This window comes from Dermacentor variabilis, chromosome 8, assembly GCF_050947875.1.
Source record: "Dermacentor variabilis isolate Ectoservices chromosome 8, ASM5094787v1, whole genome shotgun sequence".
NCBI classification, from domain to species: domain Eukaryota; kingdom Metazoa; phylum Arthropoda; class Arachnida; order Ixodida; family Ixodidae; genus Dermacentor; species Dermacentor variabilis.
The window spans coordinates 63,990,358-64,062,446 of NC_134575.1; positions in this window are offsets into that span (position 1 = coordinate 63,990,358).

Sequence of the window (72,089 nt, forward strand, 5' to 3'; positions counted from 1 at the left end):
TATTTTAAACTTTTCTTGTATCTATCACAGTTGTTTGAGCTCAGTGTAGAGCAAGTGAACCAAATGATAGCTTCACAAGCGTGAATGTTTCTCGCATAAGAGTTATGTGAGAGTGTATTTGTTTATGCAAGTTGATGTACGGCTTACTAAATATTTTGTAGACATATCTCAATGTGAACTCATGCAGTGAAGCATATTCAATTCAAGTGCGAAATACATCGACATTTGAAAGCGTAAAAAATTATTTTAAAGCATATTAACAAGTTGCTTTGTAAACGTCTACAATTGGCAGAAAAACTAGGAGGGTATGAAGCATGCTGTAAAATATCATCGGGAGAGTTACGGCACCTGTTCACTCCTCAGGGAAACGAGGCTAGAAATATTAAAATTAAAGACAGGAACAACAAAAAGAAACACGATAGTAAAGATAACAGATCATAATGACAAAATAAACCAATGACAGTATAGATAGATCAGCTTTAGAAAAAGAGAATTATTTATTCGAAGTTTTACAACTTAAAAATGCTAAAGATATGAAAAGTAATGTGCGAATTCTCGTCAGCCACGGAGAAAGATGGAGAAAAAGAAAGCACTAATCATGATAGTTACGCAAGATATCTCTTGCCTGTGAACTGGTTATGAGATATTTATTTTTTTAAGTAGAACGACTTAGTCAACAACATTATTTCTGCAAAGACGGTACAGAATATAAAGAGTTTAGGAATATATTGAAATGTAATGAAAGCTTATTTCCATCTTGTAAGGTATAGATGGGGGGTGGCGGAATAAAAGCTATCCATTGGACAGCTTGGCAAGTCCACCATCCCTCATTTGGGCAGAGGCAGCTTTACATTCTTTCATTCATTCAAAATATACGCATTTATTCCGTACGTGCATAATATTGCACATCATATACATTACTCAAAAGTCACGAAGAGCATCAATAGAAAAATACACATAGAATGGTCATACAAGTGCTACAAAGCGATCACATACATCAGCTGGAGGTCATTGGGAGACGAAGAGAAAAGATTGAAACGAACCGAATTGTAATAATTTAGGAGTGTGGGTAATGTATACCTCAGGCACTGTTTCCCATAGTTTGACCGTGGTGTCGGTACTGTCGAGTCTTCGAAGTATCTTGGGATATAATCTGGTACTCTAGTTTGCAATTGTGCGAGCTTATGCAGGTTAAAATATTCTTATCGACTTCCGCCTTATAGACGTGGCTCAGTCGATATTTGTAGGGATTACACGCTGGAATTACAGCAGTGTTCATGAAGAAATTTATTGTCGATGCAGTGCAGGGAGCTTTATATGTATTTCGGACATACTTTTTTCTGTAGTAAGTGAATATGGTCTAGATTGTTGGATGTTGTGTTTCCCCACACTAACTGACAATAGTTCAAGTGTGAAGAAAACAAGGAATTATACAGCAACAGTTTCATTCGCGTAGAAAGAATGTACCGCAAGCGGCCTATTACACCTGTTCTTTAAAGAAAGAAATTGATCGGAATTGAACAAAGAAAAAAAAGGCGAAAAATGACTACTACAGCCGTATATTTGACAATGATTGTATGTGCAGAAGTGACAAAGTATGGAAAAAAATAAACTAAACAATAAATCGGACGTCAGTCAATACACGAACAGACACGTTGAACATTGATCGCACTTTTGTAGGTGGTACAGAACTTACGAATAATTTTAACAATTTCTTTGTTGAAATAGGATGCGTAGATCTCGACATTCGAGATACAATGCATGGAGCTTCATTAAGAGAATATTTCTTCCTAAAGCCTACTAGCGTAGCAGAGGTGATTACAACATTGTAATCCTTGAAAAATAGGCACAGTCAAGACGAAGAGGATTTACAAATTGGGCTAATTAAGTACGTCATAGACTTGCGCTTGTAGTTATGCACAGTCTTTTATATTTTGCTGTCAACCGGAGTTTTCCGGAGTAATAGGCAGGTAGCGAGAGTAACAGTTATTCACAAAGGAGCTGACGGAAATAATATTGGCAATTATCGACCAGTTTCTATACTTCCTGTGCTATCAAAGGGACTCGAAAAAATTGTTAACTTTTGTATTGATAATTTTTCGCAAAGACATAGCTTGCTAAACGACTGTCAACACGGCTTTAAGAAAAAGCGGTCTACGGAAACTGCTTTAAGTATACAGAAGGACCTTATTCTAGAGAACGTTGAATAAAAATTTTTTTTAGGTTTCACTGAGACTTAAGCAAAGCATTTGATAGAGTCAACCATAAATTGCTGCTGATAAAGATAGAAAAATACGGCTTCCGAGGAATAACACCTCAACTTATCCTATCTTATTTAGAAAGCAGACGTAAGTTTGTTGGAATTATTGAGAACAGATCACCGATAAGACCTTGAGAGGGGGTTTGCCCCAAGGTAGCATCGTTGGCCTGATACTTTTCCTGTATCACATTATGACATTGCACAAGTAAGTGATATGTGTAAATGTCTTGCGTATGCAGATGACTGCTCAGTTTGCTTTACAGGTAAAGATTTAAATGAAATAACGCTTATAGCAAGCTCTGTTTGCTATATACTTCGATCATGGTCCAAGGCAAACGGCCTAATCCTCAATTAAAGAAAAACAAAATGCGGATATTTTTCATGCTCCGAGAAGTTCTACTACATTGCCAGATAATATTGTTTTGGGTCTTATTAAAATTACCATGACATCATCCATAAAACCCTAGGCGTAATATTCACAGCACAGATATCCTGGAATCAACACGTTAGTCATGCTTGCTCAAAGGTTCGAAAAGTTGTTGGTGTGCTAAATCGGAATCGAAGTGCATTACCTTTTAAAGTTAAGCGTCTCATTTATCATGCTCTTTTCTATTCGCACCTCAGTTACTGTTCACTTATATGTGAGAACACTACAAGCGCAAAATATTCAAATGCTACAAAATACTTCAAAAAAAGTCCTTCGGGCAATAGCAAACGTTTCCTTCTTCGAAAATGCGCCACCGTTTTTCCAGAAAAACAGAATCAGAGCTCGTGACATATATAAATTCTAAACATTACTAAACAATAGAAATGCTATACTGGGAAAACTCGATGCATTCCTCACCCTGGCAACCTTACCAGAATATAGAAGTACATATTCATATCGTCAACAGGCACCATGGCAGATCCCTTTCTCACGTGCTAATTATGGCGGTCAACGCCTTAAACATCCACTACCTTCGCTGCTGAACTATTTGAACCAGCAAAATACTGATGTGTTATCTCTAAACAAAACTAAAATATTGGATTTCTTTTTATGGATGTGTATTGTTAATTGTTCTAACAGTTCCGGAGAACTTATGATGAACTCGCGTTGTGTTTATACGTTCACTTTTCTAACTATGATTCTTAGAATACAGGTTTCCGCCGCAGTGATTGTGGTCGGACCGTGGCAGGGTTTGCATTGTGAATTCGATGCTGCAAAAGGCGTCTTCGCATTTCTAAACTTTGAGGTTGTGATGACGCCCTGGGCTACGTTGTCGAAGTGTCTGCGCGAAAGCAGCAGCATATATTCAGCTTTTCTTTTTCTATCTTTCGTAAACCTAGATACACATATATATTAGCAAGTATGTAAAATAATTTCGAAAACAAGAACGTTTCCTGATGGTAACTTGTGTTTATTGTACATTTCGGTGAAATTTGTTATATATATATATATATATATATATATATTGTGTGCATTATTCATACGCTTCATATTCTCACCTGTACATACTCATTATCACCGTTTTGGGGCCTTGTGGTGGGGCTCTCACTCGATAGAATAAAGAGGCTGGCTGCCTAAACCTCGTCTCACAATATATATATATATATATATCGCTTTTGTATTCTTATCATATATGCGATTGAGTCTGTGTCAATACTAAGCAAGATAACAGATTGTATTTGTGTACTGGGAGTTATTTTGTACAAGTGTAGTATAACTAGTTTCTATGTAATAACGTGAAAGTATTTGCATGCACTTGTGTTTAAAATAGTCTTATATCCATGCTTTATGCGTGATTGTATTGATACACCAGCCGCTACCGTGCCTGTCTGGGAGACCCGAGATTCGTCAAGCCGAAGAAATTTCAGCTTTTTTTCTGGCTCTCCCTTTTCCCCTGGCATCCAGTGGTGAAAATTAAAATTATGATGATGATGACAATGATGATGATGATGAAAAAGAGTAGCGATGTAGCCACATAGTAAGAAATATTCAACAACAACAGGGATTTTTGTTTTTTGCTAGCAAAAATGTTTCTGCTTTCAAGTCCGTCAAAAGTTTCTCATCGCGCCAGGTAAATATAGTCATGTACCATGGTCGCACGTAGTACGCCAAGCTTACAGCACTCATGCGTAGTACGCTTCAAGTACGCCACATTGTTTTTGCGCGTATCGACACCTGAGCTTTTGCGCGCTGGTCAGCAACATAGTGACAATTTGCACAAATAGTACTTCATGAATTCATTGCTCATAATCTAACTTAGACTTCACACTTTTATTAATGCGTGTGCTCCACGCTTCCTATATTAGTGCTCTTATGCATATTAGTTAGAAATTCAATTATGCACAAGCTCACGATGCTTTCACGCCATTGCTCTTAGCGACGCTGAGCTGCCTAAGCTGCTGGGATGCATGCGCTGCTAATACTGCCGATCCCGCTCGAGTTGTGCGCGCCGTGCATTGCATGTCCCGTGGTCGGTGCTAGATGTCATGGCTAATGACTTGATGGCTGATGGCTTTATGCGGACCATGTTGCCGCACACCTTTGTTGGACGTCAGTTGACCTGCGGTGTTTTTCAGGCGATCATAGTTTAAAAGTTGAAGGAGACGACAGCACAGATCTTTACGTAAGGCAAGAGCCCGTGCATTGGCGTCATCAGCGCTGCTGATCACGCCGCCGTTGTGGCAATCTGTACTATGACAATTTGTAACAGCCTGTGACAACGGATCATGGAGTGAGGAGCGTTGAGCTACAGAAAAGGGAAGATTCGAAAAGTGAAAATGGTAATTGCAATAGAGTGGACATTCTTCATAAGGTTAGCTCACCAAGAACTTCTCATTCGCAAAGTAATAATTGTAATTACTGTAAGTGCCGATAAGCGTAAAGCTTTGATATTAGTGTCAGCGCCTTGCCGTTTTAGGGGATCTGTGATTTTTATCAATTTTTTTATGAATGCTTATGTGTAAAGGTTGGCAGCATGCGTGACACCCACTAGTCATTTTCTCTTAGAAAAACAGTACACAACAAAGATAGGCCGGCTGAGCAAAGAGTCACACAAGTGGGATGGAGGAATAAAAGAAAATGCTACTCAAGGTTGCAACGCGCTAACGCATAGTTCACGTGGAGTGCGCGTTAAGTAATGTCGACTAAGATTATAGAGGTGTCAGTTGCACTTCACTTGAACATCAAGAAAACAAAATCTGAAGCTCGACTGTTAGAGCCTCCGGTTTCTCTGCGCGCTTTTTGAAATAAAAACGGGAAGTAATTACTATTAACTGAAAATGAAATTATTTAGTTTTACTTGCCAGAATCACGATATGAGTATGAGGCATGCCAAAGTGGGGCACTCCGGTATAAATTTGACTACCTGGGGTCCCTTGCCGTTCAGCCAACGCACTGTACACGGGCGTCATTGCATTTCGCCCCCATCAAAAGGCGGCAACCTTGGGTAAAATAGGATCTCGCGTCCTACGGCTTCGCAGCACAATGCACTGCCACTGCGCCATCATGGTGCGTAATGTAGTAACTATCAGCGATGCACACAAGAGACTTACGTTCGAATAGTGAGGATCCCATTCAGATCACACTCTACCCGTTGGCAAGGTTCCTCATAGGAACGGTTCTCACCTCTTCTAAACCATGTTTGGTTGAAGAAGCATCCATCTCCTGTGTCAGAGAAAGTGACGGCATCAATAAAATCTCTAGTACCAACATTGCCTGCAGGAAAGCTGCTGTTCCCATGATTATGAGAAACTGTACGAGACATCCCTATCACTACTCCTGTGACAGAAATTTGGTATATTCCATAATTCATTACGAAGGCACTAGCACCCAATATGTTATATCATCATCCGATTGCATTGGATATAAAATACCTGTATGACGCGTCATTTCCTTCATAAGGATATAATATGCAAGTGGTGTTAAGACCCTTTTACTTTGCCAGAGCCATTATAATGCGCCGTGTCTTCGAGGACACAGAGCGGACTTTAAACATAAAATAGAGACCTGTTTGTTATTTTCTATCCATTCAACACAATTCTGGAAGTTCGATGTGCCGCTACGTTTAGTGAACTAGGGTGGTTCCTTGGGCTTATTGGTGAATCATGATGTCCTCTCTCGGAGTCCTTGTCCTTCGCGCTGCACGTAATTTTTGATTACTTTTAGTGGCCACTCATAGAAATGACACTTCAGAAACCTAGGTTTATTAATAGCCACTTATTATCTAAGTTCACGAATAAACAGGAAGTGACACGCTGGTGTATAGAAAAACCAGCACGTCCCTATAATATCTCATACTTCTCTTTCTTGTTTGTTTAGATTGTCTGGGCTAAGATCAAGGTAAGATGGCTCCCGCTAGCACCTCTGTCTGCAGTGTTAGAAATGCAACATGATGGAGCGCACGGTAATAGCAATCACTTGCCGATAGAAAGCGTCACAGGTGATAGCGCGCTGAGAGAAGTTATCTGAAATGCCAGGCTTGATAAAGCGATGCAGTGATATTCATTTTAATATTTCTCACTACAGTACCGCTACTTCCGGAACGCGTACCACTATTTGCTGCAGAAATTGTATTTTCTACAGTTATCATCTCGCGTGAGTAAACAGTGCTCAATTAATAAAAACAATTACAAGTGTTAATACGAGTGGCAACAAAAATATGAGCATCGCACTCCGTCGAAAAGGAAACGAAAATACAGAAACGACTTTGCGATACATGCCTATTTGTTCAGAATCGGAAGAGAACTGAGACATCTGCAAATGGGCCGCGCCGGCTCCATGTTATCGCTAACGGGAATATTATTGCAGGCATTCTAATTCTAATTATTGTAGATAATACATTTTGCTACTTGGAAAATTTAAAAAGAGCTTGATGTATTCAAGAAAGGACACCACATTTACGCGAATCAGAGAAAATCATGTATGACAGACACCGAAGCAGTATAAGTGAATTCCTTGTGACCGGTTCTGGCCGTGTTAAAAATATTCGCAATACATTGCAAGACTCCATTGAATCTGGGGCATTTTCTTGGCTACACCATAGCTGTTTCAAATACTGTGTCCTCCAATTCTTCGGTAGAGTTGTTTTGCAGCCTAAATGCACTGATCACTGCTGCTACTGATACTGCATCACTTATACACCCTGCCTGGCAAGTCGAGCAACATCTATGGATTTGGAACCTACATCTGACTTTGACACCTAGCACTTATCGGCCGAGAAGTTCGGCCGGGGTTTCAAGGTAGTTCACGTTTGTATTCTCGTCAGCGTTGCTTTTGCCTTCGGTTTCCTACCTGCCCTTGCACCTTGTATTTCTTTCGCGTCTACGGCTTCCCCTTGAGGGAGCTTAATGGTTTGGGAATTGGTTGCATCTTCCATGACCTACAGTGTTTCTTTCCGCTGTTCCTCGGTCTTTGGTGGCAAATCTGCCAAATTCCTTATATCGTCCTACGGTTTAGAGGTGCACACCTCCTCAAAACCGTGTCGAGTTGTGCTTGGTGCAGTCAGTTCTGCCTTCATTTTCGGTATGAGAACCTGACGGCGGCACATCTAGAGGAGTTTTGCCTTCTTTCTGTGCTAAGGGCTCCATAGCGTTGTTCTCGTTCAGAGCGCTCCGCGCAGCCTGCAGGATCAGATGAATTTGAGTATATACGTAGCAGTGCCGTTCATTTTTGAATCAGTGCCTAGTTCTGATTCCTGGAACACGGCACTCGCGCATAATATAGCCCTTGGGGTGGCACCTCAAGCAAAGTGTTGCTCTACCCGGGTCGACCACCAGGGCTAACTTACGAGCTATTTGCACCTCATGTGGTAAGCCATCCAGCGTCAAAGCCGGATTCACCTTCAACGGCATTTGCCAAGAAGCGGATCCACGCGCCTTCCAGACGGTGGTTGCACTTTTTTGCGAATCGCCGAGACCTTGCCGTAAGGAACAAAGGCCAGTCACTCATGTCGTTTATAGTGCATCTCTGGTGTTTCACTTTCATCTCAACTAAATTTCCACTCAAACATCAAGGCCCATATATGCCTCAGGTGGTACGCCGCCAACGCAAAGGCCTCGGCGAGCACTGACACGCCACTAAGGGTGTCTGACATTCTCTCTAGCGATTTTCAGTGTGTTCTCCGTGCTAACTTCACCGACTTGTATGAATCCTGCACACGTTGGTGCGGGAAAGTATCAGGATCAGGTAGACACCACCCTCTAGGCTGGATCTTCGGAGATTCTCAAAGGAGAGTTTTAGTTTCCCGGACCAGGCCGCTTGCCGCCCTAAGCGTAGCGGACTTAGCGTGAGCACGGCCACCGGATGGCTTCCCACAACAGCAACTGCTCCCTCAACGCGCACCAGTCACGTACCGACATATAGTACGTGGTCGAAGAACAACTCACCTCCAAGGAAGAATGGTCGGACGACTCCTGGATGTCCCCTGACTACATCGTTGAAGAACGACGCCCCCGCGAGCTGATGACTGAAAGGAAGGAAGTTTCCAACAGGAATGCGACAGGAGGGAGCTCCTTCGTCAATGGTCTGAGCACATCGAACCACAAGCCGCGGCCGCCACCAGTACGCAGGCGCCCACTGCTACCTGGAATACCGGTGGAATGAGGCCTCCGTAGGACGCCCGCTGTCACCCATCGACCTCACAAATGTGCTACCGTGGCAGCTACACGAAGTCTTGCTAAAGGAAGCCTCGTTGCCCGATCAACCACCAGCGAACTGGGAATAACCTACGGACTCATCCTACCAACAACCTTTCACGCTGAGCGTCGTCGACTCTCAGCGAGCCAAAGCTTACCTCCGCATCTAATCCACCAACCTGGGCACCCGCACTGTCGACCTCCGCGTGTACGCTCCCCCTCCGAACGGCGCCACGCGAAGCATCATGCTTCGTGCATTCGACAATTTCTCGGACGAAGAGGTACTGGCAGAGTTGCAAGCCAGCAACCCCGACATGCCTACTGTGAGCGGGACACGCATGGGCGAAACGAGGCGCCTGGAGGTCAGCCTCTCGAGTAAGGACCGCCCGAAACAAATATTATATCACGACACCGATCTACAACCTGGTGGAGTCACGCTACAATTGCCGCAAGATTGGCCATCGCACGGGCATATGTGCCTTGCCACGCAAGCAGCGATGCCGCCGTTGCGGTGGGGAGCACCCTCAACCCAAAGAGGGCGAAGCTCCAACATACGTGCCCCGCTGCATCGTCTGCGGTGGGGCCCACAATGCCACCAGTTCAAAATGCAAATACCGCTTCGTCAAGAAGACGTCATGCACCCGACAAATGAAGCAAGAGCAAGAACCTGACCGGTCCACCCGGTGCAGCGTATCCCGCCGCGGTACCTCCAGCAGCCGCTCACTTTGCCTCCGAGCCTGGCAGACGTCATTCGCGCCGCTCGACTCAAACATCCAACCTTAACGCCGAGCTAATAGATTCCGGTGCCACCGCCCCAGATCTTGTTCAATCCAACTATCTCCCTCGGCAAGCCGGCGCCGGTTTTCCAGCCGAGACCACGGGGATCCACTCAAGACAGTGGGGTGGCCACAAGGACTCCCAGCGTCGCTGGCATCCAGCTCACAGGTGAGGGAGATTGTAACGGAGAATTGCGCATCTAGAGCCCTTATTTCGGCCCAGCAAGTCCAATTATCTGTTGAGCAGTCCAAGATAGCTAAATTACATAGCTATATTCAATCACTTTTAGCGAAATTACCTTACTATATCCAATACCTCGAAGCTAAGGTCGACAGGGCCCTCGCGTGGCACACAACAATTCCGACATGCACTCCCGCTTACTAACCTAGAGGCGCGCGTTAACGCAATGATTCAACTCATAAAAGGAAAGCTTCAGGAATTTCACGCGTGCCACATAGATACAATAAATATATACATTACGCTCAAGGGCCGTGTGGAGGCAACACAGGCTAAATACAGCACACAGCTGGCGGCATTACAACAAACAACGGGCACCAGCCAAAACTACATCCTAGAGCAAATACGTAAGAACCCCGCCACACACCAACGCCAGCCCGCCTGGCAGGTCCCCACACCGACACCAGTGCAACATGGCTCCACGAAAAACCCCAAAGGTATGGCAGTGGAACTGCAGTACTTACCGCACTAAGCGGGGGCACTTGCAGCTTCACATCCAACACAGAACACAAGGCACACCAGACATCATAGCTTTCGAACAGACGAAGAATCCAATAAAACTACCAGGCTTCACTCCATACAATCAGCCACGACCGGCCGACAGGCCTCATTCCAACACGACCACCAATGTACCGCAACCTTACAGCCACACAACATAATTTTTAGGACACAAACATCCAACACCCACTCCTTGAAATACAGTAGAGCACAAGCGACGGCAACCCGTTCTTCGTCCTCAAAATTTTCAAAAACCCACGAGACAAGGTCACTGACATTCCATTAGTCATCCGTGAAGCGTCCTTGCTGGCCTAAGGAGCGCAGCAATTGATTTTGGCGGGACTTCAACGTCAAACACCCAGAGTGGGGTTGTCCAAACCCCGACCGCAAGGGCGCACGGCAATGGGAGACCTCGCTAGATCTAGGTCTTACTATCCTGAACGACCCACAGCAACCCACACGTGTAGGTAACAGTGTGTGCCAAGACACCACGCCACACGTCTCACTTTGCAACAATATACCGGGCGTCCGCTGGTAGAACACAGGCCGCACAATTGACAGCGACCATTTCATTTATTCGCTGACTCTTGAAATGGCCGCCAGCATGCAGAAGCCGGCCACTGCCCGCATTACGATGGGGATCAATTCCGTCAGCTATGCGAAGAAGCAGCACCCGACACCATATCGGATCTCAATGAATGGATGAGGTCGCTGAACGGCGACGTGACTTCCCGGACATACGAGATGGCGGCGACTCAAAAGCAGCCATCGACGGATTCCCATTTCCTGCACATGTGGGAAGCGTGGGAAAGCCTCACGTGCAGGTTGCAGCGCCAAGATCACAACAAAAAGCTGCAACGGCGCATAGCAAAGCTCGAATGGCCGCTAGAGGCTAACACCTCTACATTGCAACGTCAGCAGTGGGGCCAGATCTGTAGCAGCCGCAACGGCCAGCTGGTCTGCAAAATAACATGGTACCTGCTGCGATACCTACTGGGTCCTGGCAACACCAAATCGGCGGTACCCAAGAAGCAGACGCAACTATTACACGAATACCCTGGCACCGACAAGGAGCTGCTGGTGGAGCTCGCCAGCCGGTACATTAACTCGACAGAGTGACACTTACATGTCACACGACGACTGAGCTCCCAATGAACAGCTGGATACCCATATCTCGGAGGCAGAAGTCTGCGCTGCACAAGCTGCGCACGACGTCAGCTCCGGGTCCCGACAAGGTTACGAACAATGTGCTGCGTGACCTCGACCCGAACTTGGTGGGAGCAATAACGGAACACATGAACAAGTGCTGGCGCTCCAGCTGTTTACCTCCTGAGTGGAAACACGCACAGGGGGTGTTAATGTCAAAACCTGGCAGGAGTCTGAACCTGGATAATATTCGCCCCGTTTCATTCACCTCCTGTCTAGGCAAGCTGATGGAACATGTTATCCTCTCCCACTTGTAGATCTTTGCAGAGGAACACGATGCTTGGTTTTCGAGCACACTTGTCTAGCCAGGACCTATTTCTTCTATTACACCACGATCTCTTGCAACCAGACAGTGGTTCGAGCACGAAAGTGCTAGTAGGTCTGAACTTCCATAAGGCTTTTGACAACATCCTCCTGGGGGCGTGCTTAAGAGCTTAGCCGACTTACAACCCGGCGAACGTATCTACAACTATACCAGGTAGTTGCTCAAAAACAAGGCGATGGAGCACACGGTTGGAGACCTGCGTTCACCTGTAATCCGGTTCGGGTACAGAGGCATGCCGCAAGGCGCAGTCTTTCCACCATCGCTATTCAGCGTAGCAATGCCCATCCTGCTTCCTAAATTGAATGAAGTCCCGGGACTCAGACACACGCTATACGTAGACGACATCACAGTCCGGGCGCGTAAAGGGCCGGACGACACAGTTGAAGAAATGTACCAACATGCCACCGACATCATCGTGCAATGCGGGAACGCCGCGGGACTAGAGTGCTCCCAGCACAAGTCGGAACTCCTCCTGATCCAGCCACCCAACCGAAGCAAGTACATGTCTCCCCCACCTCCCATCACGGTATGCGTAAACAGGCAGCCAGTCACCCACGTCGAGCACATGCGAGTACTGGGCAAGATACTTAAGCAGAGCCAGTGTAGCGGCATCACCATTGACAGTCTCCAGATGATGATGAACCGGACCACGAGATTGCTACACAGAGTGAGCGCGCGTAAGCAAGGCATGAAGTCCAGGTCTTTGTCGTCAGCTGTATCACCTATGCACTACCATGCCTACAGTTACAGACAGCTCGAGCTCGTCTCGACTACACTATAGGACACGCATACAAGATAGCCCTCAGTTTAAGAAGACACATATCCACCGAGAACCTTCTTCAATTCGGAGTTCACAGCACCATCGATCAACTGATTGAAGCACACCGCACATCACAGGTTCACAGTCTCCAACATAGCAATACCGGCCGCTAGATAATCGCTCGAATGGGCCTCAGAGCGTGCCCAACGGGCAATGACACCGCGACCATCCCACCACGCATGTTCTTTATCAAACCGCTGCCCAATAACAGACTCACTTCACACCACGACGGCAGAAGAAGTGCGCGGCCCCAAGCCCCACACAAGAGGTGCGGGATCCAACTCCGCCGTGGCGTACGTCGATGCAGCCCAGTACTCTGATCGACCCCCCAGCTACGCTATCTGCGCCGTTCCAGGCTCAGGGCTCAATCGACAGATAGCTTCGAGTGGTCTACGCGGTGCCACCCTCGCCGAAGCAGAAGCAGCCATTACGTTGGCCGTGGCCTCAACAGACGCCTGTACAATTATGAGCGACTCCAAAACTGCCATTACAAACTTTGCGAGACGTCTAATGGCACTGACCACACTAAAGCTCCTACAGTCACTATATAACAGAGAAAAGCCATACTCAATAGAGTTGATCTGATGCGGTATGATGTGATATGATATGTGGTATGATGTCATATGCGGATGAGGTGATATGACCAACATGCTCGAGGATTCGTCAGCCGAGCAGAGTGCCTGCCAGAAAGGGAGACTTCGAAGTCCTGCATTCATATCACGGCATAGCCCAATAATGCCGTCTTACACGACACATTAGGCGCACACGACACACTAAACTATACAAGCGTCAGAAAATCACTTGGCGCAGGTTACAGACACACTTATACCCGAACCCCTACGCATACTCGCACATTTACCTGGAGACACTAAGTCCGTACTGTAGCTGTGCGGCGAGCTAGCTTCGATTAGTCACACCCTCTGGGTCTGTGAGGAGCACCCCCTACCTCGTTCTCCTGGCCTCTCCCTCACATTTATCGTGGGAGGAAGTGCTGCTTAGTTCCACCCCGGACGTGCAACTCCGAGCCTTGTTGCGAGCCGAAGAGCTCGCCGTAACGCATCGCGTGGCGGCCATGTGGCCTTCCTGACGAACCCATGAATTAGCTCCCGACTCTGACGAATAAAGTTCCCTCTCTCTGTCTCCGACATTTTCGACCAGGTATGGCCTCGCATGAACGTGCGCACATGTACGGAAACAGTATTATGCACACACTCCTGGTTAGATTTGTAGGCACGGTAACATGTCACTCCCCCCCCCCCATCAGTTGCAAAATCCTTGTTCCCACGGGTAGGCATAGCCGCTAAATGTACTCCACCGATGCCCGTTGCCACATCTCCACTCTTAGATGTCCAGAGTGGATAATTACGTCACAATGGCCCGCCTGCGGAAGCCGAGTAGCGCTTTGAGACGTTTTTGGGATGCGTCGGGCCCCAGATAATTGTGTTTTCCCATGGCACGTTGCGCTTTCAGACGGCGTTACTATACCCCCATCCACCATCTTGTGGATCGACCCAGATTACCCAATACTCTCCTTATATCAGTTAACTAATCACGCACGCCAATAGAGCACGCCGAGAAGGAAACTGCTCGGCGTGCTCTATTGTAAACTGTACCATCTTTATTATAATTTGTTTGCCGGAGTACAAATGCTGTTATAATTTTAACATACACCACATCACCAAACGAACTTGCGTACATATGTACAAATATTCAACATTCATTTGGAGCTCACATGACAACTGATGCATCTCTCGCTTACGCCCTTTCAGTACCTACGTAGAACTCAACTATCAGCATGGTCTAGAAATGCGTATCAAATGGTCGCCATAGCAACAACACCGCGGTCGTCACCCCATCATCATGACCATCGTCATCGTCATGCTGACATCGTCACGTAGACGTAGGCGCTCTTCAGACGCACATTTAAGCAACTTAAAAGGTACTTTGGTCCAAGTGTAATTGAACCACGGATATCCAAACAGTGCTGGATAACCACATACCTGAAGAATACTTCATACAACATCGATTCCCACTCTGGGTTGGATCTCCGCAATAATTTGTGAGTCTTTTTTTTTACATCATCTTAAGAGCAGGAACAATTTAGACTTCATAGTAATAAACTGCTCTCATCGAAGGTGCTATGTTGTCCTTCGAGCACACAGAAATCCTTACGTATGCGTTTTCGGTGTCATCTAATATGGTAATGTTATTATGTTTCGGCTCGTACAGTTGACGATTAGCTAAACGCCATAAGATTAAATGGCACTTTCAGCAAAAGGCACGTGCGTGGGGTTAAACTGGCACGTCTGAATTTTCTGCACCAGCTGCTGCATCAGCACAGCCGGATCGATGCATCAGAATGCTCCTGTGCTGTAGAATCTCGAACACTAAGAAACAAACATGCATAGACTCTAAGATAATACGCTTATAACAGCGATTGCTTCAAACATTCTTGTTTGCTGCTGACAATCACTGAATGGAATTATTTAAACCCATTTATCACTAACACAGGATCCTTCGTGGATTTCACCTCCAAAATTGAAGATATGTTTAATAACTAGTCTTCGTTTTTTTTCTTTTTTTAACTGTTCCCTTTCGTAGCAAAGAGCCAGTTATCTGCCTTGTGTATCTATTGTGGTGCATAAGTTGGTCCGGCATCCCATTGGCATGTAACTAGCGTTGTTATTTTGAGTTTCAAAATGTGTACTGTTTTGTATGCCACCAGTAAAAATATGCTTAAGTAGTGTCCTATTGCATTGCAGTGCCAATTCCCTCCCGCATTTTTTGCTAAAGAGACTGGTAGTATCGTGAATAAATAAATAAAATAAACTTCCGTTCCTTTCCTCTCCTTTAGCTCTCGCCTAAGTGAAGCATCACGTGGCCGTCGCCGTTGCGGACAACCATTGAGACATTCAGTAGAAGCAACTACTTTATTCTAAACACTATTTCCCATGGCCTTTGGCTGGATTGTGTTCTAGTTAGAGGGTCTCTTCTTGATCAAGGTCTCTCAGTGATAGCACTGCTACGGGTTCTCTCCCCCTAGCACAGTACAATGAGCTTAGTGAAGCAGCCCTATACAGAAATTATATTAAGGTTTTATTTTGATACTTCGCGTTTAGATGCGTTCAGCGTTTTTTAATAATGCATGGGGACAGGTAACGGCCGAGCGCAGCAAGTGCGAACACCAACAGCAAAACCGCGCCTTCTTCGCCTTCTGCTGGTGCAGGCATTTATCACTCCTATCACTCCCCGGCGAAAAAGGAGCCATCCTGGCTACATATGGAACCGGGAAAAGTTGTGGGTCGTAGTGTGGCTTCAGTCGGTCAACATCAACAGCTTCGCGTCCGCGACGCCGTTGGTCCGTAGATGGCTGAATATGCTCAATGATGTAGTTTACTGTGGACGTCTGTCGTACAGTCCTGTAGCGTTTTTACAATTGCTATTAGGTACAGCACGGCGCTTTTCACGGCACTCGACATTTCTGCGCTGGCACGAGTAAGAGCGGGTGCGAGAGAGAAAATCTGGGGGCGTTTGGTCCTTGAATATGCGAGTCTGCCTAAGCTCAACGGAGGAGGTTTCTTAACGCGTGTTGTAATACATCTGCATAAGTTATTAATGGCACTGGGAACTCCGAGCCTTCCCGCTGCCATTAATAACTTATCGCGAAGAAAATACCCGGGTCCGGCCAAGGGATTCAATGAATCATTAGAATGTATTGTACGAAGATTACAAACCACGTCATTTAATAACCCAATCAAGCTGCATGCTATTAGGCCGCAATCCTTTTCGGCCGAGTTTAAATTCTGCAGAAAGCAGATTTGTACCATATGATATGGGCCTGCCAGGCTAATAGTGCCTTAGAAACTATACGACAGCCAACGTGGGAAGAATGAGAGGCAGCCCTGTTCAGCTGAACCGTCGAGGACCAGCGAGCCCTCATGGAAAGAGCTAGGGCGGCGGCCTTAGCCAACTTAATTCCGGAATAAGAATCCGACCGCTCTTCTGCTAACTCCCCTCCCTTTTTCCTTTCAATAAAACGGTTTAATCACCGTTAACCCGTGTTGTATGGGTTTGTCCCCTTGGCATGCCGCCATTGCGGAGTACGGTCCAGTTTGTTTACGCTGCGCCGCTGGCGGCCCGCGCGGTGGGGGACTGGGTACGGGCGCTCTATTTGGTGATCGCTGTGTCAAAAGGCGCAAGGTTCTGATTGGTCTTGTATAAGTCGCTGCTCGCTTCTTTAGCCATGACGATAGATTGCATTTTTTTAGAAACGCTGCTCCAGAAGGGCACATGTAACCGGCAAACGGAGGTCTCAGGAGAGCACTTGAGGTTACATTCATGCAGATGGCGCATGTCTCCAGGGCACCCAAGGGGTAGCGGGGGGATGAAAGCTGAAAGCAGGGCGGCCCGTGGTTGGGGCCGCGGAGGTCTAAGCGTTCTAGGGGGTGTTCGCATAAAAAATGGGCTGTCCGCGACAGCAGAAAGCCGATCTTATACTCCTCTGGCACGTGCAGGCCTCTGCGAGCCCCTACCCACAGACCAGTCTGGGTTCCAGCTTTGATGTCCCTGTTGCCGCTTTGGTGTCCTTGAGGCACCGCCAATAATGCGAAATAACCACACGTTATTTTAATTAGTGAAATGCACGATTGAATAAATATAATTTTGTCGAGCCGCCAACTTGCGACGCTATGTTCAGCACTACCGCGCGCGCGACTTCTGCCGGCACGCCTTGGGACAAGCGCATACAGTACGCGCTAAGAAACCCTTCGGTAGTGTCTAGGCAGAGTTGTATATTCAAGGAGCAAAAGTCCTCATATTTCCACTCTCGCACCCGCAGTTACCCGCGCGTGCGCTCAAACATCCGTCGTCTCCGCAAGTGGCACGCCCCGCTGTACCTACTAGCAAATGGAAGTACGCCGGTTGGTAAGGGGCGTCATACTTTGAGCTGAACTTTGTAGAAAGGCCGGGAGTAGAGGAGGGAACGCGCAGCCATACCAGCGTTCAAGGTGAATACGATGGAAAGGGCAAGCTTGCGCCCCGACCGTGTTTCTGGGTGGCCTGGTTTGCGCGGTAAGTGAGCGTGAGATCTGACGACATTGTTCGGCATACGTGGCGGCTACGAATAGAGTCGAAGATTTCGGAGCGTTGGGGCGAAACAAAAGAATCATGTCCATCAACGAGGAAGGTTCGCGACCATAAAGAAGAAAGTAGGGAGAGAATCCCGTGGTAGACTGAGTGGCGCTATTGTGAGCACATGTAAGAAAGGGAAGGACGCGGTCGTAAATAAGAAAGTAGGGAGAGAATCTCGTAGTAGACTGAGTGGCACTATTGTGACCACACGTAAGAAAGGGAAGGATGCGGTCCCAGTTAGTGTGGTCTGTGGAAACGTACATGGCGAACAACTCGCCGAGAATAGGATTAAGGCGTTCAGTCATATCATTGGTTTGTGGGTGATAGGCGCTTGTAGTTCTATGGACAATGTTGCATTCACGAAGGAGGGCTTCTACGGCTACGGAGAGGAATGAACGACCTCGGTCACTCAGCAGCTCGCGAGGCGCACCGTGTCGAAGAACAGGGTTCCGAAGGATGAACCCAACTTCACGTGTTGGGGCCGCCGGGAGCGCTGAAGTTCCGGCGTAGCAGGTGAGGTTGTCCAAAGCAACGCTGACCCAGCGGTTGCCATCTGGGATGCACGGTAGAGGGCCGTACAAATCAATACCGATACGGTCGAAAGGCCAGGAGGGGTAATGTAATGGTTGGAGCAGCCCTGTTATCTTGTGAGGTGGGCTCTTGCGGCGCTCGCACTTGGAGCACGAGTGGACGTACTGCCGAAGGAAGCGGTATATTCCTCGCCAGTAGTACCGAAGCCGTAAGTGTGCATACGTCTTTAGTACATCAGCATGGGCGCATTGCGGATACGCATCGAAAGAGGCACATATATCGGAACGTAGATGGCGAGGAATCACTAGCAACCATATTTACGGCCATCAGGCAGGCAGTTGCGGTGGTACAGGAGCACTTTGCGGATGGCAAAGTGGCGAGCAGTGCGCCGAAGTGAGCGGTGGGTGGAGCATGGTGACGGTGAACATAGATACTCTAGAAGAAAGGCTATCCAAGGATCCCGGAGGTACTCTGATGGCATGTCGGCGAATGAAACAGACGAAGAATCGCAGCTGGAGACAGACGAAGCTCCATACTCATCGGGAAGTGGTGAGCGCGAAGGAGCGTCGGCATCTGAGTACTTACGGCCTGAGCGGTAGACAACGTGGATGTCATAGTACTGTAGACGAAGCGTCCAACGATCCAGGTGACGAGATGGGTATTTTAATGACGACAACCAGCACAGGGCGTGGTCATCAGTCACGACGTTGAACGGACGACCGTATAAGTAAGCTCGAAATTTGGTGATTCCCCAAACGATTGCTATTTATTCTTTTTCAGTGACCGAATAATCCTTTTTCGCTTTGGTGAGAGTGCGGCTCGCGTAAGAGACGATGTGCTCTTCGAAGCCAAGCTTACGCTGGGCAAAATAGCGCCAAGGGCTACTCCACTGCGTCCGTGTGGGATGCTCTAGGAGCGTACGGATCAAAGTGGCGTAGCATAGGTGGGGTTATCAGAAGATGACGTAATGTGGTGAACGCGTATTTGGCAAGCGGTAAACGATGCCGAAATGCCTTGGCTTTTGGCAAGCAAGTTAAGGGAGCGATTATAGACGCGTAATTAAGCACCAGTCAGCAAAAGTAGGAACACAGGCCTCTAAACCCACGGAGTTCTTTCAGCATGAACGGCCTGGGGAAGTCGGCGACAGCACGAAGCTCCGCAGGGTCGGGTAGGACACCGTCCTTGCTGATAACATGGCCTAGGATGGTAAGTCGGCGGGCTGGCAAAGCAGCACTTTTTTCAAATTAAGCTGCAGTCCAGCATCTGAAACGCAAGTCATGACACTTGCGAGCGGGTAAGATGGGAGCCAAAGTCCTTCGAAAAGACTACGACGTCATCCCGGTAGAAAATATACGTATGCCATTTGAGGCATCTAAGAATGCTGGCCATAAGAGGTTCGAAGCTGGCAGGTGCATTACAAAGGCCGAATGGCATCATGTTCAACTCATATAGGCCATCTGCGGTTACAACCGCAGTCTTGGGATGGTCAGTTTGATTCATAGGGACCTGCCAGTACCGAGATCGAAGATCCAAAGAGGAAAAGAACTCTGCTCCTTGCAAGCGGTCCAGAGCGTCGTTGATTCTGGGGAGCGGATAAATTACTTTCTGCGTGATCTTGTTAAGGCGCCTATAATCAACGCTAATTTTGATGTTACCGTCCTTTTACTTCACCAGCACAAGTGGGGAGGCCCAAGGGTAGTGTGAGCGCTGTTTAACGCCATGATGAAGCATTTTCTTGAAGTGCTCGTCGATGACACAGCATTCAGCATGAGAAACTCGGTGTGGATGTTTATGTAGAGGTGCATGTGCCGCTGTCGATGTGCTGAATGATGGCGGATGTGCGGCCCAAGGAAGAGTGTTTATGATCGAATGACATTCGAAAGCGGTCGAGGAGCTCCAAGAATTGGGTGCGCTGGAAAGCGGCAGTTTTGGATCAATTGACGGAAGGTAGGCCTCTGAGGAGGACGAATCGGTGGTGGTAACAGGAGTAAGGATATCGACGAGAAGACTTAACGTGTCGTCAGGTAGTTGACTAGAGTAGACGGAATCAATATTGTGAAGCTGACCAATACCTTCACCGTGAAATAAGGTGGCTGTGGAAGAAAATTGATTTATGTAATAAATGGCGCTGCACGACTTTTCGACTGCGAGAACTGAAAAATCAAGGAGGAAGTTTTCGCGAGAGGCGGAGGCTTCAGAGCACGCAAGCAGGTTGGTCGAAGAGGGCGCATAGCCGCAATAAAGTGGCACAAAAACCGAAGACAATGAAAGATTCTCAGTCACCAAATACCAATCACAAATGTCACCAAAAACAAAACCCCGTCTTCTTCTTCGTCTTCTGCTAGCGCCCGCATTTGTCACTACAATCTATCTTTTTCACTAAGCAGATTGATTACACTGTAAACTTAGGCAATTAATTCAGCAGAATCACGTTATGCGGACACCACCTTCCGCTATTTATGGGCCTAACCTCTTACACGCCAACTTGGTTACTGGGTAATCCATGTTATAATGGGCACTTCATCGGGCTGCTATGCTCAGGAAACCGGGTTGGAAAACAACCATCGGACGTAATTTAAAGCAATTCGCAGTCTTTGGGACTTTACCCAATTTACGGTATGTATGTTTGGGACTAACCTAATAATGCGTTAGCATTGTTAGGGGGCACTCCGTACTTTCCCAAGGCTATTTACGAGTCTTTGTTTATCTGTTTGCATTAACCGTTTTCCAGCCTAACTGGCTCACTAGGTAGTCCGTGGTTGAATGCTGCCATGCCATGCTGAGGGAACAGGGTTCAAAACCAACCATCGGACAAGCTTGTGCAACTGAGTTTGTGGTAATGCGTATACATACGTGCCACTCTATAATGAGCCGCATTCCCGCTCACAGGAACCACTGAATAAGCGGAACTAGCTAGGTACCGTGGTTCCAAGAAACTCTTTGACGCCGACTCGGAGCACTCGGTATGGCGCCTTTAAAGCTGAGCTGGTCTTCGATGAACCTCTTCGATGCTAACTTGGGTCACTGGTCACATGTGTCAGCAGGTGCGTGCCGCTTCCCTATAAACACCTTAGACGACAGCTTTCAGCATGTTGCCACGGGCGACGTGCCACACTACAATCACCAAACAGATCCCTGAAATTTCTCCTCGGTGGAGTGCCATCGAAACCCTGTCACAAGCGTTCCTCAATGACAGCGATCGTACGCATTAGCTGGTCGCGCCAGAAATGCACTGCGTATGTACTCCTTTTCAGTAAACGCCTTTCCCGCCTCATATTTAGGGAGCTGCTCCACGAAAGCACTGAGTATGCGCGGCTTTTCATGAACGTCTAGCAAACTTGAGTCACAGAGTATCTGCCACTGAGCGAGCGAAAGTGATGGAACAATTATAAGCGTTCGCCGGCACCGGCGCCTCACGCTTATCTTCTCGGAGGCCACGCACGCACTTCTCCGCAGGCCCGCTAGATGGTGCAGCGTGTCCATAAGTAAAGTGACAGAGGGGAACCCTGTTGCAGCGTGACACGTTTCGGTGCGTCCGCCTGCACCAGTGCGCCATGCATTTCGGAGGCCAGGAGCAGGCTTCGCCGCAGTGGCTCTAGAAGGCATCGAGCGTCTTTAGAGAACGCAGATAGAGGAATCCCTCTGCAGACCACACCTCATACAAAACTCGGTTCGACGGTGGCACTAGGTTGTGTCGCTTAATTTATTCAATGCCAAACGTACTACCCTAAACAGTAATGGTTACATGGGTCCCACCAAATTTTTTTTCACGGCACTTGGGTACCGAGTTCTTGGCATTGAACATGTGCAACTCTTCAGCTATCTTCTGGGACGCCGCCTCAGATCAATTGGTGTACCCCCCTGGGTTTTTTCCGATGTTAAGCTATAATTCAAGTTTTTTCCAATTGCTCTAGGCTGGGTGGAATTGGACCCGAGTCGTATAAATATATATATATATATATATATATATATATATATATATATATATATATATATATATATACGCAGGAAAGTGAAACGCAGAGGCAAGCAAAAGAGAGGACCCGTCTGCAGTACACGACCTTACATAACGCCTTTCGGTGGTTGCGTGCTCTGTCTGTGCAATTGCACTGATTTAATACTGATGCCATTAGCATGGACATTTATCGTGAGATGGGCTATCCTGCAAATATTTGCTGGGGTGTTCGCATAGATACTTGCACCGCTGGTACCTCAAACATTAGGCAAAAAATGGTTACTAAAGCATCAGTAGAGAAACCGCTCGACTGATTCTCTACATCTTTGTAGATCAAGCCTTCTATGATGACGTTTACACTGGTTTAGCGTATGTAATACCTGGGTATCTATAAGGCCTTTTCGTCAATAAATGGCCCTTTAGAGCCAGCAGAGCGCCTTATCGTGTAGAAAAAGTTAGAAAAATGAAGGTTTCAACGAGATAAGACGCAAGTATTAGTCACAAAGTACGTACAATTGTTGCTTCTGGAGTAATTAGTGTTACTATAGCCATAAGTTAACCATATTGCACATAGCCAGCACGATGGCCATGTGCGCACGTCCTGTACTCTCGTCCAAAACTGGAAAGGCGTGACCGCAAACGTTGAAGCGATACATGAGAACGTCTACATATATGCGCGTAAATCTGAATAAAAACATTGAGTGGCTGGCAAAATATGTAACACGTTCTAATGAAGCGAAGAACGCAATGCAATATAATAGTGCGAATCTGCAACATGAAAATATTATTAATTCTACAATTTCAGCACATATGCATACATACATCATTTCATTCGACCTTGTCTACTGTCGCGTCTACTTTGTTTGACACGTTCGTTTTTGTTATCTTAAAGAAAAACCTCTTTAACACGCCAAATTAAGATTTTTCATCATGAAGTGACAGGAGTGAACGATATTGTGAAGCTTGTGCAAAGAAAAGGCTGTATAGTTGGCTATGCCACTACAACTTGTCCAACCTACCTTTAGGCTTGGAGCTGCCGCCTGATTCTGCAACGAGGGCAATACTAAATATAATTAGCGCCAGAAGAAGAGACGCTATTGGTAGGTGCTGCATGTACTGCCTGTGTCTGAAAGAAAGCAAATGTAATTAAAGCAAGTATTGTGTTGTAAAAACAACACGTGCACAATGTACAAAATGATATCTGATTACTGTAGCCAGCAAGATACATGACCCAATCATGGCTTATTCATGGATAGTTAAACTAACATAGCACGGTGTTCATGCACCCCTATGACTAGGTCATAAATGCCAAAAACTGTCTGTTGCAGAGTTACTAGGCCTAATTTTGGAGAAAACGGGATTTCACACGCGTAGCTCAACTATAAGACGCTTCGCAAGGTGACATTTATGTCGCCAATATACGCACTCTCTATTTTCATGTCCTCGCAATCTTCAATCACCCCATTATGGCCCTGTCTAGATTAGAAGACAGGCCTGCAAATTTCATAATTTCATCACACCACCCAATATTTAGCCATCCGCGACTGCGCTGTCTGTGCCTTGGCATCTATTCTGCAACAATAATGTCCCACAGGTTTGTTATGTACCCTCCACCTTAGATGGCCTACGCGGCTCCATCACTCCTCTTACGCCAACTAGAATATTAGCTATTCAAGTCTACTCTATATTCCATCCCTTCCATCGCGCTGCCTTTCTTTCTCTTAAAGTTAAGCCTAGCATTTCTTTTCCCATTGCTCGTGGCGCTTCTTCTGAAGCTTCTTTATTAAACTGCAAATTTCTGTCCTCGTATGGGAGTACTGATACAATGGAAGCATTGCACACTTTATAGGATAGCGGCAAGCTGCGAGTCATAATATGGTAATACCTGGCGCATGAGCTCCAATGCTTTATTTTCTTTCGGTAAATTCTCTATCATAATAAGGATGATATGACACTCAATCTCTTATCAGCAGTATGGTATAATCAATGTCGTAAATAAGGTAATGAAGAAATTAGCGAAGTACAACTCGCTTCTCCATATGACTTTCACTAATTACGAGAATACATATTGTTCAGTAGAGATGGCGGCAGCCAGGCAGGCATTTGGTAATCAAGTACTATCTGAAGCGTACATGAATATCATAACAAATATCTATAAAAGCTACAAACCTACATTTATTCTTGATAGGAGAGCAGCAAAATAGCAATAAAATGTAGAAAGCAAGGAGACACAAGATCTCTCATACGATCCACTGCATGCTTACAAGAAGTATTCAGTTTATTAGACAAGAAAATATCAGCAGCGAGGATCAATCGCAAATATCTGACCGTCGCATGGATTGCAGATGACATCGTGTTGTTAGGCAACGCTGCGTAGGAACAGCAACAAAGGATTGAGGAGCTTATCCGAGAAAGTATAAGCGTAGGATAGAGTATTATTATTCAGCTGAGAAGAGTAATGTTAAGTATCCTGGCAAGAAAACAAGAATTCACGACTGACAGTCCCCCCTAGAATCGGTGGAAGGGTACGTTCATCTAGGTCAGCTGCTTACCGGGAAGCTTGATCATGAGAAGTAAATAATTGAGATGACTGCGTGCAGTTCGTTCCACTTCGCGTCAAACACAACTCCAAAGAGTGCGGGGGCACGGCAAATCGGGCGAGCTGGACAACTAAAAGGGCCTTTTGACAGGGCGCTGCCCGGCCTCTCTAGCAGTCGAACTAATCAACCAGAATCTACTTGCATTCCATTTACTTGCGCGTGGCCTGCATGCAGTCATTATAAATCTACGTCACCTGCTTGCACAAAACATTGGCGCTGATAATGCTACAGTGACACACTTCAAGGCAAGGAAACAGCTGCAATGTCCTCGATATCACTAGCTGCGATACTGGAACTGTGATGCTGAACCTAAAAGCAAGTACACTTGCCTGTTAAGAAAACTTATGATTTGCTGTTGGACCTTCTCGTTTAATCGTTTAGATCTAATGAGCAGAGAAAAGCTATGTTTAGCGACTCCGTTGATTGGACCGGTTTCCGTTCGGATCAAGGCTGCAACACGGCAGGTTCTTTTCGATTTTTTTAAGCGTGTGTTATTCACAGCTAGAGCGGACAATTGTATGCTGAGTACTGTACGAAACATATGAAAGATAGAAGGAATGTATAGCTGCGGTATTACATTTGAGGTGTTCCTTGCCGCATGTGTTTTCAGAGTCAACGCGGCGTGCCATTGACATGCCGCCCACCATGCCAACCGTACATCACTTGTCACGTGAATTGCAACTAAGCTACAATCGTCGTGATCACAAGAGTGTGAGCAGTCACATAGTGATCACGAATATAGTCTTTGTATCAACTGTGCGGCCCAGTTAACGTTAGCCAAGCTGTTCAACGACAAAAAAGAACTATTTAAAAACTGTGCAATACGGCATTATCAGACCTACGGTGTTCGTTCTGCAGCGTTTTGCAAAACCGAAAACCACACCTGTTAACATTGTATTTTGCACCATGTTTTATTGCGTAGCATTCTCTTACTAGGTGCCCGGTGTAACTTCTTTCGCGGCTCCTTTATTCCTTTTGTTTCATCTCCCAAGACTCGTAGCGTCAGCTAAACTTGAATAGGTTAATTTCTGCGTGCGCATGAGCAGTCACACAGTGATCAAGAATATGGTCTTTCTATCTACTGTGCGTCCCAACTAACGTTAGCCAAGATGCTCAACAAAATAAGAGAAGATTTAAAAAAAAACATAGTGCGAGACGCAATTATAAGGCCCACATTATTCGGTCCACACTATTTTAGCAACCAAACACCAAAATTCTTAAACTTGTAATTTTCACCATGTTTTATTGCATAGCATTGTTTGACTAGGTACCTCAGGTCATTCCTGCTCCGTTCCATTCGGCCTTTTGTTTCGTGTCCCAAAAACACCTAGCTCCAACTAGGCTTCAATTGATAAATCTTTGTGTTAGCAACTTTCGCGTACGCATGTGCCGTTACACAGTGTTCAAGGATACAGGCTTTGTATCTATCGTGTATCCCCGCTGTTCGAAGAAGCAAAAAATATTTAGAAACATAGCGCAAGATGGCGTTGAGCGTCTCCTTTGTAATGGGCTGGTGGGTTGCGCCACCAAGCTCTTGCTATTATACTGCATGATGTCCTACCTAGGCTAAACAAATGAAAACGAAAAAAAATCCATGATGAATTGACACAATGAAATTTTCTGACGCCCTATTGTGAACTTTGTTTTTTTCGGTCTCCATTTTTTGTCGTGTTTCTATTTTTCTGCCACCAATCTTCCAATCGCTCCTTACTAATCTCTACTGCAGACATGTTTATTTTCTCCCTGCTCTCGCCGAACCGATGGGCTTCAAGGAGGCCAGTGGTGCCTAAATCAAGCACCGGGCAGATGCCTTCACTTTCTAATAAAACATGCTCCATCATTTCCATGGCTTTACAGCAACAAGCACATGCTTCTTCTTCCTTCTCATATCTTGCTTTATAGCTGCCTGTTCTAATACATTCTGATGTCGGTTGGAAGAGTAATGAGCTTACATTTGAGGTATCATAAATTGTTTCTTTCATGATTTCTTTTCTTCCTCTTACTTAGTTAGCCATGGCGGGTTTTCTTTCCATTGCCGCCACCCATGAGATTATTTCAGCCCCTCTGACTATCTGCTTGACGTTCTGCGTTGCTGTGTTGCTCACCCTACCGGCCGCATACTTGCTGGTAAGCTTCGTAATTCTTTTCCTCCACTGTGATTCAATGTCTTTCCTGTACAAATACCTCAACACTCTCCGTGCCCATTTACAATCTTCCATATTCCCCACTCGTTCTTCATAGTCAGTTTTGCTCTGAGCTTCCCTTACTTTAAAACTTGTCCAGTCCATATCACCGGGCACAGCTTCATTTGTAGTCTTCCCGTGAGCGCCCAATGCGAGGCGTCTCACTGATCTTTGTTTGCCATCGTGTACTGATTGTACCCCTCATCTCAAGCAAACAACGGCATTTCCAAATGTAAACCCTGGAACCATTACGCCTTTCCTCATACCCCGGAGCACCTCGTACTTATTGTATCCCCATAGCGTTCTGTGCTTCATCAGGGCTGCATTTCTCTTCCCCTTTACTGTTATTCTTTTTTCCCTGTGTTTCCATATATCTATTGCCTTCGTTTATCCATGTACCAAGGTATTTATGCTCTTTCACCCGATGTATTTCCCGGCCCTCTATTGCCACTGTCTGTTCACTGTTTTAATTGAATGCCGTAACACCAGGCCAATTCCGTACCCTTACCGCCACCTATCAGTGGGCTCATAAACCTCCGACAGGCGGTTTTGTCAGAAAGCAGCCAGGTGCCGACAGGAGTACCTCACGGTTGCGTTGTTGCTGCCTTACTTTTCTTTTTTTTAAGAATAATGGCTTACACAAATTTATCTTGCATTTTGTCTTTACATTGACGACTGTGTTGTGGACCGAGAATTTTTTGAAGAATCTGACCCTGTGGTCCTTCAAACAGTTCTTGTTAACAATATTGGGTGGGGTGCACTGTAGGGAACACTGTTGGTAACAACACTGGGAACACTGTTGATTAGCATATGCGAGGTGATGAGGATCTGGCGCCAGCAACCATCTTGACTTCACCCTTAAATATATCTTTAAGAGAAATAGTTAGACTTCAGACAAAATAGCCAACAGGACAAGCGCTTTGTCCTGTTGTTCCTCTCCTGTACTGTCTACCGTTGCGCTTAAAAAGTTTTCAATGTACCAATCAACCAACTAGCCTGATTGATCATATTCTTACATCTTCGCTTTAGTACTCAAATGATAACCTTCCACTTGAGTCAATTACGTTCTATGAATGCATTTAAGAACATACAATTTGCCACTTCTCATTATTTCTGCATATTTATGTGAGCAGTTCTAAGCACATTTTTGTGCTGGGATATATAAAGCCTAACTTCCACCTGACCTCAACGTCTTTGATGAAGCAACTGTATAATACTTAAGTCCAATCAAACTCGGATTGTACATTTTCGATATAAGATACCGGCTATATACTAATAATCAAACTTTTACAGAAATGTTGCAGTTTCGCATTCTAGAAGCAGTGATCGTGATATACTTGAATCAGACAGCTACACGAACTGAGCATAGTATTTTTATCGGCCCTATACATATATAAATTGCACTAATCATTTATTTTACAATAAAATTAACTAGGTTGTTGTCACGAGCCAACAGGAAAACCTCAACAGATCCCACTTGATGGCCACAAAAGCTGACTGTCACAATTATCGCGTGATGAAGAACACTGGCTTTGAGAAGCGATCGCATCAAGCTGAACTTGCTTCAACGTGTGTCAGACACTTGAGCTCATGGCGCCTCCGACACTTGCACTCAGGAAGCAAGGCTGGGCAAAGACACTTTACAAATGTATCATAATGCTGATAGAAGAAACTGAGGCCATAACTATTTGAGATACAGATACAAGATACAATTTAATAAATCATATCCGATGCAATACATGCCATTTGCATCGTGCGATACATTAATATATTACATAATTCCTCATTAAGGCAATATTACACGAGCCAGTGCAATACAGTGGGATGCTCCCTCGTATTATTACACAATGCAGAAATTGGCAGATTCAGCAGAATGCTGAATCTGCCAATTTGCCAACCGCGCTCACAGAATACTCTCGGCCTTCGCTTAACAGGTAATGGACTCATCAAAGCTGGTAACTTGAGCCCGGTTTTTTTCATCGGAAGGCTTCTTACATGGAGCACTCCCAAAGGAAGTTCCTCATTGTTGGTACAGCTACCATACTGCTCGCTTGGAATAAAGTTCAACTGCTGCGAAGGACTCTTTTTTTCTATTGCGTCTGTACAGGTAAACTATGTTTCGCTTGACTTATCGAAACTGCAGTTACTGATAAGCATCTTACTAAGCGTATCATTATGCAGATACAAAATACCCAAAGAATGTCTTAAGCTAGTATCTAAGATAAACGAATATTGCTTCCCTCGAAGGAACACATGTTCGGTAAAAAGATCAGACATCACAGCTCCCCACGCATTTGCACACGCCGCAAGATATCTCCAAGATGCGGCGCGCAGACCGCCTATTCGCTCAGCCCCGCGGACCGCCACTCGCATGCAGGTATGCGGCTGGTGTAGACGAGGGCCTTGCTTCTCTCCATACTACTACAGGGTGCGTTTGCTAAGTTAACTTGCAACATACAGCACGCGAGAGGACGGTTCACATACAAGCGATCACCTTTTTTTGGTTCAACCTCGCAAGCTTTCCATCTCGCCCAGAGCAAACAGCGTGCGAGGAGCGATCTCATCATACTTCAACTTAAATAAAACTTTGCGCAAAAGGCGATGCTGACGATAAAGGCAAATAATTGGCCTTGAGTCCAAATAAGCATTATTTCAATAAAATATAGATGCGCAATGGCCAATTCGCCCCATATAATTTTGATCGCTTTTTTATCGTTACTGGCATAAAAAAGTTCTCTAGACCTCCCACCTCTGGTTCATCGCTGCAAGGCATTGTGGTTGCTTCTGTTCCAGAATATAAAGGGTGTCCCTATTATCCTGCACAAAGATTTAAATATATGCAAATACCCCGTAGCTGGACAGAACCATGGAAATGTTCGCGGTCTCTTGGAGGAACCCGGATTGTTTTATTGCATTCCGCCTATTACATAATTATTCTTAATTAAGTATTCAAATTCTCAACTCTTATAAATAGTTGAACGGTGTCAATGAGAATAGAGCAACATGAAAAACTCTCGATAAAGCTTTCTGTTGCTCCCTACAAGTACGTGATAAATAAAAGTGTTTTTCCGAGCTTGAAAGCAGCCCGCGAATTCAGGAAAAGTCCCCAGGGTGGCAAGTCGCTCGGAAATTTTGCGTGTACTTGCTGGCTGCTATCATGCTAGAAAAACACTTTTAAGGAGCATGTATAGAGCAACGGAAAGGTGTACCGGGAGTTTTTCGTGTTGCTCTACAATTTTCTCATTGACAACTAAATCTAATTATAATGTTTGAGAACATTTAAGAACACTAATTATGTTAATTACGATAATTTTTTCGCCTGCATGTAAAAAAATTTTCTTTGTATTTCCAACGAACAACATTATCTTGGTTCTGTCCAGCTATGTGGAATTTCCAGATTTTCTAAAATCGGGCCGCATGAGAGTTGGAAAACCCTGTACACTTCCATAACCATTATTTTAGATCACTCTGGATCAGACATCCATCACACATCACTTATTTTATCAATTCAAAAAGTAAACGCTGACAGCCCTATGAGGCTGACAATTGGCTTACAGCGTTCAGTACGTAAATATTTCCGAATTTCATTAAGTTTAAGGCAAATAGAAGCGCCAAGCTTTCAATGTCATTACAATGCGTGAAAAACGGATATGAGGGTTCTTTAATTTGCACCTGTTAGGGAATATAGAGCAGACAAACCGGAAATATGAGGCTAGGGTGGACATGATCTCTTTGATGTGTTTACGAATTTCTACAACACTCCTACTCGAGTATTAGTGCCATATTGAAGAGTGGTGTATTTTAAATCAATTTTGTGTGCTTTGGATGTTTCAAAAGATGCAGCTTAAAGAATATCGATAGCGTGTTTAAGAGCGAAGAATAAGATAATTGAAATTTTCAGTATAAAATTGAAAAATTTTCACATCTGTCCTCTGAAAATTTTACGACCCGAATCCAAGTTATATTTTATGGTTTCATTGCAATCTGATTTATTTTTTACAAATGCAACCGACTTCACGAAAACTGGTCCAGCAGCTTCCAAGAACAGGATTGTATTCTTTGCTATGATTTTACGCCAGGGGCTTGAAATGAGCCTTGACGAACTTTTCCAAGTAATTCTGGAATGTCATCATTATTAAAGCATGCAGATTCGTGAATCTTCTGCCTGAAAACTTTTCGAAACTTTCACGAAAGCGAAATGGGAAGTATTTATGCACCGATCCGCGGCTTTCTGTCTCCTTTCGTCGCACCTAGCACGTTGGAAACTGCTCAGGGGTGATGGCGAGAGGGCAAAGAACTCGTCCTTTTCGTTATTTATTTTTTATTGCGATAGAAATTTTATGGCACCCCATACTTTTTCTGCCGTTGCCATCGCCATCGCGTGAGATTCCGCATAAAGTCTAAGGGGCGGTAACATCGGCGCCATGCGCCGTTTTTTGTATGTCCGCGTGAAATTGTGTGAGTATGAGCCAGCGATCTCGGCTCGATCTCGTGCCAGAAGGGAGGAAAGCGAGGAGGAAGCATGCAGCCTTCCGTCGCGCGCAAGGCTACAGGGGAAGGTTAGGGAGGTGGTTAGGGAGCGCGCATGCACCGGGCGGACCGGGCGCGTATTCACACTTGCTATTAGGTCCAGCGGGGCGTGACACTTGCGGAGATGCCGGACGTGTGCGCGCATGCGCGAGTAAGAGCGGGTGCGAGAGAGGAAATGTGGGGACGTTTGCTCCGTGAATGCATTGTCACGTGGTGGTGACGTTAAGAACACAGTAGCAATACTGTGAAAGGCAAAACTAGATTTTATTGGGCGAACCTGTGCCCACAAAACAGGCAACACTTATAGCACAACGAAAGCGGCGAACACAGTCGGCGATCGTCGGAAATCTGATCAGCGGGTCAAGCGCGTCGGCTTTTATAGAGCAGTCGTCGAATGTTCCAGACTAATCATTCGGACCCGCGTGCCTTCCACAATGTTCTACACCATTCGCGTTACGCGATGGAATCAGATAACACAAGGTTCGGCGACAACAGACAGTCGGGTAGAAGCATCGATAACTTTTCAGAAACGTCGGATACATGCAGGCGCGTCCCTCTCTGTGCAATTACATTTGTTAAGCGGCGAAACGTGGTCGCCCGATAAAGATAAGTACACGTGTCAGTATGACTCTGCCTTGGTACTACGCAGGAGTTTCTTAGCGCTTGTTGTATGCATTGCTCCCTAGGCGTGCCGGCAGAAGTCGCGCAGCGTGATAGTGCTGAGCTTAGCGTCGCAAGTTGGCGGCATGACGTAATTATATTTATTCAACCGTGTTTTTTTTTCTCATAGAAACACTGTTTCATTATTTCGTATTTATCGCGATTCCTCTAGGACGCAAAAGCGACAACGGGAATATGAAAGCTAGAACCCAGACTGATCCATGGTTTGGGACTCGCCGAGGCCTGCGCATGCCAAGGCTGTATACCCACGGGCCGCCTTACTACCACGTTTGATCCCTCCGCTACCCCTTAGGTGCCCTGGAGGACCTGCACCACCTGCTTTATTATAACCTCAGGTGCCCTCCTCAGACTTCTGTTTGCCGGTTACATGTGCCCTCATGGAGCAGAGCTTGTAAAAAATGCTATATATTGTCACGACGAAAAAAACGAGCCGCGAATTATACAACAACAGTCAGAACCTTGCCCTTTCAGACACAGCGATCACCAAATGGGGCGTCAGTTCCCACTGCCTCATGGCACGGGCAGCCAGCGGCGGAGCGTAAACAAAGTCGACCGCAGTCCGCAATGCCGGCATGTATCGGTGACAAACGCATACAACACGCGCTAAGAAACCTCCTCCGTACAGCCTAGGCAGGGTCACATATTCAAGGAGCAAAGGCCCCCAGATTTTCTCTCTCGCACCAGTTCTTACTCGCGCCTGTGCAGAAACGTCGAGCGCCGCGAGAAACGTTACACACTGCTGTACGTACTACCAAATGTAAAAAGGCGTCCCGGGCGGCCGCGTGAGCCTGGCCGCTGAATCTTGATACCCATCTGCCACAGGGATATAGTCCGCCACGCGCTGTGTATTCGCGGCATATATCGCGGTGATTCAAGGCGCAGCATGAAGGTCAATTCGCGCGAGCTGCTACCGCGCTTCCTCACTCCAGCGTATTGACAGTGAGTTTCCGTGGTCATCCAGCCAGATGAGTTGATGATTGACTTTACGCGCATGACACCATGCTTGTTAATTTAGTTAGTGTGCCTATCTTTGCGACTCTATGCGGCCGATAAACCTGATATGCTTACTTCATATAGCTATCCACTAATTTGCTATCGCAATCGCTGTTTGTCCGTTAGCGTTAAACTGCGACTTCTTTTTTTTACGATGCCACTACCGGTTCTCCCGTGCACGGCGCTCCTTCAGCTAGAGAAGGGCACTCGGAAGCCTGTAGCTATGTCACTTACGAGAACAAACCACAGCCCACGGTTACAGAGCATACTGCAGGCGAGATGACTTGTCGCGTCCCCCTGTGGTGGCTGCGGTATCTAAGCAACGCTGGACGCTGGGACAATCTCTGAGGCCACGCGCAGCAGACACAGCTGTGCGCAAATATCGTGCGTAGACCGTATGTGCAAAGATAAGTCCTTTTTTTGTTCTTTTTCAGGTCACAGACAACTGCATTTCTTATTTATTTATCTGAAAATTACCAATTATAGCACTACCCAGAATCTTATCGCCATCACAAAATCCGCCAATAGGTATTGTCGGCAGCTTGTCTGATTGCGACGCAGCTGCTGACGATTAGATAAAAAATTAAATCATGGGTCCTACGTGCCAAACCTCGATCTAATTACGAGGTACGCCGTAGTGGGGGGCTCCGAATTAATTTTGACCACCTCGGGTAGTTTAACGTGCACTTAAATCCAAGCAGGCGGGTGTTTTTGCCTTTCGCCCCCATCAAAATGCGGCCACCGTTTCGGTCCCCCTGCGTTCGATCCCCCGACCTAATGCTTAGCGGCTCAACACCGACGCCGCTAAGCAATGACGGTGGGTAGCTGTTAACGACAATGCAAACAACCGAGCAAGCAATTTTTCACTATTTTGGACACGAGACCGTAAGTTCTCTGCTGTATGATATGCAGTCTTATTTGTCTGACATGTTCACAGGAACCTCGTTTACATATCGGCAACATTGTGTAATTCCGTTTAAAAAGTGTTTATTTGCCCATTTAATGTCAGTATACAAGTGAATGCTTTAATACGCAAATATTAAAAAGAGCTTAACTATTATAATTAAATAGGCTCATTCATAACGATGTAAGGCTCCATAACGATGTGAGGAATGCATTTTTTAGCAAATGTGTTAAAAGAACGGTAGAGGTTTCTTTCTTCAACAAATCGAAGGGACGACATTTCGAAATAATAGCTATAATTTTGGTTCCCAAAGCTCGTTGTACCTACAGGTACAAGAAGTGTTGTTAATTAAATGCTCAAGCCTCTATCGTTTTGCATCAGTATTTTGTGCTCGTTCCACAAAAAAAAATGTAATGCTGTCATTGTTTCTAACTTCTCCTAGTGAAATTGCCCAATAATGTATGCATGCTGAAAACACGTGCTGGTACGGTCCCTGTCTCTGCTTCTTTATTCTTCAGTGTACTGCGCTGAAGGAAGGTGCGCTTTGAAAACTATGGTTCTGCTTGTTCCTCTACGCCGTCTTTGGCCTACATATGCTTTGGATTATGCGCACACTTTATTGCATTCGGAATTTCCATGCAAACTGTTCACTTCCATTAATGCAAGGTGACGTCTACATTTAGCATGAATTTGCCCAGGTACGCCAAACGAGCACTCGCATCTCCTTTCCAGTCGACTTCCGACAGAGTGCCACAGCCTCTATGACCGCTGAGTACGTTAATGTAAACAAGGGCATTGCATGCATTTATTACGTACCACACGTTTTGACGTAAGGAGTGACACCAAGTTGAAACTATAATATTCAAAGAATGGCGATTTTTTTAAAAATTTCTTCTGTTCTAATTGTGTCATTCATTGGAGAAGAATTTGCAAAAGAATTTACGTGACTGCGATCTCTCATTAAAAATATATGCGACAACTGCTTGCCCCATCCAGGGCCCATGAAACCGAAACTGGAGGTACCGGTTTTACATGTAAAAAAGTATTCTTGAATTCCACATTATATTTCTGTTTTTTAATGCTAACTTTAGGTTCAAAAAGTAATATGAGCTCAAAAGCATTCGCAGCTTGTTTCCGGTCTTGTTGAACATAAACCTTCATACGAGGGACGCCCTCCGTTGAACACGTGTTCTTTTGAATCTTTAGAGTTCTTGCTCACTGAATGAACAGTAAATTTTCTTTGTTTATTGGGTTTGTACACCGTTATTTTCTCATTTATAGTGGTAGTAACAGGGGCGTGAAGTTCAGAGTGCACAGCCAAGGGAAACAACCGTTTCCTTCAAGTTAATACACCAAATTCACTATGCTGGGCAGATCAAGCGACAGGAGGGTTTTAGAAAGTGGCTGCAGATCAAATGTGCTGTTTTATACGCCAAAACTACCATACAATGATGAGGTACACCGTAGCGGAGAACTCCGCATAATTTTGAGGAATTGCATTAAAGCTTGCCAGTTAATCTGGACGGTGAACGCAGTATTCTGCCATTAAGCTCTGCACTGAAAGGAAACAATCATTGCCCTGGCTGCCTGTCAAACACTGTGCCGCCATTAGTGATTATGTGAGCAGTATGAATTCGCATAGGGTAATACCAGGCTCCTATGTGAGGCTTCCGACTATGACCTTTGCCGCATATGACTATCTTTGTCATTTCAGCCCCGTCAGGGGAGGCACACTTCATGTCACAAAATCTGATAGAATGAAACCCTTTTTTTACCAAATAAAATAATTCTGTCACATTTCACCTATTGTCAAGACCCCTCGTTAGCTTTCCTGCTGCAAAACAAGCTAGAAAACAAATATGAGGTGCGTTATGGACTAATCTTAATAGAAACAAGAATAAAGTCAAGAGTAGCTGCAAATACGGGGAAGTTTAATTACTCTGAGTCTTGTGTCCACAGTGCAAAATTTCGAAATCTAATATGTGGATTATTTGTGAATCATTTTAACATGTTTTACACACAACAAGATAGCTCTTTATTGGCAAATAACTTATAGTTAAACATTGGCATTCATTTCTTGCAAATTTGACCGTGCAATGGACATCGAAAAATAAAATTTTAGCACAACGTTTTACAAGGCTCTATTTTATGGCAAGATCTCCAAATCAGAAGAGCACGTCGTTTCAGTTCTTTCATCATTACACTCGTGAGATTCCTGAGATCTAGTTAGTCTTCTTGAATACCACAAATAGCTATTTTTCCTATAGGTGTACCATTTGTTTTGGCATGCTGCGCGTAATTTAGCTTATGAGTTCTCGCGTTATACCCATATTTCTTAAAACTTTTGATAAAATGATTAGAAATTTTGTCGCGTTCTTGAAAACTTCCATTTGAAGATAAAATTGCGACGTTTAATATGGACTAATAATTCGTGTTGTTATTATTCTCCAGAAATTGTTTCCTGAACTTACGCCAATTAACGCAACCATCCATTGTAAGTAAATGTTACGCTTACCTTGCCATTCTTGCAAAATGTTGCCCAATCGGTGCTTCTTCAGTTGTAAAAGCTGTGTTACTCTAAATGAAAAAGTTTGGGAATAGACAAAGGATGAAATGTCCTGAAAGTAATCAGAGCAAGTATGACAGATCAAATCCATACACAAAAATAAGACAATGCGAATTCACATGTCTATCTACAATCGCGAATAACTGCGCAACTTAGCTCTTGATATTCATTTTTAACATTGTTTTTCTTCTGCCAACAAAAACGACTCTTCTGAATTATTTTTTCCTTGGTGCACATAGTTTTCGGCGAAGGACGTTATCTGCCGCAAGCAATGCGCTATGACACCACTGTATACAAAATCTTGTAACAAATTGAAACGAAATTCAAGTAGTGCCATAACCTGGCAATTATTAAATGCTATCATGCTTATCACCACGCGCCAATTACCACAGAAGACGCATGTGATTTACTACCCATAGTCAACTAAAATGGAAGCTCCTGGGAAACTAAGATTCTTGGATTGGTTAACAACTTTCTACTCACAAACTTTTCCTGAATAGTTGTGCTTAAATGAGTATATATTTATTCAGTGAATGAGCTTCATTTTTCTCTTCAGAGTTCAAGGCTTCATGAAAGAAAGCTCCTACATTTGGCGACACACGCCGGAAACATTCGAGTTAGTAGGTGCGTCAAGATTCAGATTTATAATAATGAGCCCGAATAAAATGAAGGATACCAGCCGTTATAAAGTTGCTAAGGCAGACCACTCTACCACTCAAAAAATTTCGCAGAGTTTATAGAGAAAATGTTAGGCAATGTTGATTCCCTAAGTTTATCCTTCCTAGAGAGAACGAAAGGTGACGTCTTTCGCGGTGAAGTATTAGAACAGGATTTCTAGAAAAACCTGCAATTATGTAGCACTTAGTGTAGTGAATAAATGCAGAAGGCTCTCAAGTGTACCTATTGCGTTCCTGCACTAAATAATTGCGCAGTTCACTGTGTGAACCTTCGGGACAAATATTTCTGTCATCATCATCACCTATCAGCACAATTATCTGTCCTTATTTCCTTTTTCCCCTGTGCAGAGTAGAAGGCCAGGACGTGCTAGCTCACACCGACCTATCTGTTTCCTAAGAAATTGTCTCTGTCTTGCGGACAAAGTTTCCCGAAAAGGGAAAACTCACATAATCTTGAAGTGTAAGGTAACATAATTCATAGTAGCACTTTTCTTTGATTCATTATAAATTCATTAATAAATTTTGTATGGAAGCCTGCCATCTACAATTTTGTTACATTGCAAAAATACAACTAAACAAACGTAATTTCAAAGCAGTTATTCGACGAATCATACATGAATGTTTTTCTCATTATTGTAGCCTTCACCCTAAACAACCTGAGGAATATGGGATGAAGTGTTAAAAACAGATTTTTATTCATATACGCCTGTTTGACATACGCATCTTATTTGTGGCCATCCTGTTCTTCATTTCCATATCGGCTATGTTTAGCATTCTCACCTAACAATATTGCATGTTATAGAAGTTATTAGATATACCGAATTAACAAATTTTATACCGCTCAAATCACTCCACCTATGTGACCATAATATTTTAGCTCATAAAATTGTTACAGCAGCCAAGGTATTCTAACTAAGCTGTTCTAAAAACGCGGCCTAATAGGCGCAGCAAAAACAAATTCAACCAGTGGCAAAGTGCATCCTGATGGGCTTGAAGATTATGGCTCACAAAAACTTTCCGGTTACTAGGATTCACAGTAAAAACCGAACATGTCAACACGATAGAATGGTGTACTGCACTCAAATGCTCATATAGATGAAAACCGTAACAGTGCATTTTTTGCCTTATCCGTGAATACGCTAAATTATAATGGCTGCTGTGGATTTTGGAGCTTGAATAATGCACCACCTCTAGAAATGTTGCTGCTGGAAATGGGTTATCATGGTAGAGCGGAATGTGGGTCGAATACAGCGGAATACAGACTTTTTTCGTTGCTCATGCCTATTCTCGATGTGTTTTGAAAATTTTTGTATGAAACAAAAAGAAAGTTTTTATTTATATGCGCTGTGATTAAAGTGTCGCCTAGGTAAACTGTTTCTGTGAGCTGGACATTCGTGCGCTCACTGCCTATTTCCTGTGTAAATGTTTATTCCTACAAATATAATTAAAGTGACTTTCTAAATCTAAATCTTGATCTATGTTTGCATAAACATACAAGTCATACAACTGTTAAAACCAAGGATATCTTAGATTTCATTGAATGTTACTTCAAGTCTGCCCGAAAACTCCTTAAAGAAGCTCTGTACATCACTAATAATCAAACAATTGTCTAGTATGCCTCTACAGTATTCCATGATAATAGAAAACGCCAATCAGTAAGTTTGAACCTACACATTACTCTGCTGCACTCTTTGTCAGTTGTAATTACAACATTTATATTATTACCAATAACACTCAGAGTGAACTAGCTTGCAAACCTACTGTTCGTTTAATGAAACTTAAGGTTAAAATTTTTGTATATGATTATCGATAATGAGACTGGTAATGGCAAATTCGGTACATCGTACGGAAACAACCAAGCAGAAAATTTGTGAGATAAGATGCTGTACAGACGTAGTTGCACATTCAGTTTTTCCCCTTTTACAATTCGCCATTCGAATCAGTTGAATCCGAGGATCGTAGATGTTCGCTCGGGCATATTTTCATCATCCTTCCAAGATGTAAGCTACAGCTGAATGTGGCCGTGACAACTGTGTATGTTGTTTTCATAATTTAATTCTTCTTATTTTTATACCGAACTGGACAATCTAGGCGTCTGACTGAATCAATGAATAACTTTTTTATATTAAATCATGAACCAATAAATCAAAACATTCATCCAGTGGTTTCTAATCTGTGCGCCTTCACAGCCAGTGAAAGAGATACCGCCCCATACGTTGACGAGGCCGCGCCTTAGTTACATGTGGAACATGTTAGCTCCTACGCCACGTCGGTCTCAACAGCCCATTTTGGCTAAGCTGGTACACGTGTCGTAGCACCTAACCCATCTCTGGAAGAGCCTGCGGGCGAGCATAATAGCATACTGCTCAGGAACATTAGGCTGCGTATGATCAAAAACGCATAGCTGCGCCTGGCGAACTTGTTCTCACTTGTGAGCCTGTTTAACTGGTTCAGCACCAGCTTTATAGGATTTGTCCCTTAGCGCGCAAATAAAGGGATGGGATGTGAACTACTCTCACATGTGTTAAAACTTACTTACCAATCATTCAGCAGCTCTTCTTGCTTCTTCGAATTCGGAGGTGCTTTTATAGATCCCGCACCTTGGCAATTTCCGTGTTTAAACGTTTCACTCTCTCTGTTGTTACTTTAGAAGCATGCATCCACCCGTTGGTGTTAACGTCAGCATTTGAAGAAAGTGCAAATACAAATGATAGATACAGCAGCACTGCCGTCAACACTTCTTTAAAGCGGCGTTATGAGGGAATGCAAGCAGCATTTGGTGGATTTTTCTTTTGCACAGCGTGTTTTTTAAGGTCAGCAACATTCTTCCACGTGCGTCATCTATATCGAAGTAGCAGTGCAAGCAATTCATATCCATTGTCATACGCCCATTTCCCAACGAGAGCAGCACGCAGGCGAACACTATCCTCGTCCTCTACACAGCCGTGTGGATGGGTGTACATAAAGTATATATTTCATAAGTTGCACAAAGTATTTGCACTAAATTATCCTTTCATAAAACTCGCAACACGCGCCAATAACCAGCGTGGACTCCGCAAGCGCCGAGTCAGGGATTATCATTGTCTGAAATAGATGGTGTACTTTTCATGTGCTTTGGCATAGCGTTAACTATGCATTAAAATTCTGCAGAAACGCACCCACTTTGCAGTATGTACGATATCCGTATTCAGCCACTTTTATGTGAACTCGGGAATGTGGCATTCCCTGTGATACATACCCGGCGTCAGCAGGACAGAAGTCAGAGAGGAACACCAAATTGATGCTTTATTATGTGTCCAGCGCTACACAGAATCTGAACCGCGACAAACGGCTGCCCAAAGCGTAGTGAATCGACACATAAGCGAGCGGCACCGCGAACGCGCCTGGCCAGCAAATGGAAAATATTCCGCAAGAAGCCACCTCAGGATGACTACCGACGGGAATGCAACTCGCATTGAAGTCATATAGCGACGCTCATCATTGCCACCACCGCCGCACATCACATACGAGCCGTATATTATCGCTGGACAGGCTTCTTTCTCGACGTGACGCACCATCAGATGGGGCTGCGCCGACGTCCGCGAGTGACCCGCTTTTGAGCATATATTCAGATAAAATATTCTCAATATATATGATGCCGGCTCAATTCCGCCATGCATCGGATAAATATTAGATTATATTATTTTATTACGCACAGCGGCTGAAACCCAGTGGAACTTACCCTGTGGACCAAGTTGGCGTAAAACAAAACTTTCATTGAAGTTCGGCGCAAAGTCAGGGGAACATACTCAGTCACTTTAGTTGGCATCGAAGAAATTACTGTATTAGCGGCTCATGCCACGTGGCACATACACAGTGACTCAAGCTGGAATGGAGCAGGTAAGCCGAGGACTCATCGATAGACATACTGAAAAGTGGGTGAAGTGCTCGAAGAATGCGAACTGCAATAAAATTCTCAGCGTTCGCAAGAATGAGAGAGCCACGCATTCCAAAGGCCAAATGCGAACTTCCCATCAGCTCCATTACAAGGCTCAGCAAGTCCAAAGGAAAGCTCTAGTGAAGGTCACAGCTGCCTTACATGCCTCACTCATCGCGTGCTCTCCGCGTTCGCAGCGCGATTGTATCGTACATTTTGGAGTTCACGCACAGCGGCGCGTCTCGATAGTGCAGCGTACCTATAGTGAAGTGAGACATAGGTGTGTTGCTTCTATACGCTGCTTATACGCACCGAATAACCACCGGTGCCATCTCTAAAGCCAAGGAAAGTGCTCAAAGTGGAATTCACGGCAGTGCCGGTAGATCACTCAGAATCTACAGAGGTAAATGCCAAAGAAGAGTCCAGCTGCAGTGCACCCCTTGTACACGGCGCGTTCCTGCGGAGGCAATACGTTGTGTCGCTACGTTGTTCAAATGCTGATCTTATTAACGTCGACAGTCACTATGCAATGAATTCTGTCATATTTTCCTTCCCTTGATCTTGGTGTCTTTGCAGTGTTGCACAAATGTTTATCTTGTGGCTATAGGCATCTGAACAATCTACAGGCACACGTCGTCCTTGCGACGACGTTTCTTAGGTCAATTTACCGGGATTTGTATTAGAGCATTTCACGCATTTTGCAGCTGCAGTCTGCCCGGCAATCTCTCATCGCTTACTGCGTACTTGGGAAACTGAATATTTCTGTATTTATGGGTAATAGCATTGCGCTGTTTGGATGACGGAACCAGGTTTTACAAAAAAGGTCGGGCCACCTTGGGTCATGATCTTATTTCAATGAGCATGTACCGCTAATCACTTAAGCCGTTTCACGCCAACCTGTGTTGCTGCGAGTGGGCAGTGCATTCTCTAACAAGCAGCGCATAGGGCTCTTGTTCTGGTGGAAGAGGGTTCTAACCAAAATCTGGAAACTATCTGGTTCACTGGGTATGTGCCACTGTTCAACGAACTCTTTTGGGACTACATTGAGCCACTAGTAATGTGCCATCAAATAGGTACCACTGTTCAAAAAGTCTCTACCATGAATATCCAGAGGATAGCGACCTAGCCACTGGGTATGTTCCACTGGGAGTGCGTCCCTTGGAATACGCCGCTCTTCAAAGAACCGCCTTGACGCCCTTTCGTATCACTGATAATGAGCCAACTGGTCTGCACCATTCTTCCATGATCTTCTTTGATGCTAACTACTGCCACTGGGTACGCACCTTTGAGTATGCGCCATGTTTGAATAAGCCTCTTGGGTAACTAACTTGGGTAACTTTATGTCTACCATTCTTCAATTGCAAAAAAGTCTTTATTATTACTTCGATGCTGAGCGCCATCAAATGGGGTTTGCCTCACTGTTATAATCACGCCAGGGCCACGTGCGGACATCACGAAGGCGCCACTGAGCCACGCTGCTTGCTTATATGGAATTGCTAACCAGGAGCCCGTCTGCATTCACACCCCATGCGTGACACGTTACTGCGGTGGCACCGCAGTTTGTCAATGCATTGATTCGTGTCTCATCACATTAACGTAGACAGTCATCGCGAGATGGGTTGCGCCAAATTGTTTTCGCGCCCCATTCTTAAAACTCTGTTGTGTTTTATCTTACAAACTTGTAATAAATCGGCAAAATATTTATATTCTACTAGTCCTTCTCAAACCAACTCATTCTTAGATCCCCAACGGATTTAAATTTATTAGAGTTCACGGATGCTGCTCTGGGGTCCAACAGGTATCACCTGCATTTCCGCAGGCGAGCACCTTTCGCCCTGTAGTGTCGGTATTATATATATATAATACTATCACAACAATCGATACATCGCCAGTAGGCTTCAGAATATTTTCAGACGACGGTACTTTCGTTAAAACTGACCCTTCTCCGAGAGTCAAAAAATGCTAAAGACTAGCTACAAGGCTATCAATTGTGCTGCCCGGTTTAGTCAACAAAAAATTTTACGCCAGAAATCTGGTTTTATTGTGGACTCTAAAAAAATACTTGATAATTTCATATTAAACTTAACGTGCGCTTAATTAACTAAGCATATCAGCATAATTACTTTGCCCACCTGGGGTTATTTACGTGTACCCAATACATGGTAAACGGGCGATGTTGCATTTCGCAACATTCGGAATGTGGCCGCCGTTGCCGACATGTAATTTCATTCTCTCAAGCATTGCAGGGCGAAGCAAGACAAACTACGCCACCACGCAGAGTCTGTAAGCTCGGGACCCTTAGCTGTTAGAGATTTATGATTCCGCCACAAATCACTGCTTAAGTTAATTATTGCAAGTTGTTGGCGTTTATCCCTAGTACGGATGAATTTGCTTTGTCCGCAATTTTGATTTCCTTCTGATAATTTCTCGAGCACTCCTGGGCCTTAATTACAATTTTTGAAGGTATATGAAGTCTTCGGGGTTTCTTTTCATGGACGAAATTCTTTATGACAATTGTTGCAGCCATATATCAGAGCTTTCATGTAATTTTATTCAATTTCATTGCCGACCTCAGTGAGCGACTACCTATAACTGTTTTCTAAAAACTGATTTTATCCGCTCGTGCTTTTCTTACCAAACAAAATTAAAGGAGAGATTGAACGAGCTGTACCCGATGAGGGTGCTTTTTTTAGCTGCATATATTTGCTAAGGACCGCAACGACTGCATAGTAAGACACCTTATTAAATAGACCTAGAAATGCCCCGTTTACAACAAAGCAGTTTCCCATTTGACCTCAGAGGACCTCTGCCTTAAGTCATAGACAATTTGTGCAGCATGTCCACATTTTGGTAACATTTTTTATACATGCAGTGAGTTGGTAGCTTCTTTCGCTGCATTTCCTGCTTTTTGGAAACATTTACGCTTTTTGGATGACGAACCTGCGGAGAACTAAATATCAGCACCACGTTTCATGCGCGTTCTCGTTCCTTTTCCGTGTTTTTGCGATTTATCTCCTGCCTGTTCAATTAAACTTTGGCTTCACGCCAACGTCTTTGAAGGCTGCCTTCCCCTTAGCATCACAATAACGTGAGAAGGGCCGATGTTGCTAAGAATAACAGTAATCTTTAACATATCAGCACAAACTTCCTGCCTGATTGGCGATAACTAAAGGCGTGCCTTTGTCCGATAGAAAGTTGTCTGATTTGTCCAATTACGAGAAGTCCTATCGGCGAATACACGCTTTTAAAATCTAAGTAAGAACGCAGGGACGACTGAAACGTGCTGTCATTAAATAAGAATACCTAGAGTGAATGTAATGTAATGTAATTATGGGGTTTTACGTGCCAAAACAATTTTCTTATCATGAGACATGCCGTAGTGGAGGACTCCGGAAATTTAGACCACCTGGGGTTCTTTTACGTGCACCTAAATCTAAGTACACGGGTGTTTTCGCATTTCGCCACCATCAAAATGCGGCCGCCGTGGCCTGGATTCGATCCCGCGACCTCGTGCTGAGCAGTCCAACACCATAGCCACTGAGCAACCACGGCGGGCGGAGCGTAAATGTCAACCCGAATAGCATTTCATAGGACGATAGCGGAGGCGAAATTCCTTCTGCATATATTAGATAGGTTCACATGCTAGAAAACCATACCGCGAAGTCGTGCTCAATGAACTCATGGAGTCGCAGCTGCGCTGCGCATAACCGGACGTAATCCCTGTCGTGCGTGTTAATATGGTAAGTAGGAACTTTAAGGCTTTTGCAAACTTTAAAAACTTTTGAAAAGCTACACGTGCGTGACATTTCTCTTCTCTTGGATACCATCGTACTGATCTTGTAAAGATACTTCGAAACCAAATGCGAAATGAACTGGCACAGCAAGTAGAAACTAAAGCAATAGTAAAGCAAAAGAAGCTTAGTTGAAGTCAGTGCCTGTGTTTTGTTCTTCCTTCACCCGTCGCCTTTCGCGCTGCGCAGGCAGGTCGATACTGCAGACAACCTCGCTAGCGTGCGTAGAAGGGTCTACAGAAGTTGCGAAAGGATGACATTGCTGTATTGGGAACTTAGTAAACGTTTTGGAGACTTGGATATTGATAAACATTTGCCTTATGCGATTGTACGCCAGGTTATAATTGTTTGTAGAACCCCAAATATTTATTTATTTGGTACCTTTAAAGTGTACGACAACCGGCGACTATGCTTGCTGTTTTGATTGGTAATATCATCTGTAGTTCGGTGCCTCATATTGCCTTCCATGTTCCTCTTAAGTTCACCGTAACTACGCTATGTATATAAACAAAAAAGAAACGTATCCACCTCGCTGCGGCTGAAACACTCATCTCGAGCAACAGCTGTGTGTAGCTCTTGAGTTGGTACTTAAGCCTCAACATCCGATTTCTTTATGGAGAATTCTATGACTCATTCCACGCACTGTGCAGTAGGGATAGAGGCATGTTTCGCTCTCGTATCGCCTTGGGTTCTCTAAACAAATGCGCCCGCCTGTGACCAGAACTTCGTGCCGCGGGAGAATAGCGCAATAGTCCAATAACTCGGAGCGCTACGGCAACTAAATTTAGAGTTTTAATTCTGGATTGCACTCTAAATCATCCGCACCCAGAGAAAGCTCCAGAAAATTTACTATATTTTAATTCGGTAAAGAACTTGTATTTAAATTTCTTGATATCGCCCTTGAACGAAACACCAGTCTCGCAACGCTTAGTTGTGAATAAAACAATGAAACTCCCAAAAATGCTTCCTCAGTTTAACAGAGCACCATTTCGACGGCTATGTTTTTATTTACTTCACGCACGGGAAGCAATTGCAGGAGCTGGAAAATGGTATTTGTTTATGTCGTCCTTTTTGGATGGGCATCTTTGCGTTCTGGTACCTCTTTTCCGCGCCAGAGTTAAGACATTCGGGGCGGAATTCAGCGGCAATGCTCTGCTTCCCCATTGGGTTTCTTAGAATGCGATGTAAACTGTTCCGTGTGCTCCTGAACACTTCCTGCGCAGACGACACAGTGGTGGCCCCACATTTCATTAAGTCACAGCGTCCATGACAATAGTCTGTCACTGTCCCAAAGAATGTCTTAGTAGTGGCAATATCAATTACAATTCTTGATGCGCGCGAATAACCAACTTTTTTATATCCATATCCATGTTGTGGGCTCTCTCTTCTTAGATAGAATAACAACTAAAAAATAGACAAAGAAAGTGGTTCAGGCACCTTATGCAAGCCTTTTATGTATTTATTGGAGCCAAAGCGCAATACGCATAAAAGACGCTGACAACACATTAACAAGAATGCAAACTGGCCAACCTAGCTCACGAAGACCTTAAAAATAATTTTTTTCACATGGGGCAAAGATTACACACAGGACACCCATTCAGCAACACAAAGCTACAATTTATCCACCTCCAGAAATATTATTACAGCCCCACGTAAACACTCGCGTACTTGTTTTGCTTGAATATCATAATGGTGGGTATTCATCCGGGATCTCCCCATTCTCATGTTGTAGGGACTATGAACAAACTTATCGGCACAATCGAAGTAACGGAAATAGAATTTTACGTCAATGCATAAAAAGTCTGACAAAAGCCATTTAGTAGGCACACACCAAGAAATCTGCGCAATGTCTTCTTGTAGACGCACAGATTAACCTTTTCGGTGACCGCTATCTGTTGTCGGTCGAGGCCTACTGCAGACTTCCTGTTGACGTAGTCGAGAAACAACAGTTGTTATGTAAAGTAGCAATTTTAGGTTTCAAAGTGTGTCTGAATGACTTGATTGCCTCCAGGTCTGTTTCAAGGCGTCTTATATGTTCATCGTTACCTGCGGGAAAAACAACATTGCCCAAGCAGACCAAGCAGGTCGGCCACTTAATGCAAGCTAAAGTTGTGTCCACCATATGCTTGAACGTGGCTCTTGCCGAGAAATGGCCAAATGGCATGACGTTGAATTCAAATATGCCGGCCGGCTAATTAAACGGCATCGTATCTCGGTTTATCTCAATGAATTCTGTTTTCCAATAGTCAGTCTTGAGGTCTATTTATTTGCCTAATAAAGTCAGTTCCCTGCGTTATCTATTCGTGGGAGGGGGTACGCCTCCATCTTCGTCACATTTTGTGGCGATGATAATCCATGCAAAACGCAGTGCTCCATGTTACTAATCCACACGGATTACAGGAAACTACCACGGAGTTTTGTATGGCTGAATAATTTCCGTTTCATTGCGCAGGTTTTCATCCACCTGTTACTTCATGGCGTCTCGCTCACTTTTGGATACTCGGTACGTGCTTCGAGAGAATGTTCAAGTGTATGCTTCGGTTATATGCGATGGTTAGCAATTGATGTTTGTCGAATCCTTGATGACAATGCAAAGAAGTCCTTGTATTGCAGCAGGAGACCTTATACGTGTGCATCTTTGTGCCTGCAAAGGCTCGAAATAATAGGAAAGGCTATTTCGGGGACACAGGTCGTTGCTTTAGGTTCGTTAACATGTTACCGCTGACGAGTCATGTCCGCTGATGCGCTAAAGCTCCAATAAGTTATTCAACTTTGCCTAAAGGACATCCTTGCGGCAAGAAATGCACATGCATGATGTATATGCTGTCAAAAGGATTGATTACTAAACACCATCTAACAAACAATGTAGGGCCACATGTCGCATGCGAAGGAACGCACGTCAACGAAGAACGTAAACGCCTTAGCAGAAGTACAATTCCGACTTCACATCTACCTTTGAAAAGGAGATAATTATGATTCGAAGCAAGATGTTAAACTGAAAAAAAAACGGTTTGGTGCGGGTTTGGGTTTAGCACCCACCAAATTTGTTCTTGCTAAGTTCCCTGAGAAATAAAAATTTAAAATGGTTCCAGAACTGGTTCGCAATGCTCCGACACTCGGGAACCCTTTTACCAGAGCGAAATTTACCATACCCCATAGCGAAACGCTGCCGAGTGCTATCGACTTGTTCGCATGGCGCATGCGTAAGCTTTCTCAGGAGATTAAATAAATAAGACACAAAAGTTAATGTTCTTTCTTATATGAATATCAATGAACGTTAACGTTGTACAGCTACAGCAGCCGTACCCAAAAAGATGGTCGTCGTTGGCATTGGGTCGTCGCATGAGAGTGCTGTGCGTTGGGCGGTGCCTTAGCTCACTCTTACACGTTTTCAGACTGTGTGGTACAGCGTGAAGGGGGACAGGGGACACAGGAAAAAACGAGGACATGCGCTTGTCCTCATTGTTTCCTGTGTCCCTTGTCCCACTGCACGCTCTACCACAAAGTCCTAACTGGAAAACCAACTAGACCAAACCATCACCCTTCTCTTACCCGTGTTACACATCTTACTCGTCATACATCTCTTGCACCTCTCTTACTCGTCTTTTCTTTTATTTTCATCCACACCGATTCTCAACTGCTAGCTATCACGGGCACAACGGTATTGTTGTAACGTTCGCTTTTTATTTTTTTAAATGTCACATGGCAATGCAGCAACATAACAATGCCCACGTTAAAAAAAGTTTTGCCACGAATATACAGAAAAAAAAGGCATTTTTCAACGAATATGACCACTTCGTGATTTCACTTCGTGGAGGAGAAAAATTTAGGACAGCTATTGCACAAGAGTATGTATAGGTTTATGCATTATTACGAAAAATCGTTGATGACCGCAGTGAGCGTCTACCAAAATTTGTTGTCTTAAAAACTGATTTTATCACCTTGTACGTTCCTTAGCACACAAATATTGAAGGACAGATTGCAAGAGCTGTTCTAGATTAGGGTATTTCTTCGCTTCATATTTCTCCTAGGAATGCGAACCACTGTGCCGTTAGGCACATTACTAAACATACCTTGAAGTGCTGAAACGCCAAGATACTAGCCTAGCAGTTTCTGATTTGACCCCCGCAGCGTTTTGCCCTCGATAATTGCCCATGTTGGCTGCTTGGCGACCTTTTGGTGACATTTTGGACATTTACCGTGAACTTGATGTCTTTTTATTAGCACTTTACCAGCATTCTTGGCTGTTTTCATATTTTTGGAAGGGATATGCCTCCGAGCCGTCAATCTCGGCCCCACGGTTCACGCGCGTTGCACTTCGTTCTTTCTGTGTGATCGCCATTTCTCTTTTGTCTGTTGAATTAAGGTTTGGCCTCACGTCAACTTTATCGAAGCATGCCTTGACCTTATTACCACCATAAAATAAGAAGGGTGCGTTTTCTTGCATAGAATAAAACAAATCTGTATTGTGTCGGCACGTACTTCCTGCATGATTTGCCATGAATAAGGGCACCGTTGTGTCCGAAGGTTGTCTGATTTGTCCAATCACAGCAACCGCTGTTGGCGAGTAAAAGCTTTGCAAAGCAGAGTAAAAACGCAGGGGCCACTGCAACTTACTCTAGTCAAACAAGCATACCGATCGAAAATGTCAACCCGAATACCCTTTGGTAGGACGACAGCTTTGGCGAAATTCCTTCTGCATTTAGTAGAGACGTTGACGTGCTAGCAGATGGTACTGCGTAGCGGGGTTCGGTGACCTCGTGAAGTTACCGTGCGGCTGCGCATAACTTGAGACGTCGTCATCGTGCGTTCTAACGCGGTGAGCGGGATGACGTTGGATGAGTTTCGAAAACGTTTCAAAAACTGCGCGTGCTTGGCATTTCTCTTCTCTTAGAAACCATCGTCCTGATGTTGTAAAGCGACCTTTAAACCAAAATGAGAAATGAATTCACGAAACAACCAGAAAGTAATAAAATACTTCGCCCAAGCTGGCAAGCTTGCATAGAACGTTTTATACATTCGCGCATGGACGTCACTGCTCTATTGGAAACTTAGGAAAACATTTCGAGAAATTGATGTTGATAAGAATTTTACTTGTGTTTGTATATTATAGGATGAAAGCAGAGGTACATTCATTCTGCATATTTCAAACACATTCCCGTGCTAGCTGATGAAATTATCGAGTCACAGCGGCCCTGCGCACAATTATACATCCTCCGCGTGGTTCGTTTTGCTGTAGTAAATATGATAATGGTTATGTGTTTTTGAAAACTTCAAACACATTTCAAAAACAATCTAAACAGACAGTAAAGAAGTACAGCGCACAAGCTTATTGGCGTGAGTAGAAACTGCAGCTGTATTGGAAACATTGTAAATGTTTTCGAGAATTCAATATTGATACCGATATGTCTAATGCAATATTGTGCCTGGCTCGAATTGTTTCTAAAGTCGCAAATATTTCAATGTTTGATGCCTCTAAAGTTTGCGAGAAGCAGCGATCATGCTGGCTGTTGTGATTGTTAATTTCGGTTTGCTTTTCTTTCTGTGGCCACCACCCCAGTGAGCAATCCGCTTCCTTTTATTGTCTTCCTTCTATCGCTCCCTCCAGTTCACCGTACCTACGCGATTTCAATAAGCAAGAAAGAACGTATCCTCCTGCTAGCAGCTTAAACAAAGTCGACTCGCGCAACAGCTGTGTGTTGCTTGCAATGCTGTCCGTTGGTAATTAAACCTGAAAATCCGATTTCTAAACAGAGAGTTTTATGGCTCATCGCAGACATTCTACTGTAGGTATAGCTAGGCATCTTTCGCAATTGCATTGGCTTGGGCTATCTTAATAAATCAAAGTCTCCGAGTGTAAAGTGAACCTGGTGCCCCAGAACAAAAGCGCAATGATCTAATAATTCGTTTTATTAATTATATAATAATTTATTCGACGTAATTGCGCCTAATTATCGAACTTTAATCCTTGATTGCACGCTAAATCGTCCACAACCCAAAGCAAGCTCCAAAAATATAAGCGTATTTCCCTTCGGTAAGGAATTTGTATTTAAATTTGCTTATATCGGACTTGAAGCAAACACAATTTTAAACGCTTAGTAGTAATGAAAAGAATCAGACACTCGGAAATGGCTTCCTCGGTGTAACAGAAAAAAATTTCGACGGCCATGTTTTCATATACTTCAAGCACCAGAAGCAAGTGCAGGAGCTGGAAGATTTTATTTGTTTATGTCGTTGTTTTTGTATAGGCGTCGTCTTGGTGTGCAGCTGCTTGTTATCGCCAGAGTGAACATATTGTTGCGTGTGGAAAGACACAGACGAAAGAGGCTATTTACAGGCTATTTACACTGCAGCCAGACAGCCAGGCAAACTCTCGCTCGCGCCAAGGGCACAGACCAACTTCATCGTCGTTCTCGTGGTGGCTCTCTTCTTAAGCATCTCGCTAAGGTATCGATAAGGGGCCCGATTCTCCCTTCCTGCCCTTTGACTGCTCATGTTACTGCTGCTAGATTTCCCAGGAGTGTCATTATGCAGGCTCCGCAATTATCAACTCTGTAGATTACCGACATCTACTGTATCCTTGGCACAGACATTTTTGCCGACCACGGAAAATTGAAGTGTCCATCACGAGGCTGCACTGCCGTATACCTGCGTTGAACTTCTATCCCCACCGGTCTGGTCTGGTCCCCTCATTATGCTCATTCTGTGGCGAAGCGGAGAGAATAGACCATTTTTTGTATTGCAGAAATGTTTCTATTATATCAAAACGACTACTTGAAATCCCGCTTAGCTCCATTCGGATAAATTTATCAGTGCCTGTGATTCTATCTATTGGAGCCTCCATTATTGGGTTCAGTCATAGAAATGTTTGCTTGGCAATCCAAAAAACCTCATTGAAACCAATCGATTTCCATGTTAGATTGATCGTTCTCCCTCCCAACCATAGCTTTCTTTTATTGTTTACCTATTATTATTATTATTATTATTATTATTATTATTATTATTATTATTATTATTATTATTATTATTATTATTATTATTATTATTATTATTATTATTATTATTATTATTATTATTATTATTATTATTATTTTGTGCACCAAATAGAACCACCCGATTCATGGCCAATCCCCCACTGTAGGTATGTGCCACGGCCACTCAGGCCAACAACAACAACAACATGCTTCGATGATATCGTAATACTAATCCCCCTCCCCCAACGGCAAAACCACCGTCACGGTGCTCTTAAATATCCAGGGCGTGTGGATACTTGCAGGGCTTGAGTCGGTCGACGTGGACAATGTCACTCGTTGTCACAGCAGAGGACGTAGTGGGTGTGGCTAGAACGATTTCATGGGTGGAATCGGTCACTTGGCTGAGCACGCGATATGGGCCTGTGTGAGAGGAAAACTGTTTTTCACAGGCCAACTTGACACGATGGTGACCAAAGCAACACAGACAACCAATTTTCATGGTATCCATTTTTAGGGCCGTGGAAAGCTGAGCTTAGTTGGACACTTTCGCTCTTTGTATTTCTTTATTAGGTGTTTTGTCACTTGGCAGTGCTTACCTATTGATTTCATTGTTGCCTTACCTCCCATTTCAACTGCTACTTCGGAAGCCAGCTTAGTTACGGTTTAATTCACTAGTTCTATGCTATCATCTCCCCGGATATTTGTTTGCAAGAACCACCCTGAATTCTTTATCCTTATAGCGTCTACGTTGTCTTGTTTTTTCTTGAGCAATTTTACTCTTCCTCTGTTGAAATTGAGGTGAATCCTAGAACTCATTAATCAATGATCACTGCACTTTAACTTAACTAACACTTCTACATCCTGCACTATGCTGGAATCGACAGTAAGTATGAAATCAATTTTATTTCTTGTTTCACCATTCGGTGCTTCTCCAGGTCCAGTTTTTGTTCCTACGCTTCCTGAAGGAGGTGTTCATGATTCGTAGTTTACTACTTTTCGCGAATTCTACCAACATCTCTCCCCGAGTGTTTCTAGAATCGATGCCGTAGTGGCCAATTTGTTTTTCACCAGCATTATTTTCCCCACTTTTTTATTGAAAATGCCGATTACAACCGTATACCGAGTTTCTACTGTCCTCATCGCTAATTCAACATCTTCATAAAACTAATCTGTTTGATCCTCATCATGAGTGCAGTTTGCAGCACAGGCTTGTACTACCTTTAATATATTCCTATGCGTTTACAAGTTCTTGCGCTTATAGGTCGTCGAAGAATAGTACTTTTTCCCACGTGTGTGTGAATATTCGCAATTTCGAACACTTGTTCAGTAATCCTGATTTTACTATTCGGTATTCGAAGTTTTCTAATATTCGTCTTCGCAGACCGATCAAGTTTCTGAACGAACACAAGAAGCAGATCACTTATGCACAATAGCTGCCACCTGTTAACCGTGTTTCGCCTTTTGCTGCCAATGAAATTGCTCTTCCGATTCGGACAAATTTTCGTATAATTTTGCCAAGCCTATCATGCTTGGATTTCTTGAAAATGAGGCTCAGTGCAATAGTATTGTCCTTTGCTATTTCAATAAAGACTTGTCGTTCTACACGGAAATGGTATCTTCTGTTGTTTTGTTTGTATTACTTTCAATGTTATCGTGCACAAAGTGCGACCATACTTTATCACGGTGTGCTATCGATCTGAGCATGAGTTACAACTCTCGTGCACATGGTGAAAAAAAAGAATGATTAGGGTTTGATGTGCAAAAACTACGATTTAATTATGAGGCAAGCCGTATGAGAGACTGCGGATTAATTTGGACCACCTGCGGTTTTGTTACAACCACCCGGTGCAGGGTACACGGGCGTTTTTGCAGTTAAGCTACATCTAAATGCGGTAGTCGTGGCCGGAACTCGATACCGCATCCTGGGGCGTAGTGGCACAATGCCATAGCCACCACGCCACCCCGTCGAGGTACGTGGCGAAGCAATCTCCCAGGCTGTATACCGCCGCCTATTTGCACCGAGTTCACAACAGAAGAAGGCGGCGCTATTCTTGCTTCGAACATCGACCCCTCGTGCCAGCTTTTCCTCTCTCTCTCTCTCTTCTCTCTCTCTGCGCTTGAAGGCGAAGTCTTTTTATTACCAAAATAATCTGATTAGACCAGTGACCACGTTTCGTGGGAGCTGGGTATCATTCGTGCAACTGGAAATCAAAACCAGCGTCATCACAGAAAATGATGCTTTATTTATTACCGGCTCGTCATCAGGTACGTTTCTGCATTACAGTTCTACGGCTACATTTGCCGTTTCTCTCTTTCTCTTCGAAATCCCAATATATGTAATATAGAAACGCCGCTGAGAACTCGCTGTCTCTTAAATGCAACATTTCGACGGTTGATGTGTGTAAAGCACTAAAGGACGCATAGCTACCACAAAATGTGCCCACCGTATGCCCTTATAGTTCTTTCGAGGTCAATTCATTTCGCAATACATTGTACACGATCGCGAAAGCAGGCAAGATGGGGCGATGGTCGAAACTCGAAGAGAACCCTCACCTTTTAGGTAGGTAACACGGCGCTGATCGGGGTATACTGTCCATCCTCGGAGTAAGCTGTGCCAAGGCGTGCGTTCCATAGTTCATACTGAGCCTAATAGCACATGCATGGAATAATATAAGCGAATCTTCTGTGGCAGAACAGGCCCAGCCAAATTTTTTGAACATTATTTTTAAAAAGGCCTCATGCTGGATGTTCAATTTTAAACTTTATGGTTTTCCTAATATGATCACTGGGAGGCACACAAGGACCACATTTGCAAATAAATTGTGCGACCATGGGGACACAATGTGAGATCATAATTATCGCTCTCAGCAGCCCAATTAACTAAAATGGAATAATTAACTTGATGACTGCGGTAAGTGGGCATTTTTGTATCGAAACGTTTGACGCAGCCGTGTTTCTGCACAGTGCCAGTTGGGAGAATTTCCTAGCGCGTCTGCACTCCGAGATACCCGACTCCAAATTTTAGATGTCGTTTTTGTGACTGCGCATGCAAGAGAGTGAGGATCGGTGCAAATCTCTTGCCCGATGTGACCTGGCTTTTGCGTGCGGCGTTTAGTCCGACAACGGTGCGTAGGCATTTCCAAAGATGATAACTGCCCCCTTTCCTCTCGCCTTGCGAATTATAAAATTGAAGAACCCGGAACAGCTGTCGTAACTCGCGACCGCGAAGTTTTTAACGATGGCGGCAGCTGCCATGCCGAGTTAAGGCATGTTCACACCGAAGGCGAAGCGTTCAAGCGGATCCGTCCAAGCGGCGGCGGATTTTCCGCTTTGCGGAAAATACGCGGCCGCTTGGCCGGATCGCGCACGGACAGATTTTTTCCGCGCGGACAAGTTGGCCGCTTTGGCCGCAGCCAATCAGAACCCGAAACGGCAGAAGCGCCGGTGAACGACTGAAAACGAATGTCTTTCTCTCGACTTTTCGCTTCTGTTCTTGAAAAGCGTCAAAACAGCAAGTTGGGCCAGTTGGTTGGGATTCATAGCCGTGTCGTCGTTTTATACCTTCTTTCGTCCTTGTCTTTTGTTGCGCTGTGGCAAATCTTGCAGAGCGACTAGACAAGTGGCGAGTAAAATGCCAACGATCTCGTCTTCTTCGTCTGAGCTCATCATTTTTCAGAAGTAGATAGCGGACGAGAGCGCGCCAACCCACGACGGAAAAAAAAATATCAAAAGTGAACGTGCAAACCCAATGTGCCGCGAGATGGCGGCACGTCCCTGAAATTTTTAAAGAAATTGCGAGACGCCCCGCCTTCCCGGCGGCACGGGCAGCCAGACAAACCGGATGGTCTGAACAGACGCGGGCGCTCGCCGCCTCGGCGCTTTGAAAATCCGCTTGTCCGCTTAGACGCTCCGCTTTCGGTGCGAATGTGCCTTTAATTCGCGAGCTGTGAAGTCGGTGGGCAGTGCGTGCGTGACCAGACGAGCGGGAATGGTCTTTGCCTGAGCCACGCAAATAAAGTGACTGTTGATTTCAATGTGTTGTAAGTTTAATTGAAGGGAAGAGCAACAACTGCCCCACAAACAGCAGAAACAGTTTCAGCTATGCTAGCGAACATTTCATACTTCCGCTTATTGTTTGGTGTGGTCACGCCCCAATCTCAATAAAACGCTTCGCGCATCAACATGTCGGTGTCCTAAAAAATTTTCAAAATGGCTTCCTTCTACAGCGGGCCGAAAAATAAATAGCTCTCCCGTCGACTCGATGACTCTCCGCAGTACTTCTGGGCGGATAATCTGCCTCCTACACACAGATATGCTGTGCTTCATATCATTGCGATCACGGGACTATGTTGCATAATCTCGATCTTTAACGTTGTTCCAAAGAAAGAATCGAGCGGAGAAGCATCACAGGACCTCGGCGGCCAAATCAACGCTCCTACACGCCCGATCCAATCTTGGAGAAAACGAATGTCCAACCACCTCTTTGCTGTGGTGTAGAAACGTGATGGTGCCCTGTCGTGCAGGAACCACATTTGGCGCACGTCATTCAGGGAAAGACTGGAGACAAATCGCCGACAACACCTAATATTTCCACCGTGTACATCTTTCCGTTCAATTTGTGCGCAAAAATGGAACGTACAATGATCCTGACCCCGAGTATGCCAAACCACACATTCACACTCCAGCGAGTTTGATGGTTGGGCTGCCGCAGCCAGTGTGGATTTTCTTGTGAACAATGATGCGCATTGTCAATTTACACAGTACCATTGGGGCAAGACCGAGTTTCATGTCCAAATTATTCTCAGTAAGAAGTCCTTTTCTTCACCAATTTTTATTAGGCCCTAATTGCACATGTCAACCAGACCCGAATTTCAAAGTCCGCCTTACTTAGGTCTTTGTGAAGGTAAGGTGAAGTGTGGTGGAAATTATTCTTTCTTATCACATTTACGGCTGTTCCAACACTGCGACTGCACTGATAGGCAATCTGTCTGATGCAGACTCATGGCTTTGATGTTATTCACGCCTGCAAATTCTTCAATTCCAAGACGCATTTCAAAGTCTTCATCGACGATTATCTCCGTTGCGTGTCTCAGACGATTGACTGACTCTGTTGTGCGAAAGCGCCGTAGCACGTTCATGAAACAGCGGTATTGCCAATGAAGCGTTGCCATTGACCTCTGCCGCTGCAAGTACCACGTCTATTTTTTTCTGCGGTAGAATAAATCGTCCCATCAGAAGCAGCCATTTAGCACGAAGGGACTCCACCTGGGCATTCTTGATTGTGCTTCCGTACAGTGGCGCTGCTATTTCACAAGCACTCTAGTAGATGACAGTGAAGCTAACACGTTTACAAGATGATTTCCTTGTGCTATCGGGAGTAATACAGAAATGTGCCGAAAAATTACATCCTGTTATCACGTTTAACAGGATCATGCCTACGGCCTACGGCACACCACGCTGTCATATCGTTATTTCGCCAGCCGAGAGGAGAAAGGGAACAGTTATCTTCTTCGCCTATTCCTCCACCCTGTTAGACTAAACTCCGCACGCAACAGCCGCGTCACATCAGGAAGGAGCTTTGCGCCGATCCTCACTCTCTTGCATGCGTATTCATGCAAACGACAATTAAAATTGGTAGTATGATATCTGGGAGCACACACACGCTAGAATATTTCTCATAATTAATATTGTGTAGAAACACGACTGCCTCTACCTTTTCAATGTACCCACTTACTGCAGTCAACAAAACATAATTACTCAATTTTAGTTCATTAAGCAGCTGGTAGCGATAATTATCATTTTACGTTGTGGCCCCTGGCCAGATAACTTATATGCATAGATTCTTTTCCAGTGCCTCGCAAAAGAACAACATCAAGCCTAATTTTGAGCAGCTGGCTTCTGTTCAATATTGAACGGTCGCTTTTCTCAAGTATTTGTATTCGTGGCTTTAGGTGATTATGTTAATAGTCAATAAATTCTATAAATTGTATACTTTCTTGGCCGTACTCAGTGTAAACTACAACACAAGAAAGGCGGGAAGGTGGGAGGCCGCACCACAAGTGCACCATCTGCTGTCCTCTTTTGCGTCGACAATGCCTAAGACGACGGTCTTTACCTGTACGGCTGCCGTTGCTGTCAAACATTAAACTTCATCAGTATTCTTGTAAAAAGGCATTGATTTCGGTATCTCCTGCAGCAGACGGCCCAAGCGACATGGATGGGGAACCGTCATAAATATTTATTTATTTGAAACGTAACTGAACCGGAACAAGATCGGAGCCTGCTGAACAAAAACCGCAACCAAATTATTATTTGCCTTTGTTCGACACTATTGTTAGGGGCCGTTATTGGAAAAGCCTACAAAAATTCTCTATTGCCTTCGCAGGACCAAAAATGACACGAATTTCATATTTAGAGAGAACTGGGCACACTAAAGCGGTGACGTGCTCTGAAGAATTTCAATACTCAGGTCATTTATGGGTTCTGGAAATATTTATTCAACGCTCATTTTCTTCCCATTTTCTTGCTTTATACCATGCGTGCAAGTTTTCTCGGGCTTTCCTGTGAACTCCACGAGACATGTTGCTAATTTTTCGTTGATGTAAGAAATTATTTTCTGGTGACGGACTAGAAATTTTTATTGTGTGTAAGTGATATATAAACATGTGTAGAAAATTACCTATTCAAACATTTCACAGCGCCAATGAACAGTCATCGGCAGTGTTTACTGGTGTAGTAAAAGAGCATCACATGGCACAGAGTTCTGGTTAGATAGTAATTAGAAGCATCTTAAGTGTAATGATCGCCAAGAATTTGGTGTTTGTGGCTTCAGTAGAAGCCCTGCAAGTAAATACTGAAGGATCTTTTTTTATATAATTATCCGAACATTTTCGTAAATGGTTTCCCGGGTGACCCCTTTAAAACATATATGAGCCTCGTGTGTGTCTGGCAAAGGATAAAAAAATACAGATCATAGGTGATGCTTCGTTTGTGAGTGTCTTACGGTAGTTCTGAAGTAAGTTTTCTACGTTACACCAAGTTTTTCTTTTGTGGAAATTGGTCGCATCGTAAGTGGGATATGTAGCGAAACATTACTATTTCTGTCGTTATAAGGAGCGTTCTAACTAATTATTTACACGTAAATTTTTTGTCACGTTGTACAAAGACGGTAGCTGGTTTCCTCGGCGTCCTCGGAATATCAAAGGCGACTTGTTTTAAGATCTTTGGTGAAAGGTAGCGCGATATTATGGATGTTGTGCATGCAACGTTCAAAATGTGGGTAATCACGACATAGGCATTATATTACGTATTCAAGAGCTCCGTAGCTATATGTGTCCATTTGAGGGATGGTTTATTATTTAGGCCACTGCCGTAACATAACGGACAAGTGTAACAAATGAATATTTCTCTATGTAGAGAGGCAATTATGTATGACAATTTCGTATTCGACTCAATGGCGTGCGGATACAATACGGACCTTGCAACTAAACCTTTCGCCATGTCCTGAGAGGGCTGTAAGTTATGGCAAACTTATTTTCCCGTCGCAATAAAAGTCGCGTTACGAAAAATGCATGTATGAATTTCTAAACGTGTCAGTCATTTGCGATTTTCACAGCAAATTATGTGTGTAGGTGCTTCTGAAGCTGTACAAACATTTTTTGAGAACCATGAAGAATTGAGCTCACTGTACTGTGAGAACAAGAAATGCAACCAAGGTCGAATTCCCGAAGAGGCGAGGCACATTATTGCAAAAATCCGTGCAAAATATTATGTATGTGCATGTTATAGAATTCTTGCAAAATATCGCATTATCAGATGCCCAAAAAGTGTTACACGGCCAGTTAACGCTATTTTCCATTGTCCCGAGAGCTAGAAATCAAATTAACACGGAGCTTGTACATAGTGGAAATGAGGAGCATCTTAAATTCCACATCTGGCCAAACTTTTTCCTCCTCGTTTGGAGAAAATAACATGTAGGTTTTGGCCAACCTGTAGGCAAAATTTAAGAAATGCGTCTTTTATTGGAGGTATTTATTTTAAATTACATGAGCAAGCACTACCGAGCATTACTAGTGTTTTACGAACGGCGCGGAACTAAGTATTTCCAGTACTTTCAGTGCTTCTAAGCGAGCAAGCCAATCCGTAGGTACTTCATACGGTAGCAGTTTGGAGAATCGCATGCGTGAGCGAGCGAGTAACAATCTCAGCACGTTCTTTCCCTCGTAGTTGCTAGTGCTTTCAGATGATTACCGCGTGCGTCTAGTCGCATGTCGATTCTACCTCAATGCAGATTTCGCCTTTAGGAACTCTTCGACACCGCGCCAAATTAACATCGCACCATTTAGATCTGCTGAGTTCTCTATGCCCATTACTATTAGCTATAACCACGTTTCAACGGTGCAATGTAATGCTCTTTCGTGAAGCTAAAATCTGAAAAGCTGACAGCTATAGGGCTAGTTGATCAAGACCCACAGGGAAAGCAACGCAAAGGACCTGAACAAACCAGAAGACGAGACAATCGCTGTGTTGTCTTCTCTCTCATCCACGTCTTTTCCACCATTCTTACTGTATATGGGCAATAAACCCGTCGCCTCCCAGTCGAAATTGTCAGTATCTTCAGGCCTTCACTTTTGAGCGACAGTCATCGTGGTTTCGCTTTGCGTTGTCTTCACACGACCGCTCCGATAAAACACGCAATCTTTTGTCAAATAGAGAATAATCAAAACGTTTTATTGCCAGGTTGACGCTTCTGGACCCTTATACAAGGCTTTCGCATAACCTCTATTGCGTATTTTATGAGACCCCATATTCTTCATGCTTTGTTGAATGTTCTTGACATTAGACGCTATAAAGTCGTTTCCTGTGACTTCTTATCATTGCAATTTTAAACTATTTGGATGTACTTTTTTTCTGCCTCTTTCGTTGTATCACTACAATATACCTTAGAAGCGAACAGCTTCATTATGTAGAGGAGCAGCTCACTTCATTATTTCGTTCATGGAATTCCACATTATAGAGAAGACTGTGTCATATTACGGAATTTCCCACATTTTCAATGCCATAATAAATAAAGTAATTAATGAAGCTATCGAGCATTACTTATTATGCTTCCGCTAGCGAATGAATGATGTGCGTATACTAAAGGGGTAAAAGCTTCACGTAGGATAACAAGTATAGCCATCCACTAAAACGGATTCTTACAAAGCCACCCATTTTGCCATGTCCGAAAACCAATTTTAACAGCTGATGCGACATTCGTCCTTGTCTGCTGATCGAACTATAGCCAAGGATGATTTTCTAAGGCAGGTGTATTACGACATAAGCTAATAGCAAATCTAGTGAGGGGAAGAAGCGAGGCGGAGTTAATCAAAAGTAAAGTTGTTGAGAGCACAGAGAAGAACGCTGTGCAATATATGACGTAGTGTAAGAGTTTCATCAGGAAACTTTGCCATCTCTCTGATATAGTTGAATTCTCCGGCAATCATGTCTACCGCAATTGTGCTACACACTATATTACTAATTATTATTGCAGAACTGCAATTAAAGATGAGGTGGTTTAGGAAATTGTTTGAATATCGACGAGACGATGAAGGTTCCTTCGAACATGTGACTGCACGACAGCATCGGAGCTTCGGTGGGATGAAATGGCTGCCGAATAAAATCATTCAATGCTGAGGCGAACGCACTGCTTGTCTCTCACATTGCTCATAAGCAGAAGCTGTATTGCGATACTCCTTCCATGAGAATTTTCCGAAATTCACGTCGTCTTATAGAGCGTTACTTGAATGCAGTCGCACGTTAAGGGTGTGACGAATTCTTAGTCTATTTTCTTTCCTTATAAAGTTTTTATATATGCCTTCTAGCTTACAAGCTCTCCAGATTTTTCGTGATACTCATATATTTAAGCTTTTCAAGACAATTTGTAGTGGTTTCTGAGCAGTGATCAGTATTTCGCCTTTTTGACATTCATAGCCTTATGATTCTATTTTGGTGTACTTTGGTTGTTGATACTCATACTTGAGCACTACAATTACCGTGACGCCACGGTATTTTGCTGCACTATACAGGCAGAAGCAATGGTACATTTATTGCAGAGCTTCCTCTGAGCAAATAATGGAGCCGCGGCGAATCATAAAGGTAGCCTTTATTCATGCAGTTCTCGTTGACGCAATTCTTTAAACCACCCCCGAGCTGTAGCTGTGCAATATTCAAATGATAAGACGTTTAGGCCTTTGGAAGAAGTATTCCACCATATTTAGAAGTTTATTGGCCATAACTAGCACATTTCGGGCAGCATTGCGGGTAGGGTCCATTGCCTATTGTAAGTCTGCAATCGGGTCTCAATACCAAAAGGCATCTGCAAGGTGCAATAAAAAAGGTTAGTGAGCTGCGCTCGCATCATATATAGTGACCCCAGTTTCGGGAAATGAAAGCTGATACTTCTCAAATCAAAGTACAATATTAGCATATTGCATGATATATGCTTCGAGCTTCCTGGGATTCAAAGTTTAAAACAAAGTTCTCGTTGCCTCTTCCTTCGACTTTCCTATACTGTTGCTGCTGCTGTCTGGCACATCGGCTCGGGGGGTCGTTCACAGCCTGTTTGAACAAGCAAGGAACGCGCCAGAGAATAAATTCTACGCGAGAAACTTGTTTGCACATTTGCACCGCGTCGAATGTGCACAATTACGCATAGAGCTCCCTGAGCGTCGCCAAATTAGCCTCTTGACAGCTGTATTTATCCGTCGCCCCACGGAAACGCCTTGCAGAAATTGCGGCGCTTACCTTTCTACTAACGTGTGCGCCCACAGGGAACCTAGATAGAATGGTAGAAACTAGGGGTGAAAGAAAGCAGAGAAGGGGTGCAACATAACCGATTCAGTCGCGAAACGAGTGAGTAACAGCTTTTCTAATCTTCGCTCACAGTTCCATTACCGAGGGGGGAGGGGGGCGAGGGGGATAGGAAAAAGGCGACTTGAAAAGACAAGGAAAGGCTACTTTTATACAGTGCGATGATTTTTAGGTTCCATGAAATTTAAGAAGTAGTGTGTCAGAACACATCTTCAGCAAATGATCAAAATCTACTAATTATTTTTAATAGTTACTTTACGGCCCGTATTGCAACTTATAAATTGTAGCTGTTCATTTCGGACGGCGTAGCTGCTTGGAAGAATTTCCAGAATTACGCCAGTTTGGAGATATTTACCATCATACATGCCGTAAAAAGCCACTTTTTTTCCACTCATGTTTTTAACAAAACACTCTTTTATTCATTGAAGCACGAAAGTGGACCGCCCATGTAATTTATTCCACGCTTTTGGAAATAATATCTCTAAACTGCTGTCATCTTGTAAATTTGTATCAAATGGCTACGTCTTGCCTGCTCAGAATCAGTAGGTTCTAATAGGTGCAGTAAAGCAATTAATTAACAAGACACTTATGGAATTTCTGTTAATTAGGTAAGCATGTGTTTCGATTTACCGTCCTAATGAAGTGCGCCTCTTCCAAAAAAATGGAGAACGCTTAAGCTCCGCCTTTAAAAGTGGAAGGCTATAGCAGTCGAGGATCCCTCATTGCTTCTCACACATCCCGGCAACTGGAACGTATGTAACCGTAACGTTTACCGGAAAACACTGGCCGCGAACGCTATTCACGAAGGCTGCCATTCTGGCGGAAACAGATCTTGCGTGGGCAGCAATGCGATGGGGGCAATCGCAAGCTGTAGGTATTGCAAGGAACCGGGCGAGGCGCTATGTGGCCTCCGAGACAGCCGCCGCCTGCGCGCGCAAATGGCGGACGCCGGGGGTGGTTTGTGAATGGTAGAAGTGCTGGAAAATTGTTTCTTAATGTTTTCTCGTAACACAATAATGTTTTCTTGTATAGTCAAATTACATTCCGAGAGCTATTATGTCGGTAGGTTGTGATTAAGTCATAGTTTACGATCTTTCCACGTATTTTGGCTTTAGAAAGTCAATTAGTTCAGTAAATTCATTGTGTCACAAGGAGGGCCTGGGTATGGGATGATTGAAAATAGCCGAAACTACGTCCGAAGCCGGACTTTCTGCAACGCGGGCTCCTCAACGCTATCGCGGCAATATTTCCGCTCAAGAACAATGATTATGCTCTCTGACAACGGCTATTTCTATATATTCCATAAAGCTTGAAAATTATCACTTCGTGCTCATAATGTGGTTGCGGGAAAACGGGATAAATTTAAGTTCCAGCTACGGTACGGTACGTTTCTTCGATTTATGAAAAATAAACACCATGCAAATATGTTAGGGGGACAACCTTCACAGTGCGCCCACAAGTAGAGCCGCATTAAAGAGCAGCGTAGAGTCTAGGCAACACTACGGAAGCGATCAATACTCAAATTAACACTTCTGTGCCCATCGCGGTAAGTTGCGGCTCTGGCCTTGCTCAACCTCTCGGGTTTTATCCCGACCGCGGCAGCTGCACTTTGACGGGTACGAAACAAAAAAGCTCGTGCACGTAGATTTAAGGACATGGTAAAGAATACCACGGCGTCAAATTTAATCCGGAGTCCACCACCACAGCATACCTCATAATCAGATTGTGGTTCTGGCATGTACGGACCGATGATTCAATTAAAGTTTAATACTTCTGCCACAGTGTGATGTGTCATGTGAGGCAATGAAAATTCTCAACCCTTTCAGATATATTGATTAATGGCGCACAACAACACCCCCAGTAATCACGACTCGCTGTGTATTCTTCAGACAAAAAGTAGTGGTGCACGCAAGTTATCCTTTACATATCTCACCACTCTCGCGTTGGACTAAATATTGAATAAGTTAAGCAACCACTGTCAACACCACTGCTACTTTTCCTCGGTAAAACCAAACATAACTGTAAGCTTAGCGTACATCGATGATCACAGTGCGTGTGATCCGTTAATTTTAAGGCGAAAACATTATTCTTCCCATTACGTCTAATATACGGCGTTGCCGGTGGCATAACTGAATGATGGTACCAAAAATGGCCGACGGCAAAAATTAAAACCACATCATGAATAATTCGAATTGACGTCAAATTTCTTAGGGAGGTTCCTGTAAGCAAAGGAAATTTATCCTCATGAAAAGAAAAAGAGGTAAGTTTTGGTCTGGGTAGGAATCCAAGCCCTGTATCCGGAATGCGACGCGAGCATGGCTCCTCGACGCCACGACAGATTTTTTCTTTCTTTATTATTGCCATACATAGCAAAACATCCGCCAGCCTGCATTTACTTCTGCACTTTCACCTGTGTAAGGACATCCCATATTGAAAGCCTTTCCTCTTCAGCGCCTTGGTGTTTCCACACAGGCCTGAGTGTCATGACATTCTCAACAAAATGAGAATTAGCCGAACATGTTTGGAAATCAGCATTTTGGAAATCAATGCATGAGCTTCACGTGCTATAAAGAACAGGAAGCATAAATACATCATAAGGCACGCTATTTCCTTGAGCGGGGAGAAATATTATGCCGTGCGCATCTATTGGAAGATCCTTCTGCAGTGTCCTTTGAAGGGCATTCCAATAGAAGACAGCATTCCAACAGTCAATGAGAACATGCTCTACTCTCTCTGGTTTCCTGCACCATCGCCTCGTCTATTTTTTCAATGCCAGTGTGAACTCTCGCTCGCCAATGTGAGCCGTTGGTGCGCTTTACTTTAGTGAGCGGCCGCGATGCGACGCTACCCAGCTTCTTGCATCACGTGTGCCTGAGCGCGCACCGCTGCCCTTCCGACGTAAAAGCGGTGGACGCTCTGTCGCTGCGCCTGTCAGGCTTGCTCCGACTTCCGTCGTGAGGCGCTACCAAGATGGTACTCTCCCCCTGGACCGTAAAGCAGGTGCGAAAGCTAGCTGACGGGAGAGAACAGGAAAGGACGATGAGAGAGTGGGGTGAACGATCGGATTGGACGTATACGTTTGGCATTGAAAAAAAATAGAAGAGACGCTGCCTGCGCAATAACAATTCTCCAAGGCAGAAACATACCTCGTCGTTCGAGCAAAGTCATTACTGGTAGTGTGTTCTTGTGAATTTTAAAGGCAAACGTTTTGACCCTATGCAGGCACTAACATGTTTTTGACAAATTTCAGAACATCGCTTCTTAATTTTGTCTGATACATTAATCTATATATGGGGACCAGAAAAAGTGTCTGCCACATACATCCCTTAGGAGGAGCTTCCTGGATACATGGAGGTAACTCCATGTGCCTAGGAAGCGTAACAGGCAACTGGATACCCTATATGGTTCCCTTTCTGTGGCGGACATGGCAAATTTTGCTATGGCTACTGTTAGCATTACTTGGACGTATTTATGGATAAAAAAATCTTGCTGATCTCTTAAGAACGAAAACCTGCTGTTCACGTGTTTTAAGAACAAGTGGCTTAATACCAAAGCTCCTCCCTTGACCTTACGGAAAAGATTAGTCCGCGATGTTCGCCCGTACTTAGAATTCCAGATAAATGTTGAAAGAACTCTGTGAAATCACTGCATATTGGTCCTTGTGCAATCCAGCACTTGGATGACATATCGCACTTTAGCTACTAAGAAAACGTTACCTATGGTAGCTCGAGCAAATATTGATAAACTTCGCCCCGTGCAACCTAAAGTTTTGGTTTAAAAACGCTGCGTTTAAAACTGTGTATTCTGTGTAAACCTATCCAGTGGGATACCGAGGTATGTGTTTGGTACTCTGCTCCAATGCATCTTCTAAAAGACCGCTGGCTACTGATGCCATGCACCATGCCATAATCCCAAGCTCTTGTGCCTATTCAACAGGCTACCACTTTCATTCATAAACAGGTGAGTCGTGTCGTTTTTATATCGCACTCGAACTCACTCGCTTAATATAGAACCCAAGCCAACATGCTCCAATGTACCAAAATGCATCTCATAAGGCACCCGCTCAATGGCCTTCTAAAAATCCACATGTATCTTCGCTGCTCTTTCTAAATGAGTGTCACAGTATTTCAGAATTCTCTTGGCACGTGAATATTTGTAAAAATGTTTCTGCCATTATTCCCGCAAGTCTAATGGTATCGTACTATATATTTAATCGCGCCTTGCAACCTGGCAACCAAAACTGTCATAAGTGTTTGTAGTCCACATTATTAACGTTATCAGCATGTAGCCTTGTACCGACCGAAGCTCAGCATCGTCAATAGATTCGTAATCAGCGACGTGTGTGCGCGCTCGGACTAGAGATGTAATCGCCCTCGTTAGAAAGCTTCAGTAAATACATGCTGCAGGATCAGTGCGAACTGCGGCTTAAAAGCCTTATAGAAGGCAGCGGTTAATCCACCTGGACCAGGCGATTTTCCGTTATTGAGGTAGTCTATAGCCCTGTCCACTTCCTTGACGTCGGTTTCCTTTTCTCATCAGGTGGTTTGATCGCTGTCTAATTATGGTACTTCAGGTAAGAAATCTCTTGGAAAGTTTGGATGCTTAGTCATTCGATATGCAAAGAGATTTCTGAAGTAATCCCGGAAAGCTAGTTTAATTCGGTTTTATTATGGAGCCATAGTGCCTGCGTATTCAATCTCGGCTATTTCGTTGCCTCGTGCATAAATTTTCTTGTCTGAGAGGGCACGTTTCTCGGCGTCTCACCTACAAGACGCTCCTCGGATATAGCACGAATAATTGCACCTTTGTATTTTTCTAGCATATAGCCTCTAATGTAGTCTTTGTTTCTTTTACCGCTTTTATGCACGACCCAGGATTACATGTTTCTTCTTGAGCTAAAGTTTAGAGATGGGACCGCAAGCACCTGTTTTTCATGCGCATCAAAAATTTCAACTAGCATCCACTTTCTATTGGTTTCATCCTAATGTTATGTTAAATTTTTAACCATTCATTAAAGTGGTCTTGCTACTGCTGATGAACTAATGGTTCTCCTCACTCTTTATCTTGTCGATAAACTTCTCATCCTTCAGCAGACCTGCATGAAATTTGCAAAGCTCCTATTAAATTTTCCTTTTCATTTTGCCCTCTATCCCAAAGATCACCAAACCGTGGTTACTAAACGAAACGTGTTTAACAAGCATAGTTTTCACAATATGAAGCCAGTCCTGAAATAACATAAGCTCGGCTGAGCCGTGCATAGCTGCCACCCGGGAAATGGCTAAAATGTCGGCGTTTTTCCACCGACTGCTGTGTGGGCCACATAGATCATCCGGAGAATCCCGATCATCTCACTTAAAGACACTGCACTTGCATGACTGACACGTAACTCACCAGAACGGTCATTAATTTTCACAAACACGATTGAAATCAGCAAGCATTATCACTGACCTATCGCATTCCAAAAAACCTGAGATACTTTACAAGAAATGTAATCTGTCTTTTGGCTTCGTCGGATCATAAACATACTCCTCACGGAAAGGAGATTCACCATACTTGAAGTCGCAGCTGACGAACCTTCCCGACCAAAGGAGACTACATATTCAGGAACAATGCCGATTGATTTCTTCAGCAGTAAGAAAGATCCTGTGGAGGTGCCAACCGCATGGCTTATACCACATTGTAGTGTATTCTAAAGGGTGCCAGCATGTCGTGGATATAACTGTCGCTGCAATTTCGTTTCTTGAATCCAGAGCACATCAATGTCAAATTTGAGTGCCGGACCTTTCAGCTTATACCGTTTGCACCTGGTGCCAAATCCGCGAACATACCGAGTGACCGCATGAAGGGGTGCAGTAAACGTCGCCATAATGGTAGCGAGTGAACACTGGAAGCTAGGTGCTTACCAGTTGTTCCGATATTCAGCAACGTACACTAGTCACAGCCGGTGCCGCGAGGCAACGGCGCCGCTCAGGCTTGGGGAACATCTTCCCCTTTTTTTCCGGCTGCCATTTTGCACTCGCGTTCGATCCGATGATGCCCACGTTCAGTCACCGCGTCATCCTCCTCACGGCGTCCTTCGTGATTGCTGGGTCCACGTCCATCTTCACCAATGCGACCGGGTCACTCTCGACGCAGGATTCCTAAACCTTCGCAGATATTTCTTTTCTGGCCACTTCAGTAGACGCACTACCGTCTGTCTCACTGCATTTGCCTTGTCCTACTGCCGCTTCCGCACGCTTTGTTGTCTGACGCGTAGTCGTCGGCTCTCCTGAGGATTCTGTGGCCACCGATTTATAAACCGATTTTCCACGCAACGTATTTCTACTTGCTACGGTGCGGCTAGCGTTTCCCTTATGAGGCAGTTCGTGTCCCGGTTTTCTTCAATTTTTACTTTGCCGGCAGGTGACGCTACCTCTCCTGCTTTTACTTTTCCATTATATCAAGAGCCTCCCGAGGATTTGAAGTAGCGCCAATCGACATGGCATAAATGCACATGTAATCCTGCAGTTCGTAACCGAAAGCACGACATTTAGTGCAGCGCGCATTCGATAGCCGCGGTGGACGTGCCCCTTCATTCACCAACACGGGCAAGTAGGTGGCCTGCCTGGCGTAACTACCAAAATTGCGGCTCGTTGGAACTGAAACAGATTCGGCAACTCATCCGCGGTGATGCCGTCATGAAGAATCATGCGAGCGACGCGCCTCGTCGAATCAGCCTGTTCAAATCCTGGCGCTCTCCACTCCACTAGCTTGACGTGTTTCACATCGCCAAACTCGCTGAGAACTTTCTATGCAGCCTCGCTCGGCACGTTAAAAGCAACCCAGTGTACTTTTACAATAAGCTACTGCTTCACAAAGTCAGTGGCAGCGTATTATCGCCCTTTTACCTTAATTCCTGGGCTGCTCACGAGCTGATTTTTCGCTGCTGAGGAACGTAGCTTGAGCATCCAAACATGACTCATTTTGTACGGCCCGACGCTACTCACCGTGTTGATGTCGCAAAGCTCTTCAAGCGGCGAGCAGAAATCCCCGAACTAGTATGGTCTTCCTCCCACATCCCAATGCAGGAAAACAAATGCCTTCATTGTTTCATCTGATTGCGACGTAGGAAGGGCAAACTTGTAGCCGGCAGGCAGGCCGCAACCCTTTACACTGGCGCCAGACGCAGCCGCCGAAACACCTTCGTCTGAGCAAGCCATGATGCATCCACACACCGAACACGGTAATCCATTCCGCCATCGCCCTGTTGGCTCATGGTTTTCATTGACAAAACATGTGCCTAGTGCGTGCGTCATGGCGCACTTCCGGTCGCAGACATCTGGCTGACTAAACATTGACTAAAGCGGGAAGAGCGAGTATATGCATGGAAAGAGCGTGGCGGAAAGAAAAGACGACAGGAGAAACTTGTTCCGACCTTCCCGGTCACGTCGCATGTGAAGAATACCCTCCGTAGCTTTCTGGGAGTCACCACACTAGCCTCTTAACAGCTGTAATTGTCCGTGAGCCTCTGTAAAAGCATTACAGAAACTGCAGTACTTGCCTTTCTGCTATTGTGCAAGTCGAGGGTGGAGCAGCTAGAACTGCATAGAGGAGGTAACGAGAGGAGGAAAAGAATGGGCAGAACCGATGCAGTCGCGAAACGAGTAAATACCAGCCTGGCCACTCTTCCCTCGCCGTTCTCGTAGAGAGGTAGGGGAGAAGGGAGAGGGCAAAAGTTGCGTCAGAAGGCAAGGAAACGCCACTACTACGAATACGAACCGTGGTTGCGGGCAACCTAAAGGTACTGTAGCGTACGTCCTTGCTGTTTCTAAAAAATCGGAGAACTGCGTAGTTTGTGCAGGCGCAAATTTACTTTAAACCACTGTATGGTCTAAATCACATTACAGAAGCGGTGTGCCCGCCGTGGCCACTTCGCAGCTATTACATAGCTCATGATTGCATGTTCGATCTCGACCACTACAGCCGCATTTCGATGGCAGCGAAATACGAAAATGCTCGTGTGCTTATCTTTACAAGCACATTAAAGAACATAAGGGTGTCAAAGCTAAACATCAGTCCGCCGCTACAATGTGGCTCATAATTCGATTATGTTTTGGAACGTAGAGCCCCGTACTTATAATAAAGTTTAACACTTATGCCATGATGCGATGTGCCATGTGAGTCAATGAGAATGCTCAACCATAGAGTTTCTCACTATATCACCGAGAACGAAATCTGGCGCCACCGTCTATGAGAGTTCCCTAAGGTGCGCTGTGCCGTCATGGGAATGACGGTATACGTGTCTGCGAGGCTTGTGTTGGCTGGTGCTGTAAAAGGCTTTGTCTAAAACATAAACATTTCTACACAAATAATACGGTCTTAAATAGTAACATCTTCATAAAAGGTTTTCATTGACCCTTATTACATCTTCTAATGAAGCTTCCTCAGCTACAATGCAAAACCAAGCGAAGAAAAGCAAGAACAAACAACAAACTGCTCCAAAGCGAGGGCAAATTCTGTCGTTTGTTTCCCAACTTTAGCGGTCCGCTGGTACTTCATACGTTTCATATAATTGTACATGCAGAAATAAGTTTTCCTAATTAAACAAAACATGTTTTTGTGTAATAATAAAGCTAAAACTGCTTTTTACGTGCTGCTTTAATGGAGAATGAATCATTGCGACAAACGCAATGGTGCTTGCCAGGCAGGTGCCCGGGTTTCCGAGAACTATGCAAATCCGAAGTAACAATATACCTGCATTTCCATGCATACTACAGCGCAGCCGCACCAGATTTTCCTATAGGTTATGAACAATGGAACACAACAACGACTCAGGGAAATTGGTCTTCCTTTGTGTTCTTTGCAGAGCGCACGCAAAGAGCCGTCGCACACGCAAGGTAACGTTTGACATTAACATGACATCAAACGACAGTATATTTGTACAAATTCATTTGTGATATTTGAGGGAAATTGCACATAATAAAGCACATGTAGTGTCATATAAAAAAAAAACTACAAGCCAGGCGAATTTTTCTCTAAGAAGTTTGATTTCGGCCAACTTTTGATATTGTATTACGAATGCTGCGA